The sequence below is a fragment of the Aotus nancymaae genome, unplaced genomic scaffold (assembly GCF_030222135.1).
Source record: "Aotus nancymaae isolate 86718 unplaced genomic scaffold, 86718_ANA_hifiasm-v0.15.2.pri h1tg000015l_1, whole genome shotgun sequence".
Lineage (NCBI taxonomy): Eukaryota > Metazoa > Chordata > Mammalia > Primates > Aotidae > Aotus > Aotus nancymaae.
Genome location: NW_026988427.1, coordinates 4,003,677 through 4,074,543, shown reverse-complemented (window position 1 = coordinate 4,074,543; position 70,867 = coordinate 4,003,677). Strand labels below are relative to the sequence as shown.

Sequence of the window (70,867 nt, the reverse complement as noted above, 5' to 3'; positions counted from 1 at the left end):
ATTATTTCCCGGTGGGGGTTTGCTTGCTTGCATTTTCACGGCAAACGTAGGTATTTTAAAGCCACCTTAAATAAAGTCTTGGAAACAGGAAAGCATTGCCCTGAACCTCTCCACCCCAACTTGCTTAGGTAGCTCTTGGTAGGAACGACTTTTCTTTCGGAAGACTTGTTCATTTTTCTATAAACTTCATCTTAGGCCCCTCTTTGCTGCCCCTACCACCACCCCAGCAATGTGGTTCTGGGCAAGTCCAACGCTTCGCCCGGGGAACCTCCGTTTCCTCGCCCATTAGTGACGAGGAAATGAGAGAAAGGGGCACAAGAATATGCAAAAGCGCAGGAGGCCCCTTTTGGCTCGGTCTGCGGCCGAGGGGCGCTGGGAAGGGGACTCGGGGAGGGAGGTGTGGGGGGAGCGGCGATGCCGAGGCAGGTGGCACGTCGCCCCCTCTCCGGGCCGCTCGCATCCAGGAGGTCAGCCTCAGCTGGCAGCGAGCCCTCCACCTCCCCGCTGGGCCCGGAGCGCAGCGCGGACCCGGTCCCAGGGGACGCGCCAGGAGCAGGCCGGACAGCAGGGCGGGGGCCGGGCCGCGAGCCAGTGCGCGGCGAGCGGACCCGGCTCCGAGGCTGATGACGTCTTCGCCTCTGGCTCGGCGGCGCCAGGCCGGGCAGGGCGGGTGACGTCACCGCCCTATCACGTGATCACCATTCAAACAAACACCCCCTCCCGCTGCGCGCCTGCCCGGTCCGCCCCGCCCCCGAGAGGCCGCTTATAAAGGCGCTTTCCCACTCCGGCTAGCTGTAAAGGACGTTCGGGCTGTGTGCGCGTTACGGGTCGGAGGGGCAGTCGGGACCGCGAAGAAGCCGAGGAACCCTGAGTCCTGCGTGACGCCCCTCTCTCAGTCCAAAAGCGGCTTTTGGTTCTGCGCAGAGAGACCCGGGGGGTCGAGCTTTTCCTCGAAAGCCGCCGCCCTGCCCTTGGCCCCGAGGACAAAGAGCACCGCAGGGTCGAGCACGCTGGGGGCGCTGAAGCTGGCCATGGTCATGGAAGTGGGCACCCTGGACGCCGGAGGCCTGCGGGCGCTGCTGGGGGAGCGCGCGGCGCAGTGCCTGCTGCTGGACTGCCGCTCCTTCTTCGCTTTCAACGCCGGCCACATCGCCGGCTCGGTCAACGTGCGCTTCAGCACCATCGTGCGGCGCCGGGCCAAGGGCGCCATGGGCCTGGAGCACATCGTGCCCAACGCCGAGCTGCGCGGCCGCCTGCTGGCCGGCGCTTACCAAGCCGTGGTGTTGCTGGACGAGCGCAGCGCCGCCTTGGACGGCGCCAAGCGCGACGGCACCCTGGCCCTGGCGGCCGGCGCGCTCTGCCGTGAGGCGCGCGCCGCGAAAGTCTTCTTCCTCAAAGGTACGCCCTCGGGGAAGCTCGGGGCGGGCCGTACACCCCTGAGGTTTTGCCCGGTACCCCTGGCCCTCGGCTCCTGGGGGCCTGCCCCATCTGCAGCGCGTGGGCGTTGGAGTACATTTGTTTCTGGAACTTGTCATTGGCTTTGTTTGGCTCTGGGAACAAAGACTTGCCTGGGCCTTTCCGATGTTAACTTCCAGCCCTTGGTGGGTGGGGGAGTTGTCTGAAGGTGCCCAGTCCCCACGACACTAATGGAAAAACAATGTCTTTGTATTCTCAGGAGGATACGAAGCGTTTTCAGCTTCCTGCCCGGAGCTGTGCAGCAAACAGTCGACCCCCATGGGGCTCAGCCTTCCCCTGAGTACTAGCGTCCCTGACAGCGCGGAATCTGGGTGCAGTTCCTGCAGTACTCCACTCTACGATCAGGTTAGTAGGCGCCCGTGCCACAGGGGAGAAGTAAGAACTGGCAAAGGCATGGAAGAGCAGTGCCAGGGAGAATATAGAAAGTGACCTGCAGCTTTATTTATAACAGAGGGAACACAGGGATATGATTTATTCCACAGTTAAGTGGTCTGATGAAGCCGAGTCTCTAATTGTAGGCTCTACAGAAATGAACTTGCTGGTCCTGCCCAGGCAAATGGGCTTAGACCCCTATTTATTTATCCTCCAGCAACAGAACTGAGTTCACCTGGTATCTGAAATTGACTTCTCCAGCAGGAAGTTTTTGTGGATGTGGGCACTGGCTTTGGCTTTGAGGAAGCTTGACGAATGTTGGATATTTCTGTATTTCAGGGTGGCCCGGTGGAGATCCTGCCCTTTCTGTACCTGGGCAGTGCCTACCATGCTTCCCGCAAGGACATGCTGGATGCCTTGGGCATCACTGCCTTGATCAACGTTTCAGCCAATTGTCCCAACCATTTTGAGGGTCACTACCAGTACAAGAGTATCCCTGTAGAGGACAACCACAAGGCGGACATCAGCTCCTGGTTCAACGAGGCCATTGACTTCATAGGTAAATGGAATGGATGCCTGGGGCTTTAAAAGGCCTTTCTCTTCTCATTTTAGCCCCTAAGCCCATCCTCTGTAGCAAGGACTTGAATGAAGTCTTCTGAGCCTTCTTCCACACATTCAGTATCTGTCTGGTGTGGGCAACATTCCTGCAAAATATGAATTTGATTTGATGTCCCACTTTACAGATTAGCAAACTGGGGCTCACAAAGGTGAATTGACTGGTCTGAGATCTATCTGCTGTGTGGAAACTTCCAGTCTGGGTTTAAATCCTGTGCCATCCTTTGCATGGCACCCACGTTGCCTTGCTTCATGAGCAGTATCCATGTGATGGCATGTGGTGATAGTGACCATTTCTAAATAAGACACACATGACATTTCTCAGACACCCTGTACCTGGGCTTGGGGTGGTTCTCCTGAGCTCTCAAGTAACCAGCTGCTCCTTTTGTTTTCCAGACTCCATCAAGAATGCTGGAGGAAGGGTGTTTGTCCACTGCCAGGCAGGTATTTCCCGATCAGCCACCATCTGCCTCGCTTACCTCATGAGGACTAACCGAGTCAAGCTGGACGAGGCCTTTGAGTTTGTGAAGCAGAGGCGAAGCATCATCTCCCCCAACTTCAGCTTCATGGGCCAGCTGCTGCAGTTTGAGTCCCAAGTGCTGGCCCCACACTGCTCAGCAGAGGCTGGGAGCCCTGCCATGGCCGTGCTGGACCGAGGCACCTCCACCACCACCGTCTTCAACTTCCCCGTCTCCATCCCTGTCCACTCCACGAACAGTGCGCTGAGCTACCTGCAGAGCCCCATCACCACCTCTCCCAGCTGCTGAAAGGCCACGGGAGGTGAGGTTCTTCACATCCCACCGGGATTCCAGGCTCCTTCTTGAGAGGAGAAATGCAATAACTCTGGGAGGGGCTTGAGAGGGCTGGTCCTTATTTATTTAATTTCACCCGAGTTCCACTGGGTTCCTAACCAGTCGTCCTGATGACTTAGCGTCAAGACATTTGCTGAACTCAGCATTCGGGACCAATATATAGTGGGTACATCAAGTCCCTCTGACAAAATGGGGCAGAAGAGAAAGGACTCAGTGTGTGAGCCAGTTTCTTTTTGCTTGCCCCGGTTTTTGTAGAATCTCTTGATGCTTGACATACCTACCAGTATTATCATTCCCGACAACACATATACATATGAGAATATACACCTTATTTATTTTTGTGTAGGTGTCTGCCTTCACAAATGTCATTGTCTACTCCCAGAACCAAATACCTCAATTTTTGTTTTCGAGTACTGTACTATCTGTAAATATATCGTGAGCAGGTTTGTTTTCAGCACTGATGGAAAACACCAGTGTTGAGGTTTTTTTTAGTTGCCAACAGTTGTATGTTTGCTGATTATTTATGACCTGAAATAATATATTTCTTCTTCTGAGAAGACATTTTGTTACATAAGGATGACTTTTTTTATACAATGGAATAAATTATGGCATTTCTATTGAAATTTCAATGCTTTTATTTCTTTGGCATCCACATCCAACCCCTCTCCTGCTTGTGAACTAGGGAAGAATTCCGACAAGGGCCTGCAGAATGTGTTGAGATCTGATCCCATGCCCTGTGGTGGCCCTGTGGTCCCATGAAATGGCTGGGTTGCGAGGAAGATATTTAAATGAGTATTAGGATTGGTCAGTGTGCCCATCCATGCCCGTTTTAGCAGCTCTGTAACCTACTATGTCACCCAGATGCCAGGGTGGCCCCAGAGCCAAAGCTAGGAAGAAATGGCCACTTGCCTGGATTGCCTTTTTAATACCCTCCTCAGGTTGATATAAAAAGTCGCCTTCCCCTCTGAGCTGTGCTAGGGTTATGAGGAGACAAAAGTTTATTGAAATACATGACATAAGTCAGTGTGTGCTACCTGCTCCCAGAGAAACTTAGCCAGGCCTTTTGCAGATGAGATGCTGAGACCCAGTATAGCTAAGTGGCAGGAATAGGGGAATTGGAATCTACATCTGTTTTGTGGTCTTTCACTTGCCCACCTCGTGGCACTGTTTTTGCTTTTAAAAAGGCTTTGGTTTTTGTGAAAATAATATATTAAATGGCAAAAAAAAAAAAAAAAAAAAATTCCAAGCACTATAAGCAAATACAATGTAAAGAAATCACCTGCAACACCCCATCCCCAGCCTGACCATTGCTGACATTGTGGAGGACGTTGACACCGGCGTTTCTGCATACAGACATGGCATTTTTGGTAGTTGCCTCCTTTAGGTCATCTGCTCTGATTTCATAATTTTGTTGAAGATAAGCAATTAAACTTGACTTGTTCTAGGATAATATTCTGAATTTGTACTCCTTTGCCAACCAACTGAAACAGAAAAGATGTAATTGCTACCAACCTGTAATCCAGTCTATAATGTTGCATAAAAAAACAACGAAGCTCTTGGATTACTGGCCCCTTAGTGCCCCACCCCCACTCTTTGTTTCTGGACAAAGTGCTATAGGAAGCAGAAAAGGAAATATCCCACTCGCCTTATCCAGGAGCACCCTGTGCTATGATTCTGGTCCAGCCCCGTTGTTTAAGATCTTTATACAGAATCGGTGTCCTTGACTTTGTCCCTCTGGCTCACCGTCTGCCACTTGACTCCCAGGGTCTGAAAAATCTCTGTGTTCTAAGTTCTAAGAACTTGGGCTGGCAAGCTCATTTCCTCAGCTGGCTTTCCGATTACAAGTATGTTCATGCCTATCAAAACAAACCGTACCCAATGTTTTTATCAAAGCCTAGAAATTTACTATTGTAAATATCTCTCCGTGGAAATGTACCAGCGACATCAAGTCTGTGACAGATGCCATGGCTGACTTCCCCGTGGGCTAGGGCCTTCACTTTCTGCTTGGCAGGCAGCGGCTGAACCAAAATTAATCTCCAGTGTGATCCACGCAGTGGAAAAATACAGCGGCTGCCTAAGGGAGCTGCCAGTGAAAACAAGTCACTCATTTCTCCCAGCTCAAGCCACTCTGCCTCATGCCAGCCCTGAGAGCCAGGGGTGATAACCCCTATCCACATGTACCGGAGTCACTGTGTTCAGACCCTCCAGAAAATGTCATATTTGGTCTCAGACTGCTTTCCTTGGGAAAGAATTAATACCTCAGGATGAAAAGAAAGATACTCAAAATCTATTAATGTGTTTGTGTCCCAGGAAGAGATTGAGATAAGACTTCATCATCATTTAATACTGACAATGTGGTAATGATGGTTGTCAGTTTTAGAGTGAGCACTGTGTGCCAGGCACTGCTAAGGTTAAATAACCGTTAATAGCAACACCCAGTTTACAAAGGAGGAAACTGAGGCTCACTTGTGAGAAAGACATGGGCCGATGAATGTAAAGTGCCTGGCACACAGTAGGCCATGGAGAAATGTGTCCATCCCCTTGCCTCTGTCCTAATGACTTCTGTCAGTTCTCCTGGCTCAGTTTTCCCTCCCAGTAAAATGACCAGTTTGCACTGTATCTGAGTACTGTTCCTCCCATCTCTCTAATTCTGGGATGTAGAAAATGCATCAATGCATACTTTATGCTTCTCTGTGATTTCCAGGCACCCCTTATTTCGTTATAATACCTCCAACTCCCCCCAACTCCACTGCATCCTCTCTTTTCCTTGGAATTTTGCAAATCATAGCTAATTTACTTTCGACTTGCAGCCTCTGGCGACCGTTTCCCTCCCTCCCCTGGCCCGTCGGAGGATGACGTCATGGTGTATACACCTTTAAGATTATATAAATCTGTGATCCTACAGTGGCCTCCATCCCCATGGTAACACGGAGGAGTTTCCCTTTTGTGAGGAAAGCTGTCATGTCACTTCCTGCTGCTGACAAATCAGTTTAGGGGATTAAAATAAAGGGGGGTGGGGTGCCTGAGAGAAGTGCTGGCTGCAGCGGTTTCTGGTTGCCATACACAGAGGCAAACAATGCCGCCGCGGTGCCGCCGCGGTCCCGCCCCGCGCCCGCCGGGTGGATCCGGGTCACCCCGGGCTGTTTTTCTCTGCAGGTTGCTTTCTGGAGAGCAGGTGGGAGGGCTGCCCACCTCTTTTCCGGAGCTCTGTGGGGCGAGCCTGTTTGAGAACAGCCTGTAGGTGCAGACCAGCAGCCCTGCTCCCCTCTGCCAGCCAAGGAGGTTAAATGTCTTCCGTCGGATGGAGAACAAAGGGTGTGCTCTCTGCTAGCGCCACAGTGGACAAAACTGTGCTCTGCCAAGGAAGATAAGCTTACAGCCACCTTTTCCTTGAGTGTGGCTTTTAAAGCTAGGCAGGAGGCCCAAACATTCATTCATTCACTCATTCATTCATTCATTCATTCATCCATGTGTTCAACAAATATTGACAAATATAGTCTCAGGGATACTTTGGTGCAAGACAAAATTCCTACTCATAAGTAGCTAAAATGACTTTTGCTATTTTAGCTGAACAGCAGAAGTAATTTTACTTTGTCACTTGGCCATCTCATGGCACTATATATTGGGGGTGTTATATAAATAAGATAATCACGAAATAAGACCAAAGGCTATGAAGGCAAGATAAACTAAGACCTGAATGATATAACCCAGTTGCCCATTTGAGAGGTGAACTGGAAAGGGAACACCAAGGCCAGGAGAGCAGCAAAGACCTGAGGTTTGAGTGGGATGTTTGTGGATGTGACTTGGAGTTGGCTAGACCTGCGTTCAAGTCCTGACTCTGCCACCTGTTAGTGGTGTGTAAGCTATCAAGACTCTTTAACCTCAGTTTTCCCAATCTGCAATATGGTCCAGTAGTATCGTCCTCTTGTGACTCAGCTGCTCCCCATTCTGTCGCTCAAGCAGCAGCGCCCCCCCCAAATGTCTGGCAAAGGAGAACAAAATAGAAGTAGGCTGCCTTGCCGAAGGGACACCTGGGGCCCGCATCATACAACGCTCTTCCCTGGGCCATCAGAGCTTTGGGGAAGTGGCCTCTGTTCTGAGCTCATCTGGCCCTGCCCCACTAACCTGGGGCAAGCTGCTTCCCCTTTCCGGGCCTCAGTTCCCTCATGTGTAAGAAGCACCTGCAGTGAACTGCATCTATTCTCCTCTCCCACCCACTGTCAGCGCTAAGTCCCTTCCATACCCAAGCGTGGGAAGGTCCTGGAAGCCCCGGGGTTCCTGAAGGCTGGTTGAGGAAGACAAAGAGGGGAGGAAATAGATACTCTCTGGGAAGAGGCAGTGAGGGGTCCTGGACCTTCAGAAGGTGGGTTGGTGTAACGGAGATGTGACTGGTTCTTGCAGGGATGGGTTCCCCTGCAAGGGCCTGTGGGGGCATCACATACTTCTGACCCCTGGGCCCTCCTTCCCTCCCAGCCTGGACAGCCCTCTGCAGTGGAGCCCACTACAAAGATGGGATTTAAAAGTTTCACCAAGATCGACACCAATCATTCACTCATTCAATAAACATGCTTTAAGTATCCATGGTTTGTAAAACACTCAGTAGATGTGAAAATAATACCACCAGGCCGGGCGTGGTGGGTCATACCTGTAATCCCAGCACTTTGGGAGGCCGAGGCGGGTGGATTACCTGAGGTCAGGAGTTCGAGACCAGTCTGACCAACATGGTGAAACCCTGTCTCTAAAAAAAATTAAAAAATAAATAAAAAGAAAGAAAGAAAATAATACCACCAAAGGAAATTCTGATATTCTGTTCCAAATACCTGAGACAAAACTGATAGGTCCAACTAAGTGTCTGTATGACTTTGGGCAGATTATTTCTCCTCTCAAACCCTTAGTTTTGACATCTCTAAAAAGGGAATGAAACTATTGCTTCATGGCCAGGCACAGTGGCTCATGCCTGTAATTCCAGCACTTTGAGATGCCAAGGAGGGCGGATCACCTGAGGTCAGGAGTTCGAGACCAGCCCGACCAACATGGTGGAACCCTGTCTCTACTAGAAATACAAAATCAGGCAGGCATGGTGGTGCATATCTGTAATCCCAGCTACTTGGGAGGCTGAGGCAGGCGAATCACTTAAACCCAGGAAATGGAGGGTGCAGTGAGCCGAGATTGCGCCATTGCACTCCAGCCTGGGCAACAAGAGCAAATCTCCATCTCAAAAAAACAAGAAAGAAAGAAAGAATTTGCTTCACATGGTAGCTGTCAAGATGAAATGAAATAGTGTATATAAAATGTTTTGCACAGTACCTAATACATAGTAAACAAAGATGTTAGCTATTCTAACGATCATTGTCATGAGCATCATCATTACAAGGGAAATATGAAAAAAAGGAAACAAACCCATATCTCTAGCCTAGACTTCTCTCCTAACTGCAGACTTGCATAGCCAATAGCTTCCTTGACATTTCCATGTTTGTCAAATAGGCTCCCAAATTTGGCAATTCCAAAAACAAACCTTTGAGTCACCCAAGACCAGCTCCTTCTGCAATCTTCCCACCTTTTTTAATAGCAATTTCATTCTTCCATTATTAGTTCAGGTCAAAAACTTTGGAGACATCCTTGACTCCTCCCTCTCTCTCATAACCTGTATTTAATTTCATGGCAAATTGAGACAGGTCCATTTTCAAACACATCCATTTCCAAAATATATCACTTCTCATCATTTCCAAAACTTCTACTCTGAGCTAGGCATGGTGACTCATGCCTGTTACCCTAGCACTTTGGGAGGTAGTGGCAGGAGGATCACTTGATGCCAGGAGTTTGAGAACAAACCTACCTCTCTCATCCAGCCACCATCGTGTCTCTCCTACAGTACTGCAGTAGCCTCCAAGCTGGTCTCCTTGCCTCAGCACTGCCTCTCTCTGTCTATTCTCAACCAGCAGGCAAAGCTATCCTTTTAGTGTTGCATTTAGGGCATTATCTTCTGAGGACAAGTTCTAGTTTCTGCTTTCCTACAAATGTTTTTATCTTCATCATTGAAGTTTTTTTTTCTTTTTTTTTTTGAGACAGAGTCTCCCTCTGTCCCCAGACTGGAGTGCAGTAGTGTGATCTTGGCTCACTGCAACCTCCACCCCCTCAGGTTCAAGTGATTTTCCTGCCTCAGCCTCCCGAGTAGCTGGGATTATAGGCACCTGCCAGCATGCCCGACTAATTTTTGTATTTTTAATAGAGACATGTTGGCTGGGCTGGTCTCGAACTCCTGACCTCAGGTGATCCACCTGCCTTGGCCTCCCAAAGTGCTGGGATTATAGGCGTGAGCCACCGTGCCCCGCCTCATTATTGAAGAATTTACTAGGTAAAGAATTCAAGTTTTGGCCTTATTTAATCACTTTGAAGATACAGTCCATTGTTTTCTGAGTTTTGTTACATCTGCTGAGATTTCGGCTAACTACCTTGTTGTCGCTCTGAGGGTGATCTGTCATTTTTTCTCTGGCTGCTTTAGAAATTTCTCTTTGTTTTTGATTTTTAGCAGTTTCATTTATAATATGCCTGTAGTTTTTTTTCTTTTTCTGTTTATATTGCTTGTGATTCACAATGTTTTTGAATCTGTGGTTTGATGCCTTTCATTTGCCTTAGGTAATTCTCAGTTATTATTTCTCCATTTATATACTTTAGCATGTTAAACATAATTATTTTAATATCTGTAACCAATAACTATATGGGTCCTTGTACTTATTTCTATTGTCTATTTTTTCTCTTGATTTTTGATTTTGTTTCATTTTCTCACATTTTTGGTTGATTGTCAGGCATTGTATATGAAAAATTTTAGAGATCATTTGAAGCTTAAGATAATGTTATTTTCCATTAGAGATGGTTTCCTTTGGGGAAAGTGTTTAGGGGTTTTTAGGAATCCCACATCACCTTAATCCAATTGGAGATTGAGATGGGTTGAGATGACCTGAAGTTGGGCTTTAGATCCTGTTATGACTAGCTCATTCTTAGTCCAAGGGTATATCCCTTTGGAGTTTCAACTAAAAGCTTGGTGGATTTACCAGACTCTCCAGCCTGGATTAATTTTTTGGGTAATACTCCCCAAAGCATAGGGTGTACCGGGTTCCCCCTTGGTATGCCTTGAGCTTTAATTTTTGTCCCATTAGACCCATGAGTCTTTTAAAAGCTCTGCTCGGCTGGGCGCGGTGGCTCACGCCTGTAATCCCAGCACTTTGGGAGGCCGAGGCGGGTGGATCACGAGGTCAAGAGATCGAGACCATCCTGGTCAACATGGTGAAACCCTGTCTCTACTAAAAATACAAAAAATTAGCTGGGCATGGTGGCGTGTGCCTGTAATCCCAGCTACTCAGGAGGCTGAGGCAGAAGAATTGCCTGAACCCAGGAGGCAGAGGTTGCAGTGAGCCGAGATTGCGCCATTGCACTCCAGCCTGGGCAACAAGAGCAAAACTCTGTCTGAAAAAAAAAAAAAAAAAAAAAAAGCTCTGCTCAACTTCTTAGCCTTTGATCCTTTTATTTCATAACTGGCAGATACCCTTTGGGGAAAAGAGGCCCCAAGTGCTGTGTTCATCCCTCTGACTTTTCCTTTCTTTCCTCTTTTTTTTTTTTTAAATTTTGAGAGGGAGCCTCACTCTGTTGCCAGGCTGGAGTGCAGTGCCGCAATCTCGACTCGCTGCCACATTTGCCTCCCGGGTTCAAGTGATTCTCCTGCCTCAGCCTCCCAAGTAGCTGGGATTACAGGCGCCTGCCACCACACCCAGCTAATTTTTGTGTTTTTAGTAGAGACGGGGTTTCACCATACTGACCAGGCTGGTCTCAAACTCCTGACCTTGTGATCCACCTGCCTCGGCCTCCCAAAGTGCTGGGATTACAGGAGTGAGCCACTGCGCCTGGCGCTTTTTTTTTTTTTTTGAGGCGGAGTTTCACTCTTGTTGTCCAGGCTGGTGTGCAATGGCGAGATCTCAGCTCCCTGCAACCTCTGCCTCTCGGGTTCAAGTGATTCTCCTGCCTCAGCCTCTCAAGTAGCTGTGACTGCAGAGACTACAAGACCTGATATTTGTCCTGCTGCACATCTCTGACCGCATCTTTGCCACTCTTCTCCCTCCCTCATCCCTTCTAGCCAGCCCGGCCTCATTGCTTTATGTTGCATGGGCAAAGTTCACTCCTGCCTTGGGCCCCATGCTCTTCTTTCTGCCTGGACCTGGGCCATCCTGCCCTTAGAACAGTGCCTGGCATGCAGGGAGTGCTCAGTGAACATGATGGATAAGTGAAAGATCTTTGCAGGCCATGGACAATTCCCTTCCCCTCTGGGTGGGTCCTGGGCCCAAGCTAGGGGGAAGTGATTCTTTTCTGCTCAACCAGCCTCTTTCCCTTCCTCATGAAGCAATTTCCCTTGGAGACCTTCCCATAACACACAGTGGTGTGCAGATGAAATAAAGTGTGTGAAAGCACTTTGTAAGCAGGAAGCCACATGAGGGTCCTGGCTATTCGAGACCCGGCCATCCTGAGGCTCAGCTTCTGGGATCGGGGCTGTGGGTCTAGAAAGACAATGGTGGGGAAATGGGCCTCGGAGACTCCACTCTGAGCCCTGTCCTCCCACCACTTCCTCCATATTTCCTCCCTCCTTTTCTAAAGAGAATTCCCCATGGCGTGTGCCTCCAATGAGGAGAAGAGGGCAGTGGGTGATTCATGGGGAAGTCTGTAGGGCTGCTTGGGGCTTATGACTCACAGCTTCTCCTCTAATAGGAAGATTCGCTATCCATGATGAGTCTCCTGGAAATCTCCTTTGCCAAGGCCTCTGGTGACCGCTGGGGATTCTTCTCGGGACTCCCGCAGAGCTCTCAACAGCCACCTTCCTGGCACTTGTCACTCCGTGTAGTTGTGTGTCTCTTGCCCAATAAATGCATATGGAAAGGAAGAAGGAGACAGGCAAGGAGGGAAGGAGGCAAGGGAGAGAGCATTGGCCTCCCTCATCTGACTGTGAGCCACCTGAGGGTAAGATCGTGCCTTTTTCATTTCTGTGTCCTCAGGCCCCACTGCAGGGCTAAGCACATCGTTGAGGAAGTGAATGGCTGAATACGCGAAGAAACACTTTGGGGGTGAGGGACCTCCTTCTAGGATATGACCAGCCAAGGAGAGCCTCCAGGCAGTGGCAGGGTTTGGGGTCTTGCAGTGAATTCTGCGAGGGAGGCTTTGGAAGCCGGTTCTGATGGGGACACATGCTCTAGCCCGGCCCACAGTTCAGTCAGGAAACTAACCACACAGAGCTCTTAGTAGCACTGGGCCCTGCACCGGACGCTGGGTGCGTAGGGATGGGGGAGACATGGTTTCTGACCTCAAGCTCTCCTGGCATGTGGTGGAGGCTGATACATTGGCCCATGACTTTAGCACAGTGGTCTGGGAGCTGTAGGTGAGGTGCGGGCAGAGCAAGAGGGTGGAGAAATGCAGGGAGGAGTGGACAGAGGAGAGAACAATACAGGAAGGCTTCCTGGAAGAGGTGACCCTTGAGCCCTAGAAGGCTGAGCACATGGCACATGAAGGACTCCCATCTCAAGTGTTGAGGGATGACCTGAAGCCAATTTATTATTGTTCTATAGATTTTATAAGAGAAATAAAGGCCCCGGGACTTGTTCCAGGCCCAACCTACTTTCCTAGAACTGAATTCCCAAGTGCCCTCATGAGGGTCCCTGCCCTTGTCCTGCTCTTTTACGCAAAAAGGATCAGAGCCCTGTGCCCCCCGTGGTGGCCGTTTCAGAGTGTGGGCAGCGTGCTGCTCTGAAGCCAGGGAAATGACCAGCAGGGAAGAAGGACCGGAAAGCCTGGCCGCTGGCCCCAGCTCCCCTCAGTGTCGTCATCGGATGAGCAGTTTAGGCAGAGGAAGGGTCTGTTGCAGATTTCCCTGGCCACTTTCATTCCTCATGTTTTCATCATCACCAGTGACTAAACTTTCTGAGCCACAGCCAAAGACGTCAGGCAGCAGCTTTGTGTTCTAGCCCCAAGTGTAGCATTCCCTTGCTCTGTGACTCTCAGCAAGTTATATCACCTCTCTGGGCTTCAGATTCTACTTATCTTTTTTGTTTTTCATTTGAGACAGAGTCTCACCCTGGAGTGCAGTGATGCCATCTTGGCTCGCTGCAACCTCTGCTTCCCAGGGCTCAAGCAATTCTCCTGCCTCAGCCTCTCAAGTAGCTGAGATTACAGGCACGCACCACCGCACCTAGCTAATTTTTGTATTTTTAGTAGACATGGGCTTTCACCATGTTGGCCAGGCTGGTCTCGAACTTCTGATGTCAGCTGATCCACCCACCTTGACCTCCCAAAGTGCTGGGATTACAGGCGTGAGTCACTGTGCCCAGCTAGATTCCTACTTATAAAATGTGAAGTAGATGAACTGATAGATGTACCAAGAACCTAAAACCTGCAGAGAATACCAGGTGTCCTGTGAAGATGAGGGGCCTGTGAAGGTGGGAGACTGCCTCATTCCCCAGCCCCAAGTGAGCCATTCGGGCTGTCATTCACGCTGACTTTGGACACGGCGTGGCAGAGCCAGGCTGCTCCAACACTCAACATGGCGTGCTGTACTCCAAGCTGCTTCCCTGGTGCGAAGGGCCCTGTAGCCTTAGCAAGGCAAGACCTGGGGTCCCAGTAGGGCCATTGCTCATCCTATTGTATACACTACAGGAGACTGGGGGTGACTTTATTCTCAGTGTCTCTGGCCAGAGCTGGTGCCCAATATAGACCTTATAGCTCGGGGTGAGAGAGGAAAGATAAGGGAAGCCTGGGTTATCGAGCACCCACTATGCCTATTTGCTTTATATATGTGACTTATTGAGTGCATCCATCTAGCCTGCTTGGTGGGCTTATTATTATTGCCACGTTTAGCAAACCATTGATAGAATTTGGATGTTTTGTCCCCTCCAAATCTCACCTTGAAATGTGACTTCCCGTGTTGGAGGTGGGGACTAGTGGGAGCTGTTTGGGCCATGGGAGTAGGTTCCTCCCTCATGAATGGCTTGGTGCTGTCCTCAGGTAAGGAGTGAGCTCTCTCTCTCTCTCTCTCTTTTTTTTTTTTTTTTTTTGACACAGAGTCTTGCTCTGTCACCCAGGCTGGAGAGTGCAGTGGCGTGATCTCAGCTCACTGCAATTTCTGCCTCCTGGGTTCATGTGATTCTTCTGCCTCAGCCTCCCGAGTAGCTGGGATTAAAGGCACCTGCCACCATGCTGGGCTAATTTTTGTATTTTTAGTAGAGATGAGGTTTCACTATGTTGGCCAGGCTGGTCTTGCACTCCTGACCGCAGGTGATCAACCTGGTTTGGCCGCCCAAAGACCTGGGATTATAAGCATGAGCCACTGCACCTGCCAAGATCTGGCTGTTTAAAAGAGCCTGGCCCTTCCTCCCTCTTTCTCTTGTGCCCTTTCACCATTTGATGCACAGGCTCGCTCCTTTGCCTTCCGCCATGACTGGAAGCTTCCAGAGGTCTCACCAGAAGCTGAGCAGGTGCTGGCACCATGCTGCCTGTACAGCTTGCAGAACCATGAGCCAAATAAAACTCTTTTCTTCATAAGTTACCCAGTGTCAGGTATTCCTTTATAGCAATGCAAAACCAACTAATACACCACGTCACCTGGCGTAAGTAGCTGAGGCCTGGAGAAGCAGAGGACTCGCCCACACCTCAGGCTGAACACAGTGTGTGATCCAAGACTCAGACCTGGCAGGGTCTTCCACTGCACCAGGCGAGACCAGGGCTCATCCCACCCTCACTCGGGGGCCTAACAACCTCTGTACGGCTGGGGAGGTTAGGAAGGGCCGAGACGGCCACTAAATGAGACGCTCTCCCAAGGCCTCCTGGAATGAAGGTTCATGTGTCCTGTGTCCTCAGCACTTGATGGAGCGTTCACAGACCATTGCGACAGACCATTGTGACACTGACTATGTAGAGCAGAAAGGCCGGTTGTTTCCCAGGCTCTCGTCTTCCTTAGTGACAGGCTTTTAGCCAGGTATATGTCTCACATTTCCCAGCCTCTCTTTCGGGCAGGCATAGCTATTAGAATAAGTCAAAACTAATGTGTATGCAACTCCCAGGGAGTGTCCTTAAAGAGAAGGCTGATACATTTCTTTCCCCTTTGTCCTCCCTGTGGTTTGGAATACAGAGTGATGGCTGGAGCTGAGGCAGCCATTTTTAGCCATGAAGTGATACTGGGAATGATGGTAGAGCAGCAAGACCGAAGGAGTCTCCTTCCCTTAAGGCTGTTGAGGGGCAATTCTCCACGGCATTCTTTTTATTTTTATTTATTTATTTATTTATTTATTTATTTATTTATCTATTTATCTATTTGAGATGGAATCTCTCTCTGTCACCAGGCTGGAGTACAGTGGCATGATCTTGGCTCACTGCAACCTCTGACTCCCTGTTTCAAGTGATTCTCCTGCCTCAGCCTCCCGAGTAGCTTGGATTACAGGCACATGCCACCATACCCAGCAAACTCTTGTATTTTTAGTAGAGACAGGATCTCACCATGTTGGCCAGGATGATCTCGAACTCCTGACCTCAGGTGATCCACCAGCCTCGGCCTCCCAAAGTGCTGGGATTACAGGCCTGAGTTGTGACACCTTTTGTGTGGAACCATCTTTTCAAGGATGTTTGCATGGCAGATAGCCTGGGGGAGCAGGAATAGTGTCTCACTCTGGAGCAGACCACAGATTTATTTCCTGACCAGGATTATAAAGATAATGCCTTTCTCCTGGTCGAATGTTGACCAGGTTTGTTAGCAGCCTCTTATGCTAATAAGATTAGGAGTTTCCTTGGCTCAGTGTATCTCAGCTCTGACACAAGCCCACTGTGTGCACAGCGTCCACCTGGGCCTCCAGCTCCAGCCCCATGGAACTTAGCGGGCTAGCAAACCACAGCAAAGATGAAGCTTACGCTGCCTACTGTGTTGTGAGTAATGAAGTCCTTTGTCTCTGACCCGAGAGTCCTGTGTCTTCTGCTAGCATCTGTGCAATTGTGGTGAGCTCAGTTGTTAGTTTGCAAGTAGGAAAAAATAGATCTCAGACCCTTCATGTGTCTGACAAGGATTTTATGGAGCAGAGCACTGTCATCAGCTCTGGTGCACTTTTTAAAGTTTTCCTCTTTCTAACTTCATTGAGATAATATTTATTTTAATAAATAGATCTCATTTAAGTTTATGGTTTAATAAATTCCGACAGGTTTATACAGTTTTATATATTTTTAAATTTCAACAGATGTTAGCAGAGTGTATTATACCTACCAATACATTCAAGATATGGAACATATCCATCATCAACAATTCCTCTGTGCTCCTTTCCAATCAATCCCTAACCTCCCCACCTTAGCCACCTAGCCAACTTGTGCTTTCTGTCACTCTAGATTAATGTTGCCATTTCTAGAGCTTTCTATAAATGGAATCATATGGTATTCCTTTATTGTGTCTGGGTAGTTCGCTCAGCACGCTTTTTGCGATTAATCCATGTTCTTGTATGCATCATTGGTTCTTTTTTTTTTTTTGAGACAGAGTTTTACTTTGTCGGCCAGGCTGGAGTGCAGTGGTGCCATCTTGGCTTACTGCAACCTCCACCTCCCGGGTTCAAGTAATTCTCCTGCCTCAGCCTCCTAAGTAGCTGGGATTACAGGCGCCACCACCATGCCCAGCTAATTTTTGTATTTTTAGTAGAGACAGGGTTTCACCATTTTGGCCAGGCTGGTCTCGAACTCCTGACCTCATGATCTGCCTGTCTCAGCCTCCCAAAGTGCTGGAATACAGGCCTGAGCCCACCGCACCCTGCGGTTCTTTTTTTTTTTTTTAAACACAATTTAATGGACTCTATTTCTTAGAGCAGTTTTAGGCTCACAGCAAAATTGAGCAGAAGGTGCAGAGATTTCACACATACTCCCCATCCCTACATATGCATAGACTCCGCCACTATCAACATTCCCCTGACAGAGTGAGTGGTGCATTTGTTACAGTCTGTTAACCGACACTGACACATCAGTATCACCCAAAGTCCACAGTGTACATTAGGCTTCGCCCTTGGGATTGGACATTCTGTGGGTTTGGACAAATGTGTCATGATAGGTATCCACCATTGTAGTATCATAGGAGTTTCACTGCCTTCAAAATCCTCTGTGCTCTGCCTATTCACGCCTCCCTCACCATAACTCCTGGCAACCACTGATCTTTTCACTGTCTTTATAGTTTTGCCTTTTTCAGAATGTCATATGGTATGTAGCCTTTTCAGAGTGATATCTTTTACTTAGTAATATGGATTTGAGATTCATCCATGGTTCCTCTATGGCTTTGATAGCTCATTTCGTTCTCTGGATGTATTACAGTTTATTCACTTACCTACTGAAGGACATCATGGTTGCATCCAAGTTTTGGCAACTGTGAATTTGGGTGCTATAAACATCCATGTGAGGTTTTTGTGTGGAAATGTTTTCGGTTCCTTTGGGTAAGTGCCAAGGCGTGCGATTGCTGAGTTGCCTGGCAAGAGTATGTTTAGTTTTGTTAGGAGCTGTCAAATTGTCTTCCAAAGTGGCTGTACCATTTTTCATTTTCACCAGCCATGGGTGATACTTCCTATTGCCCCACATCCTCTCCAGCACTCGGTGTCATCAGAGCTTTGGATTTTGGCCATTTAACTAGGTGTGTAGTGGTGTCTCATTGAATTTCCCTGATGACAGATGATGCTGAGGATTTTTTCACAGGCTCACTTGCCATCTGTATACTTTCTTTTTGAGGGGTGTAAGGTATCTTTTGTTCATTTTTGAGGGCTGTTTGTTTTCTTACTGTTGAGTTTTAAGAGCTTTAGGTGAGTTTTGGACGACAACTCTTTTTTTTTTTTTTAATGGAGTCTCACTCTGTTGCCAGGCTGGAGTGCAGTGGCGCGATCTTGGCTCACTGTAACCTCCACCTCCCGGGTTCAAGTGATTCTCCTGCCTCTGCCTTCTGAGTAGCTGGGATTACAGGTGCATGCCACCACACCCAGCTAGTTTTTGGTAGAGACAGAATTTCACCATGTTAGTCAAGCTGGTTTCCAACTCCTGACCTTGTGATCCACTCGCCTGGGCCTCCCAAAGTGCTAGGATTACAGGCCTGAGCCACCATGCCCAGCCGACGACTCTTTATCAGATATATCTTTTGTAAATATTTTCTTCCAGCCTGTGGCTTGTCTTCTCATTCTCTTAAATCTAGTGGGCTTTTTGTGTGTGTGAGCAACCTGTGTTTCTATCTTCCTATGTTGTTTCAGCCATTGTGATGTTGGGTTTTTCTTGGAAATGAATCTAATTCTAATATATGAAGTCACACTTCTGCTTAGAACCTTCCAGTGGCTTGCCATCATAATTAGGATCAAGCTCAACTCTTTCTGTGTCCTCCATAGGCCCAGCTAGTCTGGGTCTCTGGCAGAGTGATTCAGAGCAAGGCCTTGAAATTCTATCGGTGTTGCTTCCGATGTCTGTGACCCTGGGGAAGTCATTTCACTTCTCCGTGTCTCAGGCTCCTCATCTGTAAAATGGACTAGTAATAGAATATAGTGCATCAGGTTGCTGAGAGAGCCAAAGGAGTTAGTGTAGTAAGCACGGAGTCAGGCACGTGGCGAGTCCTCACTCTGTATCACTATGGCACAGTGTCCCTTCTGCTGACCACTGCAAATGACACATGGGTTTCCTTTCATTTCTTCAAGAAACTGAGCTTATTTTTACTGCAGTGAGTTTACGCCTTTCCCTCTGCCTGGAACTCTAATGCCTCCACCCAGCAAACACACACCACGCGTACTTACATACATGCTCAAATGCATGCACTTACACCTGCTCATGCTCACACATGCTCACACCCACCTGCACATTCCTGAACACTAACACACATACACACTCACAAGCTGTCACTCACAATCACATCCACACCCACACATATTTAATATTCACACTCAAATACATTTTCTCACACAATACTCATTCCCATACACACTCACTTGCACTCAGAAACATGCATGCTCACACCCCACACACTCCCACCCCTTTCCACACCTTTTGTGAGGCTGCCTTCCCCCACTGCTCAGGGGGTCTTACCGACCGAATTACCTCCCGTGCCTCCTCCCTACATTGCTCTGTCTGGGCACCCATTCCTTGGTTCCATAGCACGCTCTGCCGTGGCTGTCCCGTGCAGCCTGCATTCCCTGAGCACACATTCCTCAGGCACTGCTCCAGCTTCTGTTAAAGGGTGACTGTGGCTTTGTGTGGTCTCTTTGACTGCCCTGTAGGCACTTGTGGGGCAGGGACCTTGGCTTGGTCTTGTTCACAGCACTTTCTTTTTTTCTTTTTGAGATGGAGTCTTGCTTTGTCACCCAGACTGGAGTGCAGTGGTGCTATCTTGGCTCAGTGGAACCTCTGCTTCCCGGGTTCAAGCGATTCTCCTGTCTCAGCCTCCTGAGTAGCTCAGATTACAGGCATCCGTCACTATGCCCAGCTAATTTTTGGATTTTTTTTTTACTTTTTAAAAAAATAAAGATAGGGTTTCACCATGTTGGCCAGGCTGGTCTCAAACTCCTGACCTCAGGTGATCTGCCCACCTCGGCCTCCCAAAGTGCTGGGATTACAGGCATGAGCCACCACACCTGGCCATTTTTTGTATTTTTAATAGAGACAGGGTTTCACCGTGTTAGCCAGGATGGTCTTGATCTCCTGACCTTGTGATGCCCACACCTCAGCCTCCCTAAGTGCTAGGATTATAGGCGTGAGCCACTATGCCCAGCAGTTCACAGCTGTTTCTCCCAGCACCAGCCCAGACCTAGAACAAAGCAGGTGCTCAAGAAATGTTTTTTGGAATAATTGGGTGAGTGAATGAACAGGACCGTGGACTGTCTGCACAGGAAGGTCCCCTGTGGACGCCACCTGCCAGTGGAGGCTGAAGTTTAGTGAAGGGAAAGTTCCCGGCACAGGTCAGAATGTGGGTGGAAGTGTCCTGACTGGAACCCCACTTCTTGCCTGGCTGCTGGGGTCTTGTCAGACCCTGCCACGTGTCGCCTCCACATTTTTGGTGGGCTAGTTCCAGTACATATCTCTTATTCTTCCTCTTCTTTTTCCCCTTCAGAGAGCAGTCAGGGAGCCTGGGGAGGAATCAGTGCAGAAGCACCAGCAAATGCTCTGCTCCTGCTTGTAGCAATGACCCCCAGGTATCCTGGCCTCCTAGCCCTGGCCCCTCACCCTGGGGAGGGCACCTTCCCACCTGCTCCCACCTAGACCAGGCTGTGAGGGTAAGCCGCAAGGCTGGGCTGAGGATCTGGAGTCCCATGGGTGCTCCCCAGGGATCCTCCTTCTTTACTGGCCTAGGATTCTCATTGACTTGATAGGAGCCAGGTAGAGGACAGATGTCAGATCTGGGCAGCAGCAGACAGCTTGAAAATATCTTGAAAATGAACATTCAACCCTCTTGTTTCTTTCTCTTTTTAAGCTCCAAGTCCCATAAAAAATGCAAATTTAACAAAAATCTTCCTGGGATGGAGTGGGAGTCGCAGAGGAATAGAGGCAAAGATGGAAAAGTTTGGAAACACTGTGTTAGGAATGCAGAGGACAGCTTGACATTTATGTAGTGAAAATGATACGCTAGCCATGAGTGCATGTGTGTGGCTGTTTCGTGTGTGTTGAAGTTTACAGAGGGCAGGGAGGGTATGGCTGTGAGTTCCCATTTGTATGGATGCCCTTGGGGCTGTGGGTGATTGTCCAGGTGTGGACACGTGCGACGGTGCTGCACTTGCCTGAGTCAGGGACATAGGCATGCCAGGCGGTGGAGGAGGGGATGTCTCTGGGTGGGTGGCCCTGGTGGTCCTGGCCTGGTAGCTGGCCGAGGAAGCTGAGTGGGAGCTGACCTCCTCTGCGCCCGTGGTCAGCCAGACCAGCAGAGCTCTTGGTCATTTAAGGTGCTGGTCCGGGCGGGCAGCTCATCAGGCCATCTGGGGTTGAGATGGCGCAGGCCTTCCGGGGGGCAATGAAAGCTATTTTTAGTGGCTTGGGCTGACTCCCAAATCCTGCTGACTATTTCTGGCACCAAAAGATTGCCCTGAAGGATGTGGAAAATTTTCATGTCAAGAATGTCTTGTTTCCCTTTGGCTAAGCAAGGGCGGAGCAGGGAGAGCAGGACAAAGGGCTGAGGCCCAAAGAATTCTGGGAAAATCTCAATAGTGAGAGCCTGAAATGGCCACCATCCTGCCCTTTAGAGAGGAATGTGGACTTTTAAAAACAGCTTCGTTAACTGGGAGGCTGAGGTGGGAGAATCACTTGAATCCGGGAGGCGGAGGTTGCAGTGAGCTGAGATCATACCGCTGCACTCCAGCCTAGGCAGCATAGTGAGATTCCATCTCAAAAAAAAAACAAAAACAAGAAACCCATCAGTTTCGCTATGGTGGACCATCTGTCTTGGTTTGCCAGGGACTGTCTTGGTTTTAGCATGGAAATTCCTGCATCTAGGGCTTTCAGCTCCAGCAAACTGGAACACTTGGTCACTCTGGCTCCATTTCACACATTTTTTAGATCTAGAAGCTAAATTATAACAGTAACTTAAACTACATGTATCATCTTCTAGATCGTTCACAATAACCCTATCAGTACGGACTGTTATTATCTCCATTTTACATATGAGGAAGCTGAGGCACAGAGAAGTGCTGTAGCCTGCCTGTTGCCTGGCTGCGAGCTGAGTGATGAAGCCAGGATTTAAGTTCTGCTGTGCTGGTGTCAGAGTCCATTGTGCTATACGGAAAAATCATGTCTTTGGACCCAGGAAAACCTGGATTCAGTCACTTCCTAGCAAGACAGTGCATTTGGCCAGGTTGTCAGGAGGACGAAAGGAGAAAAGTAGGCGCTGCTCTTCACTGCTTCTTTCTCTGCCTCTTTTTTGAGACGCGGTCTTGCGCTGTCACCCAGACTGGAGTGCAGCTGTGCAATCATGGCTCACTGCAGCCTTAGGGTCCCCGGCTCAAGTGAACCTCTCACCTCAGCTTCCAAAGTAGCTGGGACTACAGGCCTGCACCACCATGACAGGCTAATTTTGGTATTTTTGTAGAGACAAGGTTTTGCCATGTTGGCCAAGCTGGTCTCGAACTCCTGGGCTCAAGGCTCGCCTCGGCCTCCCAAAGAGCTGGGATTACAGGCGTGAGCTCCCCAACCCGGCCTCTGGTCTCCACTTTTCTTAGCCGTAGAATGGGCTGAGGCGCCCATCCTCACGAGGCTCCGGGAAGGAGGGTTGGAGAGCTCAAACGAGATCTGCTCCCCTGACTTCTCCGACCAAGTCTCCCTCTCCCTAGGCAGGTCGGGCCAGGATCGCCAGTGAGCCTGTGCTGGGAGCGGAGGTGCGGACGTGCGTGCTGCCGGCCGGGGCATGAATGGAATGCGTTTGGCCCCGAGAGACGCGCTGTTCCTTCCGCAGGCCGCGCGTCAGCGTCGGAGCAGGAAGGGCCGGGGCCTCCTCGCGTTCCCAGCGGCCCCCTTCGGGCTGGGAAAGTGTTCGAACAATAGGGCTGCCCGGCCGGCTGACGGGGCTACTGGGAGGGACTGGTGCCCGGTGTGTGTGTGTGTGTGCGTGCGTGCGTGCGTGTGTGTGTGTGTGTGTGTGTGTGTATGCGCGCGCGAACTTTGAAGTCCTAGGGCCCTAGAACTGTTTGCTTCCTGAGGGGTAAAAGGGAGGACCCCTTACTGGGTTTCCCCAAGTGTCAGGCCCTTCTGCATTACCTCATTTGGTACCCACAGCCACCCAGGGAGGGAGGCACTAACATTCTCATCTGCAGAGAGGGCCACAGAGGCGAACTGGATTTGTTTCTTGCTTAGAATTTGTGCATTTCTTAGGGAAGATCCTACTGGCATTGGCTATCTTTCAACAGTGGGTTTGAGACTGAGACTGGGGCCACGCGAGAGGCTGGAAAACCTTGCCAGGTGCCCTGGAAGGCATGCATATGCACACAGCATTTGCTAAGAGAATGAGCTCTCCACATAGATCACCAGCACTTCCCGTGTACACCTGTGGAGACAGGCTCAGAGGAATCTGCCCACTCACACTGCAAGTCAACTTTTTGGCATAGTCACTGTGCCAAAAAGGATTTAAATAATCAATTCTGCCTTTTCTATATAAACGTCACCTCCAGGTAATCAAATGGTTGATGATTGGAAGTGTCTACTTCTGCTTAAAAATGTAGAAGGGATGATAGACTAGAAAGTCATTGTTCCACGCCTCATGGAGTAATGGAACCAGGCATTGGGTAACTGTGGCTGCTCACATCACAAAGAGACACACAAGCAGGCAGTATGAGCCTCTGGGTGGAAGAACATGGCACCACCCATGGAACAGTCTTGCCCAAAACTCTAGCCTGAATCTGAACAAGTCCCTGGGTTCAACCAGGTTACAGAGGCTACAGGGGACAGAGGAACATGTTAAGTGGCACCACAGGGATGTAGTCAGCAAATTTCAGATATGGGACATTCTATAGACAAACAGCTGGTCTCTTCTACAAATAAAATGCAAGAAAAAGGGAGACAAACAATAAATAAACAAGTAAATAAATACAGGGAGAGGCAATCTCTAGAGTAAAGCAGATTAGGAGACATGTCAACCAGTCACCACGTCTGGATCTCATTAGGACTCTGATCTAAACAAACTGAAAAGCAAACTCACCAATCAAACAAATGAAAAACATTATGAAACAATCAGAAAATTCAATTAGATCCCTGAGAATCACCTGTCTGGGGCCTAGTGATCTGTTTTGAACTGATGCTCCCAGATGGGATTCTTAGGCTCAGGCAGCTTTGAGACTCTGGGTAAAACGGGAACTGTCCTCAAGGCAGTGATATCTGCCTGACTCCTGCTCCTTGAGCTCCTGGGGGACAGACAAGTGCTGGAGAAGTCAGTCTGTGGGAGGAGAAAGGGAGGAGGGAGACACTGTTTTCTCTTTTCTGTTCTCTGCCCTCCAGGTCACTTTTTTTCTTTTAAGTACATGTGTCTTGTAGGTAGCCAGGGTCTGGCCTTTTTGTTCTGTCTGCCCAGAACTTTAAAATTAGGCCCCTTGAGCCAGGGGCTGCTGTGATCCTGCTCGCTGGGAAACGGTGTAAACAGCAAGCTTCTGTAACTGGGACACAAAGCATGTGCTTGAATCTGGAGTGGCTCAGGATGGCTGAGGTCCCATTGTCTCTGAGGACAAACCTGCCTCGGTGGTTCGGCCCCGCTGAAATGCAGTGTTCTGCCCATGCCCACGGTGCTGGGTGCTGGACTCAGGAATGGCTCTCTGATGTGGAGCCTGCATCTCTTCTTGAGACAGTTTTTTCATTTCGAAGATGGGGATATGGAGTCCCCTGAGCCCCAATCAAGGTCAAACAGCAAGTTATTATTATTACTCCATACATATGGCCCTTACAGAATCCTTATTTAAAATGGTTTGCTTTCATTTTAACAGGTTAAATCACATCCATGGCGAAATATTTAAAACTACTCAAGGGTCTGATCTGTGACAAGTGACTTCTTTCCATGCCTACCCCCAGTCACCTCATTCTCTATTCCAGGAACTGATGTTATCAGTTTCTCGCACGTCCCTCCAGAGATGGTCTGGCCAGGCTTTCTCAGTGAGCTTTCACAGTAGAACTAGGTCTCAATGCCCCATGGCATCTATGGTGTGTAAGGAATTAGCTTCTCTCCTCTGCATCCCAATGGTACCAGGTCTGTGCCATCCTTGGGCAAACTAAGTATTAGTTCCTCATGTCATTTTCTCTGTTCTGTGGTTAGACCCTGACCCCCAGCTGCTCCGTTCAACAAATTGTTCCATAGCTCTCTTTCTCTTTTGTTATCTGGGAGATGACTTACTGTGAGTACGTAGAGAGCTCCCTTTTTGTTACAACTACGTGGTATCCACTGCATGCATGGATGTAATTCATTGATCTGCTTCTTCTAATGGGCATGGAGGTTGTTTCCTGCCTTTGGCTTCTATTCATAATACTTCAGTGGACATTCTCATGCACGTATGTGAGGGCACCAGTGAGACAAATTCCTGGAGGAATAGGACCTTACTAATTTGTGTCAGAGCTGGACCCAGTGCCAAAGCTTATAGGAGCAAGGACAAAGAAGGTATTGCAGCCAGTCTAGGAAGAGCTTGGTTTAAGACAACGCATTTGCATCCTAGACACGCAAGCAATCTGGAAGTTAGGGGAGGGAACAGGAATTCCAGATGTTCAAGGAGGGGAATGAACAGTTATTGTGGGCCTGCTACATGTTAGACACTTTCTTTCTTTCTCTCTTTTTTTTAAAGACTCAGTCTCGCTCTCGTCTGCCAGACTGGTAGCAGTAGTGTGATCTTGGCTCACTGCAACCTCTGCTTCCTGGGTTCAAGTGATTCTCCTGCCTCAGCCTCCCAAATAGCTGGGATTACAGGTGCCTGCCACCACACCCAGCTAATTTTTGTATTTTTAGTAGAGACTGGGTTTCACCATGTTGGCCAGGCTGGCCTCGAACTCCTGACCTCAGGTGATCCACTTTGTCTCGGCCTCCCAAACTGCTGGGATTAGAGGCGTGAGCCACCGTGCCTGGCCACATTTTCTATTGACTTAAATAACTCTTGCGGAAGCTCTGTGAGGGGGTTACCCGTTCCCATTTTATTACAGAAGCTCAGAGAGGTTAAGTCATTTGTCTGGGAGCACACAGTGAGGAAGTGGCAAAACTGGGATTTGAACCCAAGTGAGTCTGAATTCCATGCCTGTGCCCCTTTTGCTCTACCACCTGATGGCTTGCAAATATTTCCAGAATGGCCAAGGGTCAGGGCTGGCACGTTGCCCATCTCCAGAGAGTATAATTTACATCGCCGTCTGTGTGCTCAGCACCCCACGGCATTGTGCAGTGCACAGTCTATGAGGTTGCGCGTGGCAACCCCGAGAGCGTGCCACACTCTGCTCTCAACAACAAAAATCAATAAACACAGTTGCGGCCCTTTAAAGCATGCAACAGCAAAGTAGTTGATTTGTGAATTCTCTCATTTGATCATCAAGAAGTTATTAGTAGACACTAAGAAGATCAAAGTTGAAAGTCTGTTCTCTCTTCAGTCATTGCGATTTAAAGGCACCCTATGATCAAGGAGGAAGATAAGACTGACTTTGTTGGGCAGGGCTTCTTGGAGGAGGCAATTGGGCTGGGCTCTGAAGGATGAGTAAGACTTTGCCAGACGGGAGAGGAGTGAAGTGGGGAGTGAGGGTTAAGGAAGAGCATTTCAGGTGTGGAGGATGGCCCGCAGAAGGCACAGGGTGTGAAGCAAGCAGAGTCATTGGGGACTGCAAGCGGTTCCCTATGACGTGGATGAAGGGAGTGAGGGAGGAAATGGGGGGTGGGGCTGGGGCCGGAAAGGCAGGTCGGGGGGCCCTTGGAGGGACTCAGACCACATGGACACATGTGCCTGTGTGTAGGAGACAAAGAAGGAATCCTGGAGCCCCTACCCGAGTTTCAATCCTGATCCTGACTGTGCGACCTTGGGCAAGGCCTCCTCGTCTGCGCACTGGGGGATAAAATGGGCTGTGATAAGATCCAGCAAAGGTCGTTGGTTGGGATCGTGTTTACAGAGACTCAAGCACACAGGTCACTCAGTTGTCCTTAGCAATGTGGATGCATCTCATTTGCCATGACCTGCCCGCTTGGGAACTCCCGGGCGTGGAGAGTGGCATGGTGGGGCCAGGGGAAGGACAGGCTGGGGCTGGCTTAGCTGGTCTGGCTTCTGCTGAGCTGGGCATGTAGGCTGCTGGGAGTCTCCTTCCCACGCTCCCTGGGTGGCTCAGCCCACTACCCACTGCAGTGGGGGTGGGGTGGGGAGGTGGGGACAAGAATGAGGAAGCCTGGCATTGAGCGTCTAATGTGAGCCAGGCCTGTGCCCAGCCCTTTATTCACATTGTCTTGTTTAATTCTCAACAAATCATGGGAATAATCCCATGTCACAGATGAGGAAAATATAGACCCAGTTTGTACAGGGTAAGAGGTTTCACACCATGGCCATCTTCTCTGGAGTCTGAGTTCTTTCTATTCTTCATTGAACCATCAGTTTCTTTCTTTCTTTTTTTTTTGTTCCTTTCACTAGGAACTCAGAACCATCAGTTTCTTTATCTCCACTCAGGCTCAGGAGGAAATGGAGGCAGGGCGAGGGTTTGCAGCCTCCACTGATTTAGGTGCCTTCCAAGCTTGAGGTGAAGGTAGGACCTGGGGTTATCTCCATCAGCCTCTTGAACTTTATGCTCTAGCGGGTTCCTACTTCGGGCTCCATACCTTTGCATATGCTGTTCCCTATACCTGGAATGTTCTGATTCCTCTCTGTCTACCTGGCAAACTCCTATTCATCCCATCAATACCCAGATTAACCAGCACCTTCTCCTGAAGCTGTCCCTGACTTTGCCCGAGGCAGCAGCAATCCCTCCTTCCTCTAGACCACCTGTGCCCCTTGTAGCATCTTTCTACTATGCCCCCTTTACCTAGGGCTGCGACCACATAGAGGCTCGTCTGTCTTCCCAGTTAGACAATTAACGGTATCAGGACAGAGACTGTTCTTGTTTATCTCTGGACCCTTAGTCTTTATTATAGGGTCCAGGATATAGTAGGTGCTCAGGAAAGCCTGGTGGATTTTTTTTTTTTTTTTCTTGAGCCAGAGCCTTACTCTGTCACCCAGGCTGGAGTAGAGTGGCATGCCCGGCCACCTAGTGGAATTTAATTGCAGCCTTTGAAAGTTCACTTAAACTTTCAAATAGTTACATATTTTGGAGGCTGGGCACTGTAGCTCATGTCTGTGAATGCTGCACTTTGGGAGGCCAAAGGGGGTGGATCATCTGAGGTCAGGAGTTTGAGATCAGCCTGATCAACATGGCAAAACCCTGTGTCTACTAAAAATACAAAAATTAGCCGGGTGTGCTTACGCGCACCTGTAATCCCAGCTACTCGGGAGGCTGAGGCAGGAGAATTGCTTGAATCTCGGAGGCGGAGGTTGCAGTGAACCAAGATCATGCCCCTGCACTCCAGCCTGGGCAACAGAGTGAGACTCAGTCTCAAAAAAAAAAGTTATATATTTATGTTCACGTGGATTAGAAAACATATGTAACCTGTGCATTAAATCATGACCTTGACTATGATATAATTTCCTTTTAAAAAATAAAGTTAGGCCAGGTGCAGTGGCTCACACCTATAATCCCAGCATTTTGGGAGGGTGAAGCTGGAGGATTGCTTGAGCCCAGGAGTTGAGATCAGCCTGGTCAACACAGCAAAATCCTGTTCTCCACAAAAAGTAAGTAAAATAATAAATAAAGGGCCGGGCGCGGTGGCTCACGCCTGTAATCCCAGCACTTTGGAAGGCCGAGGCGGGAGGATCACCTGAGGTCAGGAGTTCGAGACCAACCTGGCCAACATGGTCAAACCCTGTCTTTAAAAAAAAATAAAAATAAAAAATAAATAAATAAATAAATAAAGTTAGCTGGGTGCCATGGGTCATGCTTGTGATCCCAGATACTTGGAAGGCTGAGGCGGGAGGATTGCTTGAGCTCACTGTGCTTCAGCCTGAGCCACAGAGCAAGAACCCGAGCCTGAAAACAGAACAACAGAAACCACGCCAGTGTTACCAGAGTCGGGGCGGGTGGGCTCTTGCCCAGGCCCCACTGGAAGAAGTAGGGGCAGACTGAGTGGGGCCTGAACTGGGACTGAAGGCTGTCCTGGCCCCAACTTTCCTGCTACCCAACACCCGTCCACTCTGCACCCAGCAGCTAGAGTGACCTTAAGTCAAATTCTGTTCCTCTCTAGTGAAACCCCCCAATGGCTTCCTGTTGCATTTAAAAAGGAAAACCTGGTGTGCCCACTGCTCCAACTTCATCTTTTCTCCTTCTTCCTTGGCCATGAGGCAGGAACCATGTTGGCTCGTTCTCTTTCCAGATCTTCATGCAGACGGTTCGTTCTCAGCCACTTCCTCAGAGAGGCTGCCTCCCCACACCATCCACCCAATCAGAAGTTCTTCTAAGTATTCACAATCACTTCACCTTGTTTAATTTACATGAGCAGCGCCTCTAACATCATGTAGATCTTTCTTTCCTTCTTTCTTTCTCTCTTTCTTTTCTTTCTTTCTTTCTCTTTCTTTCTTTCTTCTTTCTTTCTCTTTCCTCTTTCTCTCTCTCTCTTTCTTCTTTCTTTTTCTCTTTCTTTCTCTCTTTCTCTCCCTTCCTCCCTTCCCTCCTTTCTTCTCTTCCTATGTATTTTTGTTATTCTATTAGAGCAAGTACTTTTTCTTGTCACTACTGTGTCCTCAGAACAGTGCCCGGCACACAGTAGGTGTTCAATAGAGTTCTGTGGGACACATTCACGTGTAAGTGATGCCGAGGGGCTGGGGAATGGGCTTGCGCTCCGGCATCTACAGCTGTGAGGTGAGCTTCTCCGAAAACAGCTGAGAGATGTGAGGTTCTCCAGCTGAGCAGGCCCGGCAGCTGAAACCAAAAATGCAGATGGGATTAGTCACCCTTCGAGCCTGGTAACGCTGGCACTGAACGAACTCCCCATCCAAACACATCACAACACTGTGGGCCCCGGCGTCGCCAGGGCCCCAGGTGGCAGCTCTGGCATTTGGGAGCTGGCAGCGGCATGGCAGGGTGGGCAAGGAACGAGGTGGGCCGAGGGCCACAGATGGTGCTCCCTGGACTGGGGACAGGCGGTGCGGGAGAAACTGGAGGCTTCTGAGGACAAAGTGAACCTTAAAACAAGTAGTCTTGAAGAATGAGCTCAAAGCTGTTGAAAAATAAAAATTCCACTCATAAACCAAAGCAGACCACTCGCTTGTGAAATCAATTTCCGTGACACTTGGCGTGCTTGAAAGGGGAAATTCTCTATTTTCTTTCTTGTTTTATAACAGCTTTATTGAAATATAATCACATACCGTATACTTCGCCCATGCAAAATGGACAATTCCGTGGTTTTTAGTATATTCACAGTTGTGCAACCATCACCGCAATCGGTTTGAGAAGATTTTCTTCACCCCAGAAAGAAACCCCCTACCCCATCAGTGGCACTCTCCTTCCCCCTCACCACCAGTGTAAGCAACCAATAATCCAACATCTAGCCCCATAGTTTTGTCTACTCTGGACATTTTATATACATGGAATCTTACAAGATGCGACCTTTTGTGACTATTTCCTTACACATAGCTTAATGTTCTCAAGGTCAGTGATGTCATAGCACATATCAGTACTGTAGTCCTTTTTAGGGCCAAATAATATTTCCTCATTGTATGAAGAAACTACATTTTATTTATTCATTCTTTGGTTGATGGACATTTGGGTTGTTTCATTTTTTTTTTTTTTTGCTGTTATGAGAATGCTGCTATGAACATTTGTGAGTGTACATGTTTTTGTGTGGCTGTATATTTTCATTTCTCTTGAATACATACCTAGTATATTTCTAGGAGTGGAAATCTATTTTTTTTCTTTGTTTTGTTTTTTTCTTTGTTTTTTTTTGAGATGGAGTCTCGCTTTGTTGCGCAGGCTGGAGTGCAATGGCATGATCTTGGCTCACTGCAATCTCTGTCTCCTGGGTTCAAGTGATTCCCCTGCCTCAGCCTCCCGAGTAGCTGGGATCACAGGCATGCGCCCCCACGCCTGGCTAATTTTTGTATTTTTGCTAGAGATGGCGTTTCACCGTGTTGGCCAGGCTGGTCTCAAACTCCTGACCTCAACTGATCTGCCTGCCTAGGCCTCCCAAAGTGCTGGGATTACAGATGTGAGCCACTATGCCTGGCCACTGTTTTCCTTTAAAAAGAAAAAAAAATTCCCCAAGTCAAAATACATACAGTGTGGAGTGAATTTAAAATGTCAGTTGCAGTTGCAATAGCACAAATGAACTTCACAAGTGTGGGAGCCACAGCTGTGCCTGGCACATCCTGGAAGCTCAATGAATATTTTTGAACAAATGCCCAAATGCTCACTCATTCTGTTGTCCCCAGTGAAAAGGCTCAGGAGATAGAAATGTGATCAAAATGCCACTTGAATGTAATTGATTGTTTTGGGTTTCCTAGATGAAGATGGAGAAGCACCCCCAGCCCCAGCCCCTGCATTTAAGGAATTCAGTCTAGAGAGAAACGCAGACAAGTAAACCCAGCACCAGGACACAGGAAGGACAGCAGGGACTCTTTTCTGTCCCCCTCACTTTCGGCATTCCCTTCTTGAGCTGATGGCACTTCCCCTAAATTCCTGGTGTGGGCTGCCTCTTGTCCCCATGGGAGAAACCCCAGTAGGAAGAGAAAGCTCCATCTTCAGGAGGATGTTGGCCTGTACTTGGGACACACCTGCTCCTATCTTTTTGTCTGACACTGAAGACCTATTCATCTCTTTTATGTAATAAAGAGCATCTTGCCTATTGCTTTTTTCTGATTGTCAACATACTTCCATGTATTTTTTTTTTTTTTTTGAGATGGAGTCTCACTCTGTTGCCCAGGCTGGAGTGCAGTGGCGCGATCTCAGCTAACTACAACCTCCACGTCCTAAATTCAAGCGATTCTCTTGCCTCAGCCTCCTGAGTAGCTGGGATTATAGGTGCATGCCACCGTGCCCAGCTAATTTTTGTATCTTTAGTGGAGACAGGGTTTTGCCATGTTGGCCAGGCTGGTCTCAAACTCCTGACCTCAGGTGATCCACCCACCTCGGCCTCCCAAAGTGCTGGGATTACAGGTGTGAGCCACTGCATGCGCCTGGCCACTTCCACATATTTTCATTGTACTCCCAAGTACATCCAAACTGCACTGGGTGCCTTCGGTTCTGAGACGAACAAAGAGAGTCCCTATCCACCTGGACTTCCCAGCCTGGTGGGCACGACAGAGGGTCCACAAGCAGGCCCAAGTGCCCTTGGAGGAATCTGTTTGAAAATATACAACCCCCTGTGTTTTACTGATTTATCAGACACATTTCTACATCACTTCCTGGTATGCTTTTTGTTTGTAGAGTTTTAATGTATCTTTACTTATTTATTTACTTTTGAGACAGAGTCTCACTATGTTGCCCAGGCTGGAGTGCAGTGGCGAAATCTTAGCTCACTGCAACCTCCACCTGCCGGGTTCAAGCAATTCTCTTGCCTCAGCCTCTTGAGTAGCTGGGATTACAGGTGCTTGCCACCACGCCCAGATAATTTTTTGTATTTTTGGTAGATACCAGATTTCACCATGTTGCCCAGGCTGGTCTTGAACTCCTGACTTCAAGTGATTTGCCCATCTCAGCCTCCCAAAGTGCTGGATTACAGGCATTAGCCATCGTGCTCAGCCATTTATTTTTAAAGAACACATTCGCTTGTTCATCCACAAGTTTTTATTGAGTCTCAAGTCCTCAGAAGGACACAGAGAGAAGTTAAAGCTTCCCTTGACCCTCGAGTGCCTCATATCCTAGCAAGACAGTCAGACACAGATAAACGAGAGCCCTCTCTTTGTGCTGTAATGGGGGAACCGACCGGGCATAGCACCTTTATTCTCTCTCACATATAATTTTCTCATTCAGAATTTACAAATACGCAGCTACATTACTTTAGTCACAGATCTGGCATATATTCTGTTCTCACGTGGGTTATATACGTAATCTTATAATTTTCACTTTTCAATGTTACACTTATATTTTGCATCCAAAAATGAGATATTTTATATCTTTTTATTTTATTATTGAGCTTCCTTTTAACAAAATATTATATCCTTTTTAAAAAGTACTTTTTTCTTGTGATTTTAATAGTAGTACGTTTCCAATGGAGAAAATTTAGCAAATACAGAAAAAATAATATGTAAATAAAGACCACTTGTAACCTCACACCACCCAGAGGCATCGACCTGTTGCCCGCTTTCCTTCTAATCTTCCTTCTAGCCCGTCTGTTATGTTATGTGTATTCTTATGAAGACACGGTGTTGTCTAATGTGGTGTTCAAGTCTAATGATCTTGGTAGGGTCCAGGTGTCCTAGCAGAGGGAAGCATTTTTATAACACATCTCCCTTCCAGAGGGAGCCTCGATTTACTCCTCTCCGGGTCACTAACTCACTCCGCAGCAGCCACTACATGCGGGAGCCCAGGTCACTGATCAGCCGGTGGTGGGGAGGGTTTCTGGAAGGGCCCAGGAAAGGTTCCGAACCTGAGCCCAAAGCTGGGGAGTCTAAACTCTTGAACCCCACCCCTAGGAGGGTGAGGAGGTGCGGAGAGCAAGGGAATTACTGTTGGGACAGCCAGTGTTGTTCCCCACCACCCCCCAACCCCGTCCCCCGAGGTTCTAAATAAGGGCCCTGGATCCGCTGCGTCAAGCGACAGCTGAGAATCCCTGTGGCTTGGAGTCCCTGCGTCCACCGTCAGAGTCACTGGGGGGTGGGGTGGGAATTGGGGTGCTAAGGAGCCAAGACCCAGCACCCAACCTTTACCAGTGCTCCTGACAGCCTTGCTGAGCAAAGGAACTTCTCAGAGAATAATAATAAAAAAGGCCCTCGGAATGTTAAACCCAGACTGTGAAACAGGAGTCCTGCTTCTGTCCATGGAGTGGCGGTGTAACAGTCACCATTTTTTCGCCAAGGTAGGAAAGAAAGATCAACCATGAGAGGTTTGGTGCTGACTATTCCTGCAGAACCTTCATGACAGCGCTACACAGAGAGGAGCCCTGCACATAAAACCAGGCCAGGGCAGCATCCTCCAGTACAGGCTCTCCACGCCCCACGCGCAGATGCACACGTGTGTGTTTGTGTGTGTGTGTGCAAGCCTGTATATGTGTGGGGAGCCAGAGGGTGGAGGGCAGTGGCTGGATATGCAGACTCGAGATCCAGACTGCCTGGGTCTGAATCCCAGCTTCTCAGCTGTGTGCCCTCAGGCAAGTGGCTGCCTCTCTGTGTCTCTTTGCTTCTGTGAAATAGTGGAGGGGTAAATAGTCTTTCCTTCATCATTCATGCAGCAGCGCTGGTATAGCTGTTACTCCAGTGCCCGGCACAGAGCAACAGCTTTTAGAATGGAACAAACTATTGGGGAAACTGAGTCAAGATTACCAGATGAAGTGACTATGACTTTAGGCAGGGGAGAGGCCATGTGGACCAAGAGACTCTTCGGAGGAGGTCACATCAGAATTGTTCTGGAGCTTTCCTGCCTACAAGCCTTCAATGGCTCCTCTGCTGTCCCCCGAGCAGCCCGGAGGGGGTTTGCTGGTTGCCACCAGGGCTTGCAAGGCTCCCTGTGAGCTGGAACCCACCCACCTCTGGGGTTTGCCTCTGTGACTCTCCTCTGTTCCCACCTTCCCCACTGCAGCCTCCATCCCTTCCTGCAAGTGGATCAGCCCCAAACCCTGGAGCTGTGTTGATGACTTTATCTCCCTCCCACCTAGGCCTGCCTCACAGCTCTTCCTCCAAAATATATGCTGGTCCGGCTGCTGCCCACGCCTCCACACCCACCCCTCAGGACCGCCCAGTTCTCTCACCTGCCCTTGAGTCCCTGCGTGCCTTCCACCCTTTGTCACACGGCAGCCAGAGGGGTCCTTTGAAAATATGGCTCTGAGAGTGCTGCCTCCCATCCTGCCTGGGGGACAGCCCCAATGCTTTGCCAGTGCACCAGCCCCCAGCTGCTCAGGCCCTGCCGGCCCCTCCCCTGCCTTCTCACTCCTTGCTTTACCCATGCAGGCCTCCCGTCCTGGTCCTGCAGAGCTTGGGAACCTGCCCCCCTGGGCAAGCACCTCCCACAGGTCTTTGCCCAAATTCACCTCCTCAGAGAGGCCTTTCCTGGATTCTCCAGCTGGCCCCCATACACACAAACACACACACACACACACATTCACAAATACACATAGATATACACACAAACACACACACACATGCACACGCACATACATTCGCAAATACACATAGATATACACACAAACACACTTACACATACACAGGCACAGCATATGCACACAAATCCGCGTACACACAATATTCATGTTGTCATAGAGCTTACACTTTAGAGAGATGAATAATATTGTAAAGTTTACAAGTAAGTGATTTGTGCATTTCGTACATCAAATTAAAAGAGAATATAATTTCGGGTGGAAATAAGCACTTTAAAAAGCTAAGGAGGTGGTCGGATGTGGTGGCTCACACCTGTAATCCCAGAACTTCGGGAGGCTGAGATGGGCAGATCACCTAGAGCAGGAGTTTAAGACCAGTCTGGCCAACAAGGTGAAACCTCGTCTCTATCAAAAATACAAAAATTGGCTGGGTGTGGTGGTAGGCACCTGTAATCCCAGCTACTCAGGAGACTGAGGCAGGAGAATCGCTTGAACCTGGGAGGTGGAGGTTGCAGTGACCCAAGGTCACACCACTGTACTCCAGCCTGGGCAACAGAGCAAGACTCTGTCTCAAAAGAGAAAAAATGCTAAGGAGAGAAGCAATAAAGAAAAGACTAGGGTGTATATGTTGTACACACACACACGTGTGTGCACACACGCGCGCGTGCACACACACAGCCTAGTTTCCTCTTCATCTGTTTCCTTAGTTTTTTTCAAAGTGCTTATTTCCACCTGAAATTATATTTTCTGATAATTTTATTTATGAAATATATAAATCAATTATTTCTAAGCTTCACAATATTGTCTGTCTCACTGAATGACAGCACAAATATCGTCTGCAGGAGCAACAGAAGTAAAAAGGAAGGGAGGGAGGGAGGAAGGAAGGAGGAAGGAAGGAGGAAGGAAGGAAGGAAGGAAGGGTGGGTGAGTCAGAGGGTCAGATTCAGCTGGGCGGAGACAGCAAGGAGGGGAGAGGTGAGCCCGTGCGGGGATATCTGGGGGACAGCATGGTCCTTCTGGCTCAGAGAAGGCGCAGGGCATTCTGGGACATGAGGCTGGGGGATAAGTTTTGAAACAAAATGTGTGGAGCCTTAAATGCCAGAAAAGAGAGCTGTGGAACCAAGGAGCAGATCTGCGTTTTGACCCTAAACCTCTTTCCTCTCCCTGGAAGGCAAGTTAGCGTCTAGAAAGGACAGCGGATTCCTCAGGGTCCAGTCCTGTAGATCTGCTCGTATTCCAACCTCCAGCCCACAGCCACCCAGGGAGGGTGTGGACTCGAGGAGCTGGGGCCAGGGAGGAACTTGCAGCGTAACACCCTCTGGAATGCTGTGGCTGCAATTAACTCGCTCCAGATTCACTCAATTCCCGTCAGAACATGAAACCAGAGGGAAAAAAACCCATGAGGCCCGGATTGATCAGCACAGAACTTAGCAACAGCACAACAAGCTGTAGCAAACCCGTCCCTGGAGCAGAGGTGCTTTCCAGCCAGGCCCAGGGGTTAGGAGCTGGGAGCTGATCTGCTGCTTCTGGCTGGCTTGTGGAGCCAGAGGCCCACCCCAAGACCTCAGGAGGTCCACCTGGCTGGCGCCAGTGGGGTGCAGCTGTGGCTCATGCTGGACCCAGAACCGCAAGGGCTCCCAGGAATGGCTTCACTTCCCCATTCCACCACGTGGAGAGACTGAGAAGGGTATTGTTGGCTGGCCCTGCTCCCAGACTCAGCCACCTTGGACATCCTGGTTTGCTCTGCTGGTTGATGGGCTCACTGGCTCCGCACCCTTGCCAGGAGCCTACAAGGGAATCTGGGACTTCAGAGTTTTAGCAACATCCCAATCATCCGGGCATTTCTCAGTGACTCACAGCCTCCCGTCTTTTCCATCATCACAGCTGGATGGCCAGGAGCTTGGCCGGCTCCTGACCCAGTTCCTCAATCTTGCCTCCTCTCTCCCAGGCCAGCTTCACACTCACTGGGCTGGCGTGATTGTACCATAAAATATCTCAAGCATATGGAAAAGTTCAGAAAATCGTGTTTTGGCCAAATAGCCATCACTCCTATTTAACCCTTAATGATCTGCCTGATTTGTTTCAGGGGGTGATGGTGGGGTGTCCCCAGAGGGGGAGCGTCTTTGTGTGCATTCCTGATGCCAATGCCCATCACGTCCATCAAGGTTGTCTTGCGGGTCCCTGCCAATAGGCCTGGCACCATAGTAGGTCCTCAGGGAGCAGTGGTTTTGCTGGTACTGTTGGTTCGCACCTCAAAGCCAATAAGACAGGCAGTAGTATGCAAAGGAGAAAAGAGAAGCCCAGATTGGGGCTCAAGGTCACTCAGCCAGAAAGGGGACCAGGACGATGAGCCAAGGCCTTTTTGGGAGTGGAGAGATGACAGACCCCTCTTCCCCCAGTGCCATCCCATCTCCAGGATGAGCCCTTTGGAGGGGAGGCTGAGGGCACGATCCCACTGGAGAGCAGGGCTTATGGGAGAAATGGCCTGGACTTCTCTGATGCATCCATTTGGGGGACTGGAGGCAGAGGCTTCCCCAGGGATGGGGGGCTCCAGTCTCGCTCTGATGACCCCTCCCTGCCTCTGCAGCATCTGTAATTGGGTCTGCTTGAAACTGCTTCTCACCCTGCCTGAGTGACAGGGAGTCAGGGCAGACTCTTCACAGCTGGGGTCCACAGGAGGAGAGGGTCTGGGAGTCCCGAGCTCAGGAATGCCAACTCTCACATCTGCTTGCTTGACTCCAGAGTGGCTGACCTAGTCCGTGACGGTTCAGTGCAGCTTACTAAGGACAGACCACCCGTGCCTTCCTCCAAGGGCCCTGTCACAGGCACCATGTAAGAGGTAGGGCAGTGGGGGGATCCCTCTGGAACCCCAGTCCCCAGGATGGAGTCCCTGGCTACCAATTCTGAGCTGTGTGGCCCCAGGGAAGGCAGTTTCTCCTCACTGAGGCTCAGTTCTTCATCATGTGTGAGCTGCGAGGGTTAAGTGACTGATGTGGCACATCCCTGGCACCCTGAAATGATGGCTCTTACTACAGTGGAAAGTCCAGCACGCCTGCTGCCTTCACCTCACTGGGTTGTTATAGAACATTGGTTCTCAAAGTGTGGTCACCGCATCACCAGCAACAGTGCCACCCAGGAACCTGTTAGAAATGAAAATTCCCCAGCCCCACCTCAGAACGACTGAATCAGAAACTCTGGGGTGGGGCCCGGTGCTCTGCGTCGAATGAGTCTCCTGAGGATTCAGACATGCATTCAGGTTTGGGGACCACTCCTTTAGGACATCCACTAACCACGACACTTCCCTGCTCTAAACCCTTCCATGGCTCTCTATTACTTTCTGGATAAAATCAAAAGGCTCTAACCAGCATTCGAAGCCTTCCCCTGCCGGCCCTGGCTGACGGCAGGTGGCTGGCCTGTTTTCCCAGCCCCATGACAGGCTGCTGGAGGCGACTCATGCTTTGGACCTGTTTACCTGGTGCCCAGCCCGGCTGGCAGACAGGGACGAGGGCAGGAGAAAACGATGGCACATGCTGACCGTGTGTGTGGCTCCTGGTGGCAGTCCGAGGCTCATTCTATTATTGACGCGTGAACTGGCCAAGTTGCTTTCCTGTCTGGAGCCTGGAAGGGGGAGCGTCTTTGTGTGCGTTCCTGGTACCAGTGCCCATCACATCCATCGTGGATGTCTCTCAGGTCCCTGACAATAGGCCTGGCATCATAGTAGGTCCTCGGGGAGCAGTGGTTTTCCTGATACTGCTGTGTCCCACCTCAAAGCCAGTGAATCAGGCAGTGTTCTCATCTGTCCAGTGGGGATGATAACAGCGCGTCTGCCTAGGTCGGCTAGGACAAAATACAGTCACCTGTGCAAAGCGCTCAGCCTGGTGCCTGGCAAATGACAGCTGCCTTAGGGTACTGAGGGCCCGCCATCCCTTATCTTGAGGCTGGAGGTTTCGGGATTCTGAGTTGTTCAGGTTTTTAAAAGGGAAATACGGTTAATCCTTGAACAATATTAGGGTTGGGGTGCCGAGCCCGCTACACAGTCAAAATCCACCTATAACTTTGGACTTCCCCAAACTTAATGACTGATGGTCTGCTGCCAACTGGAAGCCATGACATAAATGGTCAATTAACACATATTTTGTGTGTTATATGTCGTGTATACCATATCCTTACAATAAGTAAGCCAGAGAAAAGGAAATGTTATTAAGAAAATCATAAAGAAGAGAAAATATATTTACTGTTCATTAAGCAGAAGTAGGTCATGATAAAAATCTTCCTCCTCATCCTCTTCACAGTGAGTGGCCAGAGGAGGGAGAGGCAGAGGAGGGGTTGGTCCTGCTGTCTCAGGGGTGGCAGAGGCAGAATAACATCCATGTTTGAGTGGATCAGTTCAAACCTGTGTTGTTTGAGCGTCAACTGTATGCCCTTTATCACCTAACACATCCGATGGGGGTCTTCTCCCATAAACACGCACACTGCTGTTTCTGCATCAAAACATGAATATGCAAAGTGAAAAAAATAAAGACTATCAATATGTAGCTTCCCATCCGTTCAGGCCATGCGAAGGCTCTTGGACTTTATCCAGAAGGCGATAGGGAGCTATGGAAGGCTTTAGAGCATGGCGGTGGCATCAGCTGGTTGCCTTAAAAGAGTGATGCCCAAATAGAGTGTGCATCAGAATTCCCTTGAGGGCTTGTTAAATGCAGAATCTTGGCCCCCACAGTCATTCAGGTCTCCAGGCTGCTGGTGAGGACAGCATGGTGACTCTCCCATGTTACATATTTTACAGAACTGGTGATGCTCAGAGAGGTGACGTTACTTGTTCAAGGCCTCACAGCTTGTGAATGGTGGAGTGAGGGCTTGCCAATGAGCTTTGGGGCCAAACTTATGAAGTATCTTTGGCTTTCAGGATTTTGGGATTATGGGTAAGGGATCGTGAGCCAGAATAGATGACCCTCCTGCTGGGCTCAGTGAGAGGCTGTGACAGGGAGAGAACATAGGCTCTGGGGTGCAGATCCTGGTTCTACCATTTCCGGGTTGTTTCGCTCCAGCCAAGTGACCTTGCCTCTCTGAGCCTCAGTTTCCTTATAGGAAAAATGGGCTTAGCAGTTGTTCTTTGGTGGGGTTGAGGGAGGAGGCGCTGAGACGAAGGGTGCTGGGAGCCCCACTGGCGTTGGTTGCGGGTTCTGCTCTCCTCTGTGGTTGTCAGGCTGTGCCCCAGAATTCCCCAGGCCCTTCCCCCAGTCCACACCCCGACTTGCCCAGGCCTGGGCCCCAGAACGAGGAGGAGCCCTTCCAGCTCTTGTTGCCCAAATATTGCGGAGACCTGTTGGTGCCTCTCCATGGTGACGGCGCCCCAAGCTGCATGGGGGCGAGGGAGTGTCCTCTGTGCCAGGCACCTGCAGGTGCTGTCCCCATCCCTAGGACACTGCAGGAAACAGCTGGCTGTCACAGGCCAGGGCTAGCCAAGTGAACCTGTAGGGGCAGCTAAGTCTCAGGCACTGGCATGCATGTTCTTGAGAATCTGCAGATGGGTGCTGAAGCCTCCCAAGCTGGGTCATGGGTAGGGGAATGTGGGGAGGGAGATAGGGAACATATATGGGTTGAGGGCTGACTGTGTGCAGCACTCAGTCCTCTCCTCTGACAGCTCTAGGTAAGAGTTAAGTACCCAGGCCCCAGTGTCCATTTGTTTCTGGCTCAAATCCCAGCATTGCTGATTCTTAGCTGTGGCCCTGCCTGACTCAGATTCCTCATCGGTGAAAAAGAGCTATTAACATCCACTTCACACGGTTGTTAGGAGGATTAGGTGGGAGAATGTGAAGCAGGTCACGGGTCTGCTCTGTAAGGGGTGGCAGTAATCATGATTCCTCTTTTGTTTGTTTGTTTTGTTTTGTTGTTGTTGTTTTGAGATGGAGTCTTGTTCTGACGCCCAGGCTGGAGTGCAGTGGCGCTATCTCGGTTCACTGCAGCCTCCGCCTTCCAGGTCCAGCGATTCTCCTGCCTCAGCCTCCCGAGTAGCTGGAATTACGAGCACACGCCACCACACCCAGCTATATTTTGTATTTTCAGTAGAGATAGGGTTTCACCATGTTCGAGGCCAGGCTGGTCTTGAACTCTTGACCTCAGGTGATCTGCCCCCCTCGGCCTCCCAAAGTGCTGGGATTACAGGTGTGGGCCACTGTAATCAGCTCCTGGCTGAGTACTCTGTTTTATGCGTGGGAAAGTGAGAGGCAGGCAGACCCAGGGCATGCTGATCAGCTAGTCGTGGAGAAGCTCTATAAGCCCAAGTCCATGAGCTCCCAAGCTATACCTTCCATCTCAACCCTGGAAGCAGTCATGTTTCAAGGTCAGGGACTGACTCTGTCTCTCTGTGTCTCTTTCTCTTGAAAACCCTACTTCCAAAGTTCAATGACATTTGTCAAGCACCACAGTGAATTGGGACAGATTGGAGAGATCAAAGTTTCCAAGGTTAGAGGTCTGGGTTCAAATCCCAGCTCGGCCAATAAGCAGCTATGTGATCTTGGGCAGGTTACTTGACTCTCTGGGCCTCAGTGTCCTTTTTTATAGAAGAGTTGACAATTGTATCCTTCTAGTGGCTCAGATCAGAACCTGGGGGACCTCCTTGACTCTTCTCTTTTTCTCACACCCAAATCTGATCCATCAGGAAGTCCATGTGGCCTTACCTTCAAATATTCCCAGAGTCCAGTTGCATCTTTCTCCTGGTTTATTCCCTGTTCAGAGCCATTGCCCCTCACCTGGCATACTGCAGGAGTCATCGGCCTGTTCTCTTTGCTCCTGATAGCTCGTTCCTGTAGGTCCAGTCCTATGGGGTCCTTTGCGCCCCTCTCTGCTGGTGTGGAGATGAGAACTGTAGAAATAAAAGACACAAGACACAGAGATGGAGAAAAGAGAGTTGGGGCCCGGGGGTCCACTGCCAACCACAGCGCGGAGTCCAGCAGTGGCCCCGAGTGTCCGCACACTCCGACTTTTATTGAGTACAAAGCTGGGGGCAGGGTAGGTAGGTAGGGCGTGGCATTGGTGGTCAGTGACAGGGTCAGGTAAATCACGTGTCCTATAGGTAGGGGCCCAAGACTTTCAGGTAGCCGAGATGAGGTAGGGAGCATAATGGTCAGCACTGTTCCATACTTGTTAAGAAAGAACAAAGACATTACGATTTATATTACTTTTACTGATTATCTCTTCTGAGAAGAAAGGAACCAGCTGCGGACGCGGAACATGAGAGTGGACATGGAACGTGACCACTGAAGCACAGCATCACATAGAGACAATTAAGTCCCTGGATGTCTGTGGGGCTCCCTGACAGCCGTCAGGCCCACCGCAAGAGCTTGGAGGAGCGGAGTTTTCTCCTCTCTTCCTGGAGGAAGGCGATGTCTTAGCCATCTTGGACTTCTCCTTCCCTACCTGGCTAAACAGCGGGCGCTTTCCCAGCACTTGCGCTGCCATTGCCACACAGCTGTAGTGTCCTCCAGCAGCCCTTACACGGGCATGACAGAGGGCTTAAAGCGTGTTGCCTTAGGGTCATTCCTTTCACAATGTAACCCCAGGTTCACACTTCCAACCTGAGAGGCATTAGTAAAAGAACTAAGATCACCTATAAATAACTAAAATCACCTATCAATAACTAAAATCACATATGAATAGCTAAGATCACCTGTGAATAACTACTATGGTTTATCTCTAGTTATTTTCTTCTTCATTATTTATGCGGGAATAGGCTGAGGCTTCTGACTCCTGCCTCAGCACATATGGGGTCTCCCCCACCCTACATCCCCAGTGCTTTATGTGGTCATCAATCAAAGTACAAACTGCAGTCTTCTTGTGGCCCATGGCCACTCCATGCGGCCTCCCGTCACCTCCCTGCCTCGTCTCCCACCACCCCTCTCTTGCTCTCTCTGCCTGGGTCACACCGGCCTCCCTTTCACAAGCAGGGTCAAGTCCTGCCCTGACTCTTTGCACTGGCTGTTCTTCTGCCTGGAATGCTCTTCCCCAGACATGGACCTTCACTTTTTCACCTTTGTCAAGTCTTTGCTTCAAGCATCTTATTTGACCCCCATATTTAAAGGGCAGCTCCCATACCCCCAGGACCTCTCTGTCACCCTCCTTGTTTTATTTTTCCACGGGACTCCAATCATCACTGAACACCTCCTAGATTTTACATAGTGACTGCCTCCCCTTGATAAAATGGAAGCTGCAGAGGGCAGGGTTTCTGTGTGCTTTGTCGTCTGCTGTATCCCTAGCACCTAGAAGAGTGTGTGGCTCACAGTCACTAACAAACACGTGCTGAATGAATATGAATAGCACCTACCCATAGGTTTGTTGTGAGGATTGAATGAGCTCATGAGTGGCACCTTGGCCATGTCTGGCACATGGCCAGGGCTCAGCATGAGTTTGCCTTTGCTGCAGAGGCTCGGGGGTGCAGCTAGACAAAGGGTGCACGGTGGTAGGAAAAGCCAGCTCTGCCCTGCCAGGAGGGTGTCCTGGAAGTGGCTCCACACATGCAGGCTTGTGAGGCTGTGAAAGGGCTCAGGTGCCCTGGGATGCTGGGCAGCCTGGTGTGGCAGAGCAGGTATAGGGGAGGGAGGAGTGGCGGCAAATGAGGCCAGAGCTGTCGCCAGCTGGGATCCTGGAATGTCAGGCTAAGGGGTTTCTCTGAGGGCTGGAGGAAGTACTCAGGAGAGCTTTGGAAATTTGGGGAGGATGAGAACCAGGACTTATGCCCTTAAAAAGGTCATAACCTTGAACTGGAACCTTTATTGCATCATGGGGGGTGGGGGGATGGGGACCGAGGGCCTGAATCCTCCCTAAAGGAGCAATCTCCATGCCTGCCCCTGTGGCCAGGAGGGACCCTTCTACTGCTCAAGAAAGTTCCCCAGGGGCGCCCTCTTTCCATCCCATGCCTAGCGTAGCTCTGGGGAGGAGGTAGTGAGCTGCCTGTCTCTGGCATGTTCCAGCAGAATTCTTGGGACACAGGACGTGAAACTGGGCAGTGGGGCTCCCCTTGGGGCAGGTGGGACACAGATGAGCTCCCACTGAGGAGGACCAGTGAGGACCCCAATCAAGATTTACTTCACATCCCCTCTGTCCAGCTCGATCAAAAGCCCCCACATCCCACACTGGATCCATTGGGAGCTCCAGTCCCCGCCGTGGCTCTGAGCTGCCCTCTGCACCTGTCTGCCTAACCTTTGCCCTTTGGGTCTGGCTTCCATTGCCAGCCTCACCTCTGCTGACTTGACCCTTGCTCTATCGACTGGTGACGAGGCCCATGTGCTGGCTGATTAATTGACCCCCAGTTGTAAATGACAGTGTTGTGAATTTGCTCAGCATCGATGCACGTCACTGTGGCCAAACCCCTTTGCGGGCTGATGGAGATGAAAAGTCATCTACCTCTAAGGAGCTTGGTGGTGGCGGGGGCGGCAGAGCTGTAAAAGCTCAGCCCGGGGAGTAAACGACCCTCCATTTACCCTGCTCCCACTACCTGCAGCCCTCTTCCTTTGGTGTATAGCCTAATGTTAAAAACATTTTATTGGGAAAATTTTCAGAAATTGCAACCATGGCTCAATAAACACCTCTCTGTCCTCCACCAGTGGCTCTCAACCATTGGGTGTACTTGCTGCCCCAGGGGACATGTCTGGCAGCAATGTCGGGAGACGTTTTTGGTTGATACGACTTGGGAGCACTGCTGATGTCTTGTGGGTACAGGCCAGGGATGCGGCTAAACATACAAGACACAGGGCCTACTGTCTCCACGACACAGAATTATCTAGTCCAAAATGTCAGTCGTGACAAGGTTGAGAAACTCTGCCTGAAACTGACCAGTGGCTAATGTTTGACTCACATGCTTTCTCTTTCTCTCTCTGTACACACACACACACACACACACGCACACACACACACACCCTGTTATTATTTTGCTTAACCCTTTGAGAGTAAGTTGTAGACATCGTGATCATGGCTCTTCATCTCTGAATACTAATACTTCAGTGTCCCCCACTGCATCCTCACAGTACAAAGGTGATAAGACAACATTGCTCCGATACGGTGATCGTATACACAGCTTCTATTCAGATGTTGCCAACTGTCTCGATGACGCCTTTGCTAGTGCTTCTTTCTCCCACCCAAACTCCAGCCCCGGATCCAGCCAACGCTCGGCCGCCGCGCCTCTTTCCCCTCCTTTAACCTGGAGCAGTTGTGTCCTCAGCTCTCTTCCTCATTCACGACGTTGGCGTTTTCTGCAGAACACAGGCTTGTTGTTTTGGGCATGTCCTCCAGCTCAGTTTGGGTCTGTCGGACTGTTTCCTCATGGTTAGATTCAGGTTTTACATTTTTGGCAAGGATTACACAGCAGCGCGGCTGTGTCCTTAGCACGTCATATCAAGAGGCGCACCACGCTGGATGGTCCCCACTGATCCCTTAGTTAAGCTGCTATCTGCCAGATTTCTCCACCGCTAAGGGCTACTTTTCCCTTTTGGGATCATAAACCACACGGAGGATGGTGCTTTGAGACTGTGTATAGGTCCTGCTTATTTCCCAACAAACCTCCCTCCCTTACCCAAATCAATTTCTACTTTTACGGACCCAAATGATTTTCTGGCTTCCCCATTCTTTAGTGATTCTGACCTGATGATCCCCCAGCATCCATTGACGATAAATGAATTAGCATTTACTACGATAATTAACAAATGAGGATTGTGTAAACCCATTTTCCTTCTGCGTTTATTAGGTGACATTTTTCTGTTAGGAGAAGCTTTTCCTTCCCCCTTCCTCCCTCTGTCTCTCCTTCCTTTTTTCCCCTCTTTATTTTATATTTACCAGGGTGAATTCATGGGTTCTCTTTCATTCATTATGTTATAATCCACTGCCATCATTATTCAATGCTCAATTGTCCACGATGAGTCAATGCCCAAATTGTTCCACGGTTGGAACAGTGGCCTCTTTAAATTGGCTCCTGCGTCCTTTTGATGTATCCCCATCATTCTTTGGTCACTTCCTTATTTCTTGGCAAAACTTGATGTTCCAGGCTCATCTTGTATCTTTCCTGTTTCAGTCTTGGACTTATCCATTTCCCCAAATTGCCCTGATTCCTTTTGTTGGGGAAGGAGGTTTAGAAACCAAGATTGGGGGCTGGGCTCGGTGGCTCACACCTGTAATCCCAGCACTTTGGGAGGCCAAGGCAGGCAAATCACTTGAGGTCAGAAGTTCAAGACCAGCCTGGCCAACATGATGAAACCCTGTCTCTACTAAAAATACAAAAATTAACCAGGCGTGGTGGTGGGTGCCTGTAATCCCAGCTACTTGGGAGGCTGAGGCACGAGAAACGTTTGACCTGGGAGGTGGAGGTTGCAGTGAGCCGAGACTGCACCATTGCACTCCAGCCTGGGTGACAGAGTGAGACTGGGGCGGTAGTTGGCTCATCGACACTGGGGTGTTGTCACTGGGCTCAGGCTCTTTCAGCAGATAGGGTATGTTTGGATAGATTTAAGTCATGAGCTCATGCTTTTTCCTCAAATTCCAGTCTAACACCACAGGCTTCCTTCTCATCTTCCCTCTTCCATATCTGTAGCTTCCTTGGTGAAAACCTTCACTAGCCAACATGAAGATATTTGCTTGTTTGCTCAAAGCTACTATAGCCACGAAATCATTTCAGGTTTGATGAACAATAAATCTATTAAATAAAGTTCAAGCCTTCTTTCCAGTACGATTGCCTTCAGACCAAGGGTAACACAGTCTTCAGGTAGTTAAGAGGTTATATGGGTTTGTTCTCTTCCCCTTCTCTGTTTATCATAGTGATATGATACTACTTTGCTGTACAGGCAGTTAATTTGCTTTTACTGGTGATTAATTTTTGGTTTTCTCCTATTCTTATTAATTGAATTCATGTCTTTCTTTCTTCCTCCTTCCTTTCTCTCTCTCTCTTTTTCTTTCAGGTGGAACTCACTCTTGTTGCCCAGGATGAAGTACAGTGGCACGATCTCGACTCACCGCAATCTCCGCCTCCCATGTTCAAGGGCTTCTCCTGCCTCAGCCTCCTGAGTAGCTGAGATTACAGGCATGTGCCATCACACTTGTATTTTTAGTACAGGGGGTTTCTCCATGTTGGTCAGGCTGGTCTCAAACACCCAACCTCAGGTGATCCGCCCACCTCAGCCTCCCAAAGTGCTGGGATTACAGGCAAGAGCAGCCATGCCCGGCCTTAATGTCTTTCTTTCTTTTTTTTTTTTTTTGAGATGGAGTTTCGCTCTTGTTACCCAGGCTGGAGTGCAATGGCGCGATCTCGGCTCACCGCAACTTCCGCCTCCTGGGTTCAGGCAATTCTCCTGCCTCAGCCTCCTGAGTAGCTGGGACTACAGGCACGCGCCACTGTGCCCAGCTAATTTTTTGTATTTTTAGTAGAAACGGGGTTTCACCATGTTGACCAGGATGGTCTCGATCTCTTGACCTCATGATCCACCCGCCTCGGCCTCCCAAAGTGCTGGGATTACAGGTGTGAGCCACTGCGCCCGGCAATGTCTTTCTTAATCCCTATCTTTGGCTCTGTCCATCTCCATGTTGAACAATGTCCTGACCTAAACAATGCCAGGGTCTGGGCGTGCAGATGTGGGGGGATGAAAATGCTGGTGGTGCTGCTGGGCGCTCCCTCTGCCTTAGTTCACAAACTGTGGGCTGCCCACCGCTGGCTCCAGGAGAGATGATTTTATACACACTCGGTGTTAAGTACGTCAGTAAATCCCACAGTGAGACATTTGTTTTTCTCTGGCTTTCCTTCATGCTCTGATTGCTTCGATGAGAAAGTCTCAGGTTGGAACTACTGTGGCTTTAATTCTTCTTGCTGATCTACCTTCATGACAACGAGATAGGGGCCCTAGCACAGAGCCTGCAGGAGGCGACCACCTTGAGATGGAGGAGATGACGTTCTTTTATTTATGTGTTTGTTTCTTGCAGGCAGGCTGCCTGGTTTCAAATCATGCTGCTGCTGCATTCCAGCTGTGACCTTGTGCAAGTTACTTAAGAGTCCCGTGCCTCAGTTTCCCCCTATATAACTGAGATATAATGGCACCCATCTCATAAGGTTTTTATGGGGATGAATGTGTTAATGCTAGAGTAATGTGCTTAGCAGAGTGCCTGGCACATGGCAAGCACTTGTTATATTCATTTTTGTGTTGATGGGAAATGATTCCAGTTTTCCATTCAGGGTGGTGATGCAACGTTTCCTTTTAAGATACATTTAGTTCAGTGAGCCAATTAAAAACAAAGATTAAGTTTGAAAACAAGTGCTCTGCAGATTTAGCAAAAGTCATCAAAGTGCTCTGGAACGGACTGAGTTTGGGAAACAACGCTTGGACGTTCATTGAACAGGCTCCAATAGCTTTAGCTTTGCGCTAGCCTCTCATAAAGTGCTTTAAAGTCCTTTATAAGTATTTGACTTATTTGAAGTTTTGTAAAAACTCTGGGAGGCAGGAATGATGATTGTCCCTGTTCTACAGGTGAGAGGGGACTGAGGCACAGAGAGGTCAATTAACTGGTCCCAAATTGCACAGCTGGGAGGTGAACTTGGGCTGCCTGGCTCCAGAGTTGTGCCCTTGGTTACATGGCCTGGCAGGCCCCTTTTGTAGAGGAGAGCACTTGATGTGTCAAGGGACACCAATGAGTCTGGGACGGATCAGGGGCTGAGCACAAGGATGTGCCTAGTGCTGCTGAGATGGACTCCAGGGCCAGGTGAGATGCAGGGCTCAGCTGACCCTGTCGGGACAAACGTGCTCTTCCGTCTCACAAACAATAATAAATATTTATCATGTGACATTTCTCATAGGCCAGACCACTGCTCCTTTGAGGAGAAATGTGGGCTAGCCTGAGAACTTCAGGAACCAAGAAAGTGGGACCCTGGGACCCACCCCCGGATCCCTCCCACTGGGCTAGGCTCTTAGACTCTGCCTCCCTGAGTCTTCACAAGGACTCTGTGATGGAAACACAACTCTTCCATTTTACAGAGGCCTAGAGAGGTGGAGTGACTTGTCCATGGGGACAGAAGAAGCAGGGTCAAAGTGTGAACGCAGGTGCTGGGACACTTGCTGGCTGCCTACCCATTCCTTCTAACATCCCCAGATCTCCTTCTAAGTACCTACTCCCTCGCCCCCACCGCAGCCAGCACACTCCAGGGGGAGACCCCTCAGCTCCAAGGAGGGCTCCGATGGGCTGGAACCAGTCAATGCCTCCCGTTCTCTTGGCCACAGGCGTTGGCTCAGGGTTAGTCATGTGACCCAAAACTGTCCAATCAGAACAACTGCCCAGCGGACTCCTGGATGAATACTGGAATATGTTCCCTCCTATATGGGAATGAGGAGCATGTGCCACCGTGAGCAGCTCAGGGTAATGCTGACTTGGGAACCTATGAAGACGACAGAGGTCCTTGAAAGCTTCACCCAGCTCCTTAACAGCCAGCACCACTCTGAAGATTGGGCTTTGCTCACACTAGCCCAGAAACCCCCTTGTGTAAGTCAGGTGGAGGCTTGGAGCTGGGTTTCCTTTCCTGCAGCTGGAAACACTCTGAAACTGCAGGGCTTCTGGACTCCAAGGCTTGAGCCCTTTCCCTAGCATGAGTTCCTTCTCTGCATATCCACATTCCAAAAGTCGAGCACTTCGGCACCATTTTCCTCTATGTTTTGGGCTCCAGACACCAGGTTTACAAAGGATTTTGCTGCGCGACAACTTTGCATGAGGTGCGGCCCTTCCAGGCGTGTTTCCTTGCTGCCCCAAGTTTAAAAATAAGAAGATGGATGAAAGAACACTTCGAAGATTATAAGGCGCTCTCCGCCCGCCCTCGCTCCCCTCCACAAATAACAACTAGCTGCTGTGTCAGGCATGACAGATACAGAGGTGAACAAGTCCCAAAGCTCATTCTCTTGGAATTCACAGTCCAGTTGGGGAGGCAGACTAGTAACCAGCTAATTATTGCCTATGGTAATTGTCCTGATGGCAGAGTTCAGCATAGCATGTAATTGGGGCAGAAAGGAATGGGACTACCTTGCCCCGCCTAGGTGTAGGTGGGTGGGTCAGAGACGGTTGAAGCCAGAGCTACATCTTGAAGACAGCGTAGGAACTATTGGGGTGAAGAAGATTGGTGAGGTGTTCCTGACAGAGGGCTCAGCCTGTGTGAAGGTGTGTGGGCTTTAGAGAGCACACATGGTGCGTGTGTTCAGGAAAGCGTAAGCACGCCAGGGTGGTGGAGGGCAGGGGCAGGGAGTGGAAGGTGGAGGCACCAAGTTGGAGAAGTCTGTGGGGCAGGGGACAAAGGTGCCAGAAGGCCAAGCCAGTGTCTGGGACAGGGTCTGGCACGGCTGGGGAGCCACCGAAGAATTTCAAAAAAGAGTAGGGCACGGTCAGAATGGATTTGGGGAAGGGCACTCAGGGCGCTGGGGAAATAGCTTGGAGCGGCAGGTCTGTGTCTGTATCTGAGGACTTTTGAGTCTGGCCTCACAGTCCCTGTACCCCAGGCCTCTGCCCCCTTCAGTGCCCTTTGACCCCACCAACTACCACCTGAGCCAACTGTGAGCCATTTTCTGGCTGGGTGGTCTTGGACAAGTCACTTCCTCTCTGGAAGCATCTGTTTCTCCATCTGCACCATGAGTAGAGTCTCACCGGCTTCAAGGACCTGATTGGAATCTCAGTCATGGCACCACAAGTGAGAGTCCTTCGTGCCTGTACAAGGCCATGCTCATGCACGGGGTGGGTGTTTGCACCCGGTTTCTCAAACTCCTATGGCTCCTGGCTGAGTCAGAGCTTTGACGTGCTTTGCTGCCCTGGTCCCAGCTTCAGGGACTACACCCTCTCCCTGTCCTTTGCAAGAGATGCTCTAGGTCACGTCTTGGGGTTCACCCATCATTGCTCTGTGCACATTAGATGTTGCCAGAATTTGCTGATGGCCCATCCCCAGCACTGACACCTAACCCCTTTTCCCCACCATGGCTTCACACTGAAGGACTCATTTACCTGGGTCACTGCTGCCATCTTTTATTCTTACCTCCTTCATGTGTGTCAAGAAGCAAACATAGGCTTAGGTCAAGTAGTCTTTGAAGCATCCATCCATCCACTCCACCATCCATCCATCCACCCACCCATCCATCCATCCCATCTATCTGTCCATCCACCCACCCATCCATCCATCCCATCTATCTGTCCATCCATCCATTCATCCATCTATTCATCCATCCATCCATCCATCCATCCATCCTATCCATCCATCCAATCAATCCATCCTGTCCATCCATCCATCCCATCTATCTGTCCATTCATCCATTCATCCATATGTCCTATCCATCCATCCAATCTATCCATCCTGTCCATCCATCCATCCATCCCATCCATCCATCCATCCCATCCATCCATCCATCCATCCATCTCATCTGTCCATCCATCCATCCATCCATCCATTCACTGATTCATCCTATCCATCCATCCATCCTGTACATCCATCCATCCATCCATCCACCCACCATTCATCCTTCCACGCATCCATCATTCATCCATTTGTTCACCATCAGCATCCATCCATTTGACTTCTATCCATCCACCTGTCTATTCATTTATCTGTCTTTCCTTCCATCCATCCATCCATCCATCTTTACTGAGCCCCTTCTCCGTGCACACACTGTGCTCAGCTGTGGAGAGAGGTGGATGAAGATGGGTCTGTGCCTGCTGTCATGGGTGATGTGCTTGTTCAGCTCAGTGTAAGCATGTCTGTGTGGTGAAGGGCAGGGTGCAAGGTTGGGAGGTTGTGGCAGGAGACTGGAGAGACCCACTGGAGTCAGGGTATAGCCTGGTGGGGGAGATGAATGTACACAAGTAGGTCTGATAACTTTAGATGGTCCGAGTGTCATGGAAGGAGGAAACAGGATCCAGCCATCCAGGGAGAGATGGGGGGTTCGTGGGAGCACCGGAGGTGGCATAGAGCAGGACCCCCAAGAGATATGGAGTGGATTGGCCGACATGTGGGCTCAGGGGCAAACTGCAGCCAGATAATTTGTGGAACCCAAGGAAAGATGACCTTCCACAGGGCTCCGAGGCTTCTGGGCACAGGGGGCCATCTGCCCAAATGGGAGAGACCTGGGTTCAAGTCTCAGTGCTGCCATTTCCCAACGGTGACCTTGGGCAGGTCACCTCCCCTCTTGGACGCCAGTTTCGTGACATCTAGAATCCTCCTGATGGTGACAATGTACCTAAAATAGCATAAAGCAGCCCAGCCCACCGAGGACGTGCCAAATACATGCCCACTCTCATTGAGCATGTTCTCTTCCTTCTTCCACCAGTGGCCCTGGGGACTTCCAGGGCCCCTGAAAACCTCTTCTACAGTTTCTCCACCTGTAAAATGGGACAATGCCAGTGCCTGGCACCTAGTAAGTGCTCAGTTAGCATTAGTGGTGGCTGTGGTTGCTACAGCAGTTGACCCACCCTTTAGTCTGCGCCTCGCAGACTCCCTTCTGCTTCTGGCCACATCTGCCCCCACCCAACTGCTTCCTCTTGCCTCCTCCCCATGATATGTTGGGCTGCGTGTCCCAGGGCCCTTGACCTGGTGGTCCCCTTTGCGCTGGCCCTTCCCTCTGAGCACCTCCCACCTTCTCCTTACCCTTTCTCCTCCGTCCCTCTATCCCACTACCCTGCTCTCTTTTCTCCTGATGCTTGCCAGGATCTGAAATCATTTTTTTTTTCTTTCTCTTGTTTATTTCTGTGTCCTCATGTAGTTTGGAGGTTCCAGAGGGCACCGCCTTTGAGAGGTCTTGTTCCCTGTGCATCCCCAGTTCATCATGCAGAGCCCAGCACACAGTAGGTGCACAGTGCCTATTTGTAAGAAGGAAGGAAGAAAGGAAGGGAGGGAGGAAGCAGGAGAGATGAAAGGAGGGAGAGAAGGGTAGTGGAGGCCTATGGGGGCAGGGCGGGGTGGCTGATGGGGAGAAACCCCAGGCCTGCAGCCCCAGTGGTGGACCTCGGAACATTGTTGGGGTGCTCAGGAAGCCTGTGCCGAGGGAATTAACAGAGCTGGCAACCATCTGGGCGCCTAAGTCTGGTTTCTTCCTGGTGTGAAGACTTCATTCTTGACTCTCTCTTGGGAGCCAACAAGGGGTCTCTAGCGCCACCTGCCGGGAATCTGGGAAATGGCCATACAGTCCTACCAAGGCCCGCCTGCGGCCTGGACATCCATAAATAAACGCCAACAATGACAGCCACAGCAACAGCTCCTCTTTATTAAAGAGTTACTCTGCGTCAGACAACGTACCAGGTACTTGAAAGATATGATGTCCTAATCTCCAGACCCCTTGAAATGCGGCTGGCATTATCCTCATTTATTTATGCAGACGGATGAGGAAACAGACTCGGAAGGAAGAACGGCTCAGCCCAGGCCCGATGACAGGTGAGTGGCGAGTCTGGATTCTAACTCAGGTCTCTCTGCTCCCAAAGTGCAGAGCCCCAAAGGGCTGAGCCGTGCTCTGGAGAAAGGCAGAGAGGGAACGGGAGTGTGGGCAGGGAGGGCGGGAGGCTGGGGCTGAGGGCACAGCAGCTCCCAGGAAGGCCCCCAGCTGTCACTCCCTTGCAAGGACTACGTGGTCCCAAGGCCTTGCTCTGAGCCCTCCTCAGTATCCCTTCCAGCCTCCCTGGGCATGTGCTCCTTCATCCAATGTCACAGTTGGGGAAACTGAGGCACACAGGCTAGAGACCCCAGAGAGGTCACATCCCCTCTTGGATACCAGTTTCATTACCTCTAGAATCTTCTTGATGATGAAAATGTACCTAAAATCTCATCAAGCAGCCCAGCCCAGCCCAGCTAGGAAGTGCCAAATGAATGCTCTCTCCCGCCGTGCATTCTCTCCTGCTTCTCACCTTCTGCCTTCCCAGGAGTGTTGGGCAGAGGACAGCGTGACCCCAGGCCATGGCCTGGTGCTCTGGGGATGCAGGGGGTCAGCTGGAGAAGGTAAGGCAGACATTCACGCCGGTCTCCACAGCCTATGTCGACCCTGTCAAGTTTGGGGGCCTGCAGGTGAGGCTGGCAGAGTGGGCTGGGAGGGCCTCTGCGGGACACATCCCACGGTGCGTGCTTACCAGGCTGAGGGCCCTGTCCGCCACTGTTCGGAAGTCCGGTTACTGGAGAATGTGTTGCCGAAATCAGAAAGCCCGGTGTTCTTTTTCTGACCCTGCCACTTCTAGCTCAGTGATCTGGAGCCTCTGTCAAGGCTCTCGAGCCGCCTTCGTCTCTCTGAGTCTCAGGTTGTCCCTCTGTAAAATGGGGGTCACAGTCCTGATCTTTTCACGCTCACTTGAGAGTCAAGTGAAAACACGTATACAAAGCCCTGAGCACACTCTAACTGCTTGATAAATAAAATTTTGAAGGACCCCACAGACACATACTGGCCATGCCTCGACGCCTCTTCCATGCTGAGAAGCAGGTGTTGTGCCATGCCTCTGCAGAATTGGGGAAACTGAGTCACCAGCCAGGAAGTGCCTGGGCTCAGGCTTCAGCCTGAGTCACAGCCCTAGTGCTGGGAAACCTGCTCGCAGCCACCTCCAGACATGCTTTGTGCCTCCGTGTGCGGGTGTCCTCTCCTCCCTGCCCCTCTCACTCCCTGCCCCACCAGCCAGGGGGGTGCTGGCCAGAGCACACCACAGCCAGGGCAGCTTCATCCTAGGGATGAAGCACACAGTAGGAGCTTACTACACATCTGATGAGCAGCTGATGCGCTGAGATACACAATTTTAATCCTGCTTTACAGGTGAGGGATTTTGAAGGGCGCGCTGATTTGCCCAGGGCCACACAGCTATGTTGGGGAAGGACCCTGAGCTCGTCCCTGTCGTGACCATCAGAGAAAGCTCTGGGTGTCTGAACTCCCCCTGGGCCGGCTATCCAGGGTCACTCTCCCAGCTCAGGCCTGGGATCAAAGGCGGCTCAGCAGGAAGCCCTTCCCATCCCACTTCCCCAGAACTAGGACACGCTTTGACGTCAACACGTCCACATTCCTGCCCTCCAGCCCCGGGGCGGGGGCACTGAATTTCCTCCCTCCAGCGTTGGCATCACAAACAGGAAGCTGGGTCATGTGTGCAGGGCCAGGCCCAAGGCTTTGGAGGAGGAGAGGGCTGGTGTCCAATCCCGGCATCAGTTCCCTCCCTGGGGCGCCCAGGAGTGGAGGGAGCCCTGTTACACTGTGCCCCAGGGCCATGCTGTTCCTAAAGCTGCCTACAAAGGGCCTTCACGGACTGCTCTTTTCAGCTGGCTCCACCAGTCGGGGACAGTCTCACTGATTTGACAGTACTGGCTACCACGGACGGGGACCTTCGGGCATGGACTTTACATGAGTCCTCTCATCTGATGCTCCTGAACAATCCCCTTATCTTCCTTTGACAGATGAGGCCACTGAGGCACTGGCAGGTTATGTCAGTCGTACAAAGTCCTGCAGCCGTGGGGATGGGAAAGGGTGGGAATTTGGACCCAGGCGGTCTGGCCCAGAGCTGTTGCCAGGAGCCCAACAGGGATGGCCTCCTTGTCAGCTCAGCCCCTCAGGTGCAATGTTGGAACTTGCAAATCTGACGATCTTGCCAGCCTGGGGTAATGCTTTTGCCCCAGGGACAAAATCCGTGCTCTGAGGATGGCATTCATTGCCTGTGATCTGCTGCTGGTCCCAGCCCCCAAGCCCCATTTCCTGCTCTAAAAGTCCCAAGCCATCCCCGATTCTCTAAACCACCTTCATTTTTTTTCATAATGACCATCTTCTATTGGGGAGCAGTCCAAGGATCAAAGGGACAGGGTTTGTACCGGGTCACAGATGTGTTGGGATCCACACCTGGGTCTGGCTGAACTTCCAGAGCCTGCAGTTCTCCAGTGTTAGTCTGTAGAGGAATGGTTCGGATGGCAGCTGTCCAGGCCCACTTCCGGGGAGGCAGGGGAGGGTGCTGGGAACCCGCATGGCCAGTGCTTGTCAACCCTCTGCGGCCCTCGGGCTGTCTGTTGGGCTTTGAGTGGGCACAGAAGCTGCAAGATATCTCCTGGGGCTTTTCCACCTGGTGGACCTTGCCCACCCAGGGAGCTCTTGTCAGCCTGGGACACTGGCCTCACCTCCCATGGAGCAGCCTGACCTGTCACTCCCCTCCCTCAGGGTCCTCCAGGTGTGTCGCCCAGGCCTGAGAAAGGGCTGGTGTAGACCAGAGGCTCTCACACTTGACTGCACATCAGAATGTTCTGGAGCGCTTTCAGCCACAGGTTGCTGGGCTCAAAACCTGGAGGTCTGGGTGGACAGGTGCCGCTGCTGCTTGGGGACCGCGCTGTGAGAACCACTGATGAGGAGGCAGCCAGATGCAGGGGCAGCTAGTAGGCAGGCAAGGGGTGGGAAGGCGTCACCAAGCTCCACTCGGTACAGCTGTGCCTTAGTTTCCCCGTCTGCAGACATGGAGAACAGCAATGCCTACCTGCCTCTCGGAGTTGCCAGGATTGAAGGCATGTGAGAGTAAGGGGCCAGTATTTGTTTTTCTTTCCCACTTAGAAGTCCCCTTTCAGGCTGGCTCCATCCACGAATGTTTGCTGTGCAAACACATATGTTCCTCCCCCAGGCTCTTGGGCTCAGTTCCTACGGGGGCAGCAAGGATTTCTGCCATCACCCTGAGGGCAGAGTGTCTGCTGGTCACAACGGAGAAGCTGCCGGGGAAGGCGTCAAACCAGGCCTTAGTCTCTATTTACCCACAGTGCTTTACAGGGAGGCCACGGCGTTCACCCGATGGGCGCCAGGCCCCTTTCCCTCGCTGGAGGACCCCTCCCTGGAGTCCACGTGGCTGTCCCGAGCATGGGGCTGGCGATTTCCCGGGTTTTGGCGCCCTCTGGCGGTCATCAAGTAAAGGAACAAAGGCTTGGAAGGCAGAGAGTCTGACCCCAGGAATTTGCAGCCCCCCCATCTGCGGGGATGCATTCATTTCTTTATTCATCCATCCAGTCCACAAACATTTTATGAGTGCCCACTGAGTCATTGCCACTGGAATAGGCATCGGGGGCACCATGGAGGAAAAATTCAGGGTGCACGAGACCATATGTCCGAGGGACTGCCCGTGACCCAGGCAGCCAAGGCCCCAGGGGGAGAGGCTTGATTGGAAGTTATGAGCAGGCAGTGGGGGTGGTCAGGTGGCGAGTTTTCCTAGAGCACGCAGCATGTGTAAAAGCCCTGGGCAGGGAGGAAGTCTGGTGAGTGTGGAAGCCAGAGACGTCCGATGGGAGCGGCAGCTGTGGGAGAAGGGCTGGGAGGTAGACTGGCCTGATTTCACAGGCCCTTCTCAGTCTCAGTGAGGAGATTCATTTATCTCCTTGGCCCATTGGGTGGTGCGTGGTTAAGGGGGTGGTCTCTGGCCCCAGCCTGCTTGGGTTTTTAGTCTTGTTTTTGCCTTGGTCAGCTGGGAGATTTTGGGCAAGTTGCTTAAGCTCTCTGTGCCCAATTTCTTGCTTGAATATGGGGTATTAACAGTGGTCCCTTCATAGGGTTTCTGTTATGATTACATGGATCTGCACAAGTAACATGTCTGGAACAGGGCAGGGCTCTTGGCAGTGCTCAGTGAGGGCTGGAAGATTTGTTATTATTATTTTTTTATTTTTTGAGACAGAGTCTCGCTCTGTTGCCCAGGCTGGAGTGCAGTGGCGTGATCTAGGCTCACTGCAACCTTCACCTCCCAGGTTCAAGTGATTCTCCTGCCTCAGCTTCCCGAGTAGCTGGGACTACAGATGTGCACCACCATGAAGAGCTAATTTTATATCTTTAGTGGAGACAGGGTTTCACAATGTTGGCCAGGCTGGTTTCAAACTCCTGACCTCAGGTGACCCACCCGCCTCAGCATCCCAAAGTGCTAGGATTACAGGCGTCAGCCCCCACCCCTGGCCAATTTGTTTTTGTTGCTGTTATTTTTATTGGAGGGGTCTTTGCTGGGGGTGACAGGGTGAGAATCCTAGTGGCAGGAGGACTCCAGTCTCTGCATGAGACAGCTTAAAGTGGTATGGGAGCAGGGAGATCTGTGACGGGGTTTGCTGCAGCCTCCTGAGGGGAGATGGAGGCCTTGTGGACGAGGATTCTGGTGGGCAGTAGAGAGCACTTTCCAGATATAATTAGGAGGTAAAACCAGTTGCACTCAGCTGATTGATTGGATGTGGGGAAGGGAGGTTTAGGGAGAGACAGGGTCCGACACGACTCCACAAACCAGGACGTCTCAGCTGAACAGAATGTAAGATGAGGACCAGGTTGTTGTTATTTGATTGATTGACAGATTGAGTCATTGACTGATGGGGAAGGTGCTGGGATGGAGGGTTGGTTTTCAGTTCCTAGGTGGTGGCTTGGAGGAGCTGTCCAGTGGCTGCAGGGTACAGTGCTCTGGAGAGTGGCCCAAAGGAGAAAGGGATTATGGAGTCACCTGGGTAATTAAAGGTGCAGGGGAGGCCGGGCGCGGTGGCTCAATTCTGTAATCCCAGCACTTTGGGAGGCTGAGGCGGGTGGATCACAAGGTCAGGAGTTCAAGACCAGCCTGGCCAATATGGTGAAACTCTGTCTCTACTAAAAATACAAAAATTAGCCGGGCATGGGGGCGGGTGCCTGTAATCCCAGCTACTCGGGAGACTGAGGCAGAGAACTGCTTGAACCAGAGAGGCGGAGGTTGCAGTGAGCCGAAATCGCACCACTGCACTCCAGCCTGGGCGACAGAGCAAGACTCCTTCTCAAAACAAGCAAACAAACAAACGCTGCAGGGGAGGATGCCACCATGAGAAAGTGTGTGGAAGTGGAGGAGGCAAGGGCTGATCCTGATCCCACCTGTGATGGATGGGCCAGAAAGGACCCCAAAAAGTAGATTTTAAGACAAGCATTACTAAGGATAGAGACATTTCATAAGGATAAACGTTGTAGTGTACTATGAAGCTGTAACAATTCTAAGTGTTTATGTTCTTAAAGCCATAACCCCAAAATATATCAAGGAAAAGTCGACAGAACTAAAGGAGGACATAGTCCATCCACAGTTACGGGAAAAGACTTTTAACACAACCGAAGCAGACAACAAATAAAGAAAATAGATTTCAACCACATGATAAACAAACTTGACCTAATTCACATATTTCAAACACCACACTCCACAATGTCAGAATGCCCATTGTTCTCAAGTGCACGCAGAGCATTTGTGAAGATTTACCGTGTGCCCCGGCAAAAACAGACTTAAAAAGATCAAACTAATCCAGAGTATGTTATCCAAGCATAGGAGAATTATGTTAGAAGCCAACAGCCAAAAGATAATTAGAAAATCCCCAACTACTTAGAAATTAAGTAATGCAATTTTAATAATCTGGGTCAAAAGAGAACTCAACAGAAAAGAGGAAATATTAATATTCGGAACTAAATAAAAATGGAAATAAAAACTAAATAAAAATGGAAATACAACATATGAAAAGGTATGAGATAGATGTATTAGATTACAGATTAGATCACAGGTCAAAAAGGAAGGCAGACTGAAACAAAATTATTGAATATCTATAAGATCTTATTTTTCTCCACAGAGGGCAGACCACCTAAATCTCCTTAATCTAAAGAGGGATTGAGATGACACCAGGGTGGGCTTTCATCCTTTTAAAGACTGACCTATTTCTTTCTTTCTTTTTTTTTTGTTTGAGACAGAGTCTTGCTCTGTCACCCAGGCTGGAGTGCAGTGGTGCAATCTCAGCTCACTGCAACCTCCACCTCCCGGGTTCAAGCGATTCTCCTGCCTCAGCTTCCTAAGTAGCTGGGATTACAGGCGTGCGCCACCATGCCCGGTTATGTTTTTTGTATTTTTAGTAGAGACTGGGATTTACCCTGTTGGCCAGGCTGGTCTCAAACTCCTGACCTCAAGTGATCCACCCGCCTTGGCCTCTCAAAGTGTAGGGATTACAGGCATGAGCCACTGTGCCTGGCCAATCTGACCTATTTCTGATTTCCTCTTATTTCTAGGGAATTTCCCTTAGGGAGGGATCTCAACTGGAAACCCAGGGTGTTCACGCGTTCCCCTCAGCCTGTGGCCAGCCCTGAAATCGCTTTTTGTCCCTCTGTCCTTATGAGACCCATGGAAGCTCTGCTTGTCTTAGCCTTGCCACTGCTACTTGCTGCTGGGCTGCTGTTTCTGAACAGGCAGCTGCTCTCAGGGAAAGGCAGCCCCACACACTGGCCCCACAAGGCCTGTCTGGCTGGGTGCTTCACTGATGTTTTTATATAGATTAAAAAATATTGCCGGGCGCGGTGGCCCACGCCTGTAATCCCAGCACTTTGGGAGGCCGAGGCGGGTGGATCACGAGATGAAGAGATCGAGATCATCCTGGTTAACATGGTGAAACCCCGTCTCTATTGAAAATACAAAAAATTAGCTGGGCACGGTGGTGCGTGCCTGTAATCCCAGCTACTCGGGAGGCTGAGGCAGGAGAATTGCCTGAACCCAGGAGGCGGAGGTTGCGGTGAGCCGAGATCGCGCCATTGCACTCCAGCCTGGGTAACAAGAGCGAAACTCCGTCTCAAAAGAAAGAAAAAAAAAAAAAGAAAAATATTTCATCCAAGGGAACAGTGGCTCACATCTGTAATCCCAGCACTTTGGGAGGCCAAGGCAGACAGATCACTTGAAGTCAGGAGTTTGAGACCAGCCTGACCACCATGGTGAAACCCTGTCTCTACTAAAAACACAAAATCCAGCCAGATGTGGTGGCAGGTGCCTGTAATCCCAGCTACTCGGGAGGCTGAGACAGAATCGCTTGAACCTGGGAGGCGGAGGTTGCAGTGAGCCGAGATAGCGCCACTGCACTCCAGCCTGGCGACAGAACGAGATTCTGTCTGAAAAAAATTTTTTTTTTATATATTTTGTCCAGGTTCTCTAGTTGTTCTAAGTGGGAGGGCTGATCTGAACTGAGTTACTACACCACCCACCGTGAAGTAGAAATCTTCCTGTAGGAAACTTCCTGCAACGTGGAAAGTAGCTAATATCGAAAACAATAAACATTCACAAGGAATCAAAAAGAAAACTTGAAAAAAGAATGGAGACAGCTATTATGTGTCTGGTTGGGAGAATTTCATATTTGAAAGATATAAATTCTCAATAATTACCTTAGGATGTTTATGTGATTTAAATATAAAGAATAATAGGATTTGGGGAATAGGAAAATGCATAATTTCCCCATTGGAATAGAAAGTTAAATAATGAACTTGGAGGAATATTTTTAACATAAATGGCCAACAAGGGATTTTCGTTTCTACCAGCACTCTTACTAACCAATGACGCTTTTCTTCAAAATCAGCAGGAGACACGGAAAAGCGATTCACAGGAACATAGCCAATACTCAAATAGCGAAATGTGTATGCTTGCTAATAATCACATAACGGTATTCTGCGAGAGCAATGAGATGCCGTATATCTAAAGTATCTAACTAATCAGAGATGAGCAATAAATAATTCCCAGAACTGGTGAGATTCAAGAGAAGCGGCTATTCTCACATTGCTGGTTTACTTGTAAATTGTCTCAGTCCTTTGGGGGAGCATTTTGGCAGCGTAGGTTTGTTGTCTTAGACGTTTGCCTAGCTTTTACTTAACAATTCCTATTCAAGGAATTTATCCCGTGGAAGCAACCGTGGGATGAGCCAAAAGATAGCTTCGGGACCTGCGTGATAGTGCTGTCGGTGACTGAATATTTCTGCATACAGTGAAAATGTGTATTATATATATAGGGGATGCTGAATTAATAATGTAGCACTGAATCAATGGAATATTGTGCAAGTCTTTTTTTTTTTTTTTTTTTTTTTTTTTTTTTTTTTCCGAGACAGACTTTCGCTCTTGTTGCCCAGGCTGGAGTGCAATGGTGTGATTTCGGCCGTAACCTCTGCCTCCCAGAGTCAAGCGATTCTCCTGCCTTAGCCTCCTGAGTAGCTGGAATTACAGGCATGCACCACTATGCCCGGCTGATTTTTGTATTTTTAGTAGACACAGGGTTTCTCCACGTTGGTCAAGCTGGTCTAGAACTTCTGACCTCAGGTGATCCACCCGCCTCAGCCTCCCGAAGTGCTGGGATTACAAGTATAAGCCACCACGCCCAGCCATTTTTTTTTTTTTTTGAGACAGGGTCTCATTTTGTTGCCCAGCTTGGAGTGATCACGTCTCACGGTGTCCTCAGGGGATCCTCCCACCTCAGCCTTCTGAGTGGCTGGGACTACAGGCATGAGTTATTGCACCTGGCTGCAATTCTTAAAATGAATGACGAAAAGCTACAGCTGCAATCCAGAAGATGCCAACACCTCAGGTGAAAGAAACCCGGAGAAGCAGCTGCCCCAGAGCCGCCGCTCAGCTGGGGAGGCCTCAGGAGTACACAGGAGTTGAGGAAGGGAAGGACTCCCTGAGACCCTGGACACCCCCAGCCCACCTGTCAGACTTCAAGGCCTTCCAGCAGCTTTAGGACTTCCCCGCTCACTGACTCGTCAGCCAAATCTGTCCTATCCATCTGCCTCCCTCTCATTCTCTCTCTCCTGTCTCTTTCTCTTGCATTCACACCCACACCACACGCTCGCATCCACACTCACTCATCCACACTGACACTCACCCACCCACACATTCACACACACATTCACCCTCACACTCACATGCCTACATTCATGCACTAACACTATTACTCACACGTCCACACCCCCACACTCACAGACACATTCACAGTTGCTTGCACACTCACATACATTCCCACACCCTCAGCTGACACTCACACATACCGCCACGTCCTTATCCCCATGCGCATTCTCCCTCAGCCCACACCCAGCCCACACTTTCCTGCCTGTGCCTCCCGTGCCCTCTGAGCTCAGCAGGCCCTCATGCCTCACTCCTCCGAGGAGCAGCATCTCCATCCCCTACCCCACCTGGAATGGGCTGGCCCCGGGACGGGTGCCCTGGGCGTCTCAGGTGGAAGGCGTTTCCCATGCTGGGGCCCTGGGAGCTGGAGCAGATGTGCAGATCCCTGGTTCCTTCCTCTCCTGTGGGAGCCGTAGACGGCTGGCTGTGCTGCTCTCTCCTGAGTCACTGGTGCCATCTGCCAGCCTTGTGCCCCTGCCCCGCCCTGCTAGTTACAGAAGACTTGAGCTCACTGGGAGGGTGGGAGGACTTTAACTCACATGGCAGTGACCCACCCAAGTCCCCAGGCCTCACAGTTTCACGCTTTCCCCGCCTCCAGTGACCTGCTCCTCCGCTCAGCCACCTGCCCCTATCGCACCATTCTCTGCCATTCTCAGAAGAGGACTCATCTTTGATGTCTCAAGTCTAGGTCCCAGCTCTTGGCCACCACTTTCCACCCCTCAGGCCACTTGCTCAGGATTCTTCAATGTCCCCTCCCTGGTCCTCGCCCTCCAGTCAACTGGCCTTACCCTCTTCTTACCGTCCATCCTGCCTGGCGGCCATCATTTTCCGGATTCCCTAGCTCAGATCCTGGGGTCTGCCACCCACAAAGGCCCCAAGGCCCAGTACCATCACATTGGGAGTTTGGGCTTCAACATATGAATTTGGGAGGGAAGGAGACACAAATACCACTGGCAAGCTGACTGAGTTCACTTTCAATTCAGTTTTATGATTCTCGAATGGTCTCATTGCCCTGCAGTCCTACCATGGTTCTCTAGAAGGTTTCCTGCCCCGTTCCTGAGAGGATGGTTTTCCCTTGTCTGTACTCTCAGAAGCCCTTCTTCTCCCCCACTCTCGGATGAAGCTTCCACTCATTTGTCATGGACCAGTAGAAGGTCTCCCGGGGCAAGTCACACATGCCCACCACCAAACCTACCTCCTTCCTGCATCTTCTCTCTGCCTGCCATACAGCAGCAAATGTTCTTCTCCCCACCACAGCCACCACAGCTTTGGGGCCCTGGATCCCCTCCTGCTTTCTTGGAAGCCTGCCTTGTTCGTTTTTTCCTCCCTTTCACATCAACAATGCCTTCTTTAGGCGATCCTCCTCAGCACACATGCTAGGGCAAAGCCGGCAAACTATAGCTCATGGGCCAAATCTGGCCCACCAATTGTGTTTTTAAATAAAGTTTTATTGGAACACAGTCCCACCCATTTGCTTAGGAATTGTTTGTGGCTGCTATCAAACTACAATGATGGAATTGCATAGTGTGCCAGTAATTATACGGCCTGCAAAGCTGAAAAACTTTACCATCTGTCTCTTACAAAACAAGTTTGTTAACTTCTGTGCTAGAGCAATGGTTCTTAGTTGTGATTCAACATTGCTCATCAGGAGGGCTTTGGAAAATGGGGGGTCGCTTTTAATTATTTATTATTTCATTTTATTCTTTTTTTTTTTTTTTTTAGACAGGATCTCACTTGATCACACAGGCTGGAGTGCAGTGGTGTGATCACAGCTCACTGCAGCCTCAACCTCCCAGGCTCAAGCAATCCTCGCACCTCAGCCTCCCGAGTAGCTGGGACCACAGGAGTGCACCACCATGCCCAGGTAATTTTTATTTTATTTTATTTTTTGAGACAGAATCTCACTCTGTCTCCCAGACTGGAGTACACTGGTGCGATCTTGGCTCACTGCAACCTCCATCTCCCAGGTTCAAGAGATTCTCCTGTTTTAGCCTCCCAGAAGCTGGGATTATAGTTGTGCACCACCACGCCTGACTAATTTTTTGCATTTTTTAGTAGAGACAGGGTTTTGCCATGTTGGCGAGGCTGGTCTCAAACTTGTGACCTCAGGTGATCCAGCTGCCTTGGCCTCCCAAAGTGCTGGGATTACAGGCATGAGCCACTGTGGCTGGCCTATTTTTTTTTTTTTTTTTTTAGAAATGGGGTCTCACTATATTGCCCAGGTTGGCCTCAAACTCCTGGCCTCAAGTGATCTCACCTTGGCCTCCCACAGTACTGGGATTACAAGTGTGAGCCACTGAGCCTGACCCTGCAAAGCTCTTGTCCTATTGTGAATCCAAAGGCCACTTCTCTGTTCCCATCACAGCACATCTTTCAGCAGTGTCTTCACTGTTGACTTCTCTCTCCTTGAGAAACTCTTCCCTCTGCTCAGGGCCACCACACTGGCCTGGTTTCCCTGTCCCCTGCACAGTTCAGTATCCTTGCTAGCTGCTCTTTCTCTACCTGATCTCAGAATCTTGGGGATCCTCAAGTGCAGTCCTGAGCTCCCGTCTTCTCTCCACACACGGTCTCTCCAATGGATCTCACACCATTTGTGATTTTCAGCACCATTGATGTGCTATTGACCCCCATACTTAGGTCTTGAATCTAGACCTTCCCTCCAGCTCTAGATTCTTAGTCCAGCTGCCTACACAACCCCTCCCTTAACTGTCTCACAGGCATCCCACCATAAATGTATCCCAAACATAACATGTGGGTTTTCCTGTAAAGCTTGCCCTCCTACTGTCCCAAGTCCCCTGGCACTACCATCCACACAGGTGCTCAAGTGGGAAATGTAGCATTCATCCTTCTTCCCTGCCCCCCACCACTGCCATTCAACCTGCCAGCACATTCTGTAACCACCCAAGGGATTCGCCTTGCCCACTGCCTAGACAGAGCCAATTTGTCAAAACAGGGGAATTACAATAGAGAAAGAGTAATCCACACAGAGCCAGCTATGTGGGAGACTGGAGATTTATTATTACTCAAACCAGTCTCTGTGAAAACTTGGGGGCCAGAGTTTTTAAGGATCAATTGGTGGGTAGGGGGCCAGTGAATTGGGAGTGCTGATTGGTTGACTTGGGATGAACTCATAGGCAGTCGAAGCTGTTCTCTTCTGCTGAGTCAGTTCCTGGACGAGGGCCACAGAACTGGTTGGCAGGTCCAGCTGGGGCCATCTCATTGTTAGATATGCAAAAACTTGAGAAGACATCTCCAAAGGCCGATCTTAGGTTCACAATAGTGATGTTACCTTCAAGAGTAATTGGGGAAGTTACAAATCTTATGACCTCCGGAATAATGGCTGGTAATACTAGAATTCCAGCCCCTCTCATCTTGACTTGATGGCTGGAGGCCTTTCGTTTGTTTTACAAGAATAGTTTAGCCTTTTGGGAAGGCCTATTATGTAAACTGTACATTAAATTCCTTCTCAAAGCGAGTTCAGCCTATGCCCAGGAATGAACAAGGACAGAAGCAAGATGGGGATGGGGTCAGTGAGGTCTGATATCTTTCACTGTCATAATTTTCTCAGTTACGATTTTTGCACAGGCAGTGTCAATTCTGTTTTCTCTGCCACCAAAATACATCCTCTCTGCTATGGTCTGAATATTTGTATCACCCCCAAATTCATGTTTAAATTCTACCCCACTGCCCAGCATGTAATGGTGCTAGGAGATGGGACATTTGGGAGGTGATTAGGTCATGAGCAAGAAGCCCTTGTGAATACGATTAGTGCCTTTAAAAAAGAGTCCCCAGAGAGATTCCTTGCCCCTTCTACCAGGTGCGAATTCAGCGAGAAGTCACCGTCTATGAGAAAGTGGTCCTCCCCAGACACAGAATCTGCCTGTAACTTGATCTTGGACTTCCCAGCCTCCAGAACTGTGAGAAATCAGTGCCTGCTGTGGATAAGCTCTCCAGCCTATGGTATTCCGTCATAGCAGCCCGATGGGTAAGATGCACCTCCATCCAGGTATATCTATTGGCTTCACAGCCCCTGAGTGCAGACCACTGCCATCTCCGTCCCTGGCCACTGCAGTAGCCCAGCACGTCTCTCTGCTTGGCCTCCCCTATCCCAAGGTCATTATCCCAGGCTTTTTCAAAGATGGATTGGGCACCTACCATATATATGCCACTTGCTGGGAATAAGAAGTGAGGGAGAGGCTGGCACCATGGCTCATGCTTGTAATCCCACCACTTTGGGAGGCTGAGGCAGGTGGATCACAAAGTCAGAAGTTCGAGACCAGCCTGGCCAATATGGTGAAACCCCGTCTCTTCTAAAAAATGCAAAAATTAGCCAGGCTTAGTGGCACGGGCCTGTAGTCCCAGCTACTCAGGAGGCTGGGGCAGAAGAACCACTGGAATCTGGGAGGCAGAGGTTGCAGTGAGTCAAGATCGTGCCACGGTACTCCAGCCTGGGCAACAGAGAGAGACTCTGTCTCAAAAAAAAAAAAAAAAAAAAAAAGAAGTGAGGGAGAGAGGGCTCTCCCTGCCCTCCATCCCAAGAATAGAAACAGAGGGGCTGGGTGCAGTGGCTCAAGCCTGTAATCCCAGCACTTTGGGAGGCTGAGGCGGGCAGATCATCTGAGGTCAGGAGTTTGAGACCAGCCTGGCCAACATGAGAAAACCCCTTCTCTACTAAAAATACAAAAATTAGCCAGGCGTGGTGGCGGGCACCTGTAGTCCCAACTACTCGGGAGGCTGAGGCAGGAGAATTGCTTGAGCCCTGGAGGCAGAGGTTGCAGTGAGCAGTGAGCCGAGATCATGCCTACTTCACTCCAGCCTGGGCGACAGAGAGAGACTCTGTCTCAAAAAAGAAAGGAAGAAAGGAAGAAAGAAAAGAAGGAAGGAAGGAAGGGAGAGAGAGAAAAAGAAAGAAGGAAAGAAAGAAGGAAGGAAAGAAAGAAAGAAGAAGAAAGAAAGAAAGAAAGAGAAAATCCCTCCTGTAGTTGTGTGGGTGGGGTGGGGTCCAGTGAAGGTTGGGGGCACTGATGGGCAGGGCCACGTGCACAGCTCTTGGCAAAGGGAATGAGGTCAGCTGTGCAATCCACAGGGACGGGATAGGGTGAGGCGGGGTAGGGTAGGGTGGTACCCCTGAGGAATACTGAGGTGCTGTTTCCAAAAGGCTGAGCAGGAGAAAAATAATAGCTGTCCACTTCAGGGACCAGGGTGATGTATCTAAAAGGAAATATTATGCAAATGAAGAGTGTTGGAAAACAAAGGACCTTCTACATCTGGGATGCGTGGGCTCAGCAAATGTTTATTGACCGAAGAGCTGACCCAGGTATAAACCAGGGAGGGCTGTGAACGCCAGGCAAATAGAAATCTCTCTTCCCTCTAATTCAGAAGGAGGGGGAGGAAGAGTCAGGAACTGACTGCTATGGTTTCTAGAGGATGTGGCATTTGTAAAGCTGTGGTCAACGTGCCCGTGTGAGAAAAGTCCTGTGAACACAAACCCAGCAGTGTCCATAGAGCGCCATTTCTCTGCTATAATTCTCAGTCACCATCCAGGTGACTGACACCCTAGCTTCATCTCCCACCTACTGTCTCTTCCAAATGCTGCGAAATCCTCCCTGCAGCCCCAGCCGGCATGCCTCTTGCACTTCTCCCCATCTGTCTTTCCTCCCCAGAACCCTCTGGAGAGAGGAGAAGTGGAACAAATTAAGCCAGCAGGACAGAGGCAAGAAGGGCTCACATGTGCCAGGTGGAAGAAATGTCCCAGCGCGTGGCCTGATGCCGCTGTCTGCTGCTGTCAGAAAGAACTCCCTCAGGATGCCTTTCCCAAGGCCTGTCTTCCTCACCTGCCATGTGGTCATTTGCTTAAGTGAAGAAATATTTGTGGGGTGCCCCCTAAGTGCCAGGCACTGTTCTGAGCGTGAGGGATGCCACGGTGAACGAGATCTCGTCCCTGTTCTTGAGGAGCTGATGGTTACTGAGGGAGACAGAGAAGTAAGGAAATGCTTACAGATTAATCCAGCACGGTGATGGGGGGATGGGGTGAGTTCTGTCGGGAAGGCTTTCTGGAGGAGGTCATATGGAAGCTGAGGTTTGGATGGTGAGCAAGTATGTAGGCATGATCCAAGCTGTGTGTGTGAGTGTGTGTGTGTGCGTGTGTGTGTGTGTGTGTACTTGGGGTTTGGGTGGGAACCTTCTAGACCAAGACAAATACCTGTGTGCCACAGGTGAGTCTCAACCCATAAACTCAGGCATGCATGAAATACGCTTGCTTTCCCAACAACTTAATTTCTGTTTTGAGACTGCGTTTCACTGGGGTTCCTTCCCTTTCCCTCAAGGTCATGGCCAAGTTCCAGAGGTATAGTGCTAAGGCATTGACGGGGAGTAAAAGCAGAACACTATTGTGCCTGCGGTGAGAGCATCAGTTATGCAGTAAGTTCAGAGTCCTTCCTGTTTGCTTTCTGCCCTGAGGCATCTTTCCATGGAGTAGGGAGGGAGGGAAAGATTCCAGGTAAGTGGGGGAAGTGCCAGGGGTCAAGAGGACTCAGTTAATATTTAGAACCAGGAGCCATCCACATCTGCAGAGGCGGCTTGTGCTGGCTAGGGCACGCAAAGTTCAGGGTGGCTATGCGGGCTGTGGAGGAGCAAGGCTTGCGCTGGCCAGGGCACGCAAAGTGCAGGGTGGCTATGGGGGCTGTGGAGGAGCAAGGCTTGTGCTGGCTAGGGCACGCAAAGTTCAGGGTGGCTATGCGGGCTGTGGAGGAGCAAGGCTTGTGCTGGCCAGGGCGCTGCAAAGCTCAGCGTGGCTATGCGGGCTGTGGAGGAGCAAGGCTTGCGCTGGCCAGGGCGCTGCAAAGCGCAGGGTGGCTATGCGGGCTGTGGAGGCGCAAGGCTTGTGCTGGCTAGGGCACGCAAAGTGCAGGGTGGCTATGCGGGCTGTGGAGGAGCAAGGCTTGCACTGGCCAGGGCGCTGCAAAGCGCAGGGTGGCTATGCGGGCTGTGGAGGAGCAAGGCTTGTGCTGGCTATGGCGCTGCAAAGCGCAGGGTGGCTACGCGGGCTGTGGAGGAGCAAGGCTTGTGCTGGCTAGGGCGCTGCAAAGCGCAGGGTGGCTACGCGGGCTGTGGAGGAGCAAGGCTTGTGCTGGCTAGGGCACTGCAAAGCTCAACGTGGCTACGCGGGCTGTGGAGGAGCAAGGCTTGTGCTGGCTAGGGCACGCAAAGTGCAGGGTGGCTACGCGGGCTGTGGAGGCGCAAGGCGGGAGGCAGGAGGAGCCAAAGGACCAGAGGTGACAGAGCTTGTGTGTCCTGTCACAGAGCCTGAACCTGGTTCTGACTCCCAAAGCGACTATGAACACCAAACAGCCCCGGCGTTCTGTTTTGCAGAGAAGGGGTGGGCCTGTCACACCCTCATTTATCCGTGAAGGAGGGGTGGGCTAAGCCTGGCAGCTGTCACTGCTCTCTACAGCACAGGTGGGTTCTTTAAGGCCACCTGGGAGTCTCGTAACTTCACTGGAGCCAGATCATGCCAAGAGAGGCACTCTTGGTGGTTTGGGGTTATTCTCTACCGGTTTCTTGAGGTCTGAGGGTAGCAAGTGCCAATGGCTGTGCTGGGGTCAGAGCTTGCAGGGCTCATGTCTTACCCACACCCAGTGCACGCCTCCTTCTTCCCTTACAGACACGTAGGAAATGGTAAGCAGCCCTTGGAAACTCTCTTGTGATTTTAATTTAACTTAACTTCTTAGCATTAATACGTCAATTTTGCAATTTATTAGGCAAACCACACCCCTGGGGAGAGGCTTAGCAGCTGAATCAGAGCGTGTTTTCTATTTTATGTAAGGGAGGAAAGGAAGGCAAAAAGAACTATTTAAAAAGAAATATTCAAAAGCAATCCTCAAGGTAGACTTCAGCATCCCCTCCAAACCAGCTGCTGCTTCTTATACCTTTGGCTGGTATTGTCATTATTGGCCTGATGGGCCGGCCAGGCTGGAATCCTCTGCCCCGGGGCCTTTGCATGTGCTCTCCCATCTGCCGGGCAATCCTTTCTTCCTTTTCTCCACCTGGAGGCTATCACTTCCCCCTTCAAAAGGCTCCTCCAACTTCCTGGACGCCTCCCCTGACCCCTCACATGAGGTCAGGACTCCCACAATCTCCTGGTTTTA

General features: G+C 50.1%; 1 protein-coding gene and 1 long non-coding RNA gene across 2 annotated transcripts; both read left to right on the top strand.

Moving 5' to 3' along the window:
* The first annotated feature begins 797 nt into the window (after window positions 1–797).
* DUSP1 (dual specificity phosphatase 1) lies at window positions 798–4,515 on the top strand. Its single transcript, XM_012461145.3, has 4 exons — window positions 798–1,398; window positions 1,676–1,821; window positions 2,188–2,407; window positions 2,860–4,515. The coding sequence occupies exons 1-4, from the start codon at window positions 1,032–1,034 to the stop codon at window positions 3,228–3,230; spliced, it is 1,104 nt and encodes a 367-aa protein (XP_012316568.1). The 5' UTR covers window positions 798–1,031; the 3' UTR covers window positions 3,231–4,515.
* Window positions 4,516–16,126: 11,611 nt separating this feature from the next.
* On the top strand, window positions 16,127–52,784 carry LOC135275167 (uncharacterized). Its single transcript, XR_010342876.1, has 3 exons — window positions 16,127–16,223; window positions 47,031–47,156; window positions 48,050–52,784. It is a non-coding gene; the product is annotated as an uncharacterized LOC135275167 (long non-coding RNA).
* The last annotated feature ends 18,083 nt before the right edge of the window (window positions 52,785–70,867 follow it).

Excerpts from the sequence above, each read along its gene's own strand:
- DUSP1 (XM_012461145.3), top strand. The coding sequence starts at position 1,032 with ATGGTCATGGAAGTGGGCACCCTGGACGCCGGAGGCCTGCGGGCGCTG. Across the intron at positions 1,399-1,675 it reads GAAAGTCTTCTTCCTCAAAG|GAGGATACGAAGCGTTTTCA; the intron begins GTACGCCCTCGG and ends TTGTATTCTCAG. Across the intron at positions 2,408-2,859 it reads CGAGGCCATTGACTTCATAG|ACTCCATCAAGAATGCTGGA; the intron begins GTAAATGGAATG and ends TTTGTTTTCCAG.